Genomic DNA, 72,089 nt, shown 5'->3' with positions numbered 1-72,089 from the left:
TTTCTCCAAAAACTAGCCTAATTTCTTAGGCATGAGGATTCTCAGTATCACAGCAGGATTACCATCTTCTGCATAATAACTCTGTATAAGGGTCACCACTATCATCATCCTTGGCAGACATGCCCATAGTACACATCTAGGAAGAACCCCTGAGGGTACCTTTCGGGTATATAAGAACTACATATTTGCTGGGCAAACCAGCGGAGAAAGACTTCCATGATGGCACAGTGACACGAGATGCTGAGGTTCCTGCATACAGACACTCCAGCATACAGTGGTCTGACATCCCTTGTGTGGTGTCCATCTTGCGACCAAGACAGGGTCCTTCGTTCTCTCACATTAGGTAATGGGGTTGGCTCTATCCTAAGGGGATTCGTGGCTATAAACCTACATACATGCTAGGTATACTTAGGTACATCTAGTTAGGGTTTGCATCGTAGGCATACGCCTTATCACTGTCATGCATCTATAGGCCTGCATATATTCATTGTTTTAGCAATATGGTAGAAGTCTTCCTTTTCTTTACTCTGCTGGTGCTTATAATCTTATATATCTGTATCTATCTCTGTTGCAGCACACATATTTTATACTAGAATGACGCTGGTTCCATAAATGATTATTGAAAATATCCCTACGGTTTATTCTGTTTACATCACTGATACAAAGCGAGTACGAGTGACTGAGCAAAAAGAACTATACAGTTTCCACGATCCCTGAGAGGTCAGGGTTGTCATTTTCGATAGTTGCCTGGAACTATTCACTCCTTGGTAAGAGGGGCTCATTGTTGCACTGTGAGCTAGCTGGTCTACAGACCAGCATATCTTCTGGGGTGTCTGGAATCAGTCTAGACACCAATCCCATAGTTTACTGGTCTAGAATGCACAGATCCTATACAGATTTGTAGGAACTACATGACATGACCCTTAGATTGAATGGACAAAGAAGCCACCTTAGATGTATTAAAGACCAATTGTATCAGCCTAACAGAGGTGTACTTATCCCTGGACCACAACAATGGAACGCATATTGGCCCTTGGAGAGAACATAAAACAAGTGAGGTCTCTTTCATTGTTCCTCTTTATCTATATTTATCTATATTTCTCATATGATGTACTGTGTGCATGAAACTATGAAGAAAAGGAAACCACATAAACAAAAGGCCATGAATTAACTGAGAAGTGATGTTAATACTTTGAAGCTATCTCTGACAATAACCATTAACTAAAGCTATACCCACCCCTAACCCTAACTCAGTTTCTATACCTAATCTTGAGTCTGACCCAAAATTCTACTCTACCTGTTACCATAAATCCAACCCTAATATTTATTCTGACAGTATACATGTAGTGGAATCTATTTCTTAGTATATAGATGTGGTGGATTTAATATAATCGTAGATATTGATGTAGTGCTTTGATATAATGGTATATCAATGTAGTAAATTCTAGGTAGGGGTGGTGCATTGATGCTTTGAGATTGACGGAATGACTCTCATCTTTCTTATTGATATGAGGTCAGGGCAAATCTCCATGTTAAAATAACTATTTGTATCTGAAACCTCAAGAAAATCTTGAATAAACTGGTCCATTGAACAAAGTAGAACACCTCCACAAAAAATGATATTTTTAATACTTGTGAACCAGAGACATTTTAAGAGTGAGAAAATATGCATTGTTACAATGGTTGGTTCACAATTGTTTATACTTTTTTTTATTAGTTTTCATTGAGACTACTCCTTGTAAGTAAATAGAAGCCTTTATGTTTCTCCTTTACTATAACCCCATTGCTTACTAATTCAACTAAAGAAGCCCCTAGCTATACCTCCTCCTCTCCCTATAGTTACCCTTGACCTAAATTCAGATTTACTGGTACCTCTATCATTCATGTTTTCAGCTTTACCTCTCTATGCAAGTTGCAAAGGTAGTCACACATGGGTTTCGGATAATATGCGTATGTCCAAGTCAGTGAGATGTCTACTGGTGCACTATAGAAAGCATTTCCCCTAAATTATGCTTCTAATAGGTGAAAAGGCTGGGTGCTTTCAATCCACCCTTGCAGGAGATGGTGAGGGAGACCCCTCTGACAGAAATGTCAGTAGCTGGCTCCAAATCGATTAAAAGCCTGTAGATGACTGAGCCATATTTAGATGAGCTCTTCCATTGCCATAATGTTTTAGAGAGGAACAAACCAATGTGTGATAGGCAGAGGGCGGTGGCTAATGTTACTTTCGCTGCCCTAGACCGTTCCACAATAAATTCTTGTCTGCTCTTGACTGGCATTTGTGGCATGATGACAAAACTGCAGGCATCTACGCGACCAGTTGGTTACTCAGGGCCCACCTCTGTAGTGCAGAGTGGCCCGTTGCTATGGAAACCTAGTCGCAGTGTTTGTTGAGGAACGTTCACTTCAAACAATGGTTCCAGCTGACACTTTTACTGTTTATTTAGGTATCAAGAATCATGTTGCCCCATCATTTGGTCCAGGGTTTTGCCTTTCATGCTTAAAGCGATTCTTACAGTTTTTGCCGAAGAGCAAGAAAAAAAGGAAACTAGTGGGTATCCGATGTTTTCATGAGGGACCTCATCCTGAATATTAATCAATCAATGCCAGTCCATATTACAATCCCAGGTCCATTACTCAGGTATCCCTTTCCAAAACGGAGTGGGGGGCATATACCTGTAGTGACAAAGGGAGGGTTATTTTCGCAGTACCGAATGGTGGGTGTTCATGCCTTGTTAATACAGATCGCCCCTACAGATGGAACCATTCATTACCATATGTGATGCTACTGCATTCCCCATACCCCTGGCCAACTCATAGTATGGCTGTAGTTATTTCTGAGGGGGATAGGCAACCCCGGATCCCTGAGATGATCGGTCAAGCGAGTGATATCTGTCTGTTCAGGGAGTGCCACTGTATCTCATCAATAAAGCCTCCCAGGTGACTCCCAGGTGTTTCTTTAGATGATACACCCACTTTAACTCCCTCAGGAGGAGGGCCCTTGTCCTATCCCCAGTGGTAGAGTTCAAAGTCAGTTTATCAACTATAGTCCAAATCAGGTCGTCAGTAGTGTGGCGACTTTCTAGGTAGTTGGCCGTGAGTTTTGTATTGGACCTCAAGCACCTTATCATGCTGCCATGTTCCATGATGCGTGTCTTCACCTTACGGATTATCATGCCCACATACTGCATGAGGCAAGGACAGGTGTGACAGTGCCTGTGTGGGTGTGTGAATGGCTATGTAAGTGGTTGTATAGGTGGGTAAATGGCTGTGCGAGTGCATTTATGGGTGTGTGACTGAGTATGTCAGTCTCTGACTGTCTATTGGAGTGGTGGGTGCATAGGTGCTTTTGTCAGAGTGTAATTGGGTGTCTAAGTATCTGCCTGACTGTGTGAGTGGCTGGAAATGAAATAGTATTAAATTACATACTATAACCAAGCACCCACGTCTAATTTCATACACATTAATTCATACTAGCTTCGTAAAATAACCACATTTTCAGTACAGCAATTCATCTTCCTCCTTTGCTACTCACTATATTTATAGTTAATGTTCTCATCTAACTTGTCTTCTTTTTGCATTTTACTGTAGTATCTAGAAGCTCCACATTTTCTTTCAGCATATATACACTCAAAGCTTTTTATAAATATTCTGTTTAACAGTAGACCTCCATTAACATACCTGTAAAATCTCTTTGCTGTTGTCGAACTTTTATTTTAATACCTGTTTTGCACTGCAAATCTCAATATGGGAGTCCTCCTCCACTCTCAGTGAAAAAGTACCCATAATGGCGACCCTTACCACTGTGCTTTCAATCAAAATCCTGTACGTAGTAAATAACAGACTTCCTTTCATCATTTATTTTTGTTATACCACTTCTAAATTGTAACTATTTTAAACCCTTTCAAATTTTCTTGTAAAAATGCCCAATGTGGCTTTTTTTCCTGATATGCAGGTTCACCGCTGGAACCATGTTTCCAGTAGTAACCATGTTTCCAGTAGTCTCTGTCTATCAGTAGTTCAAAGGGTCACAAAACATTCTCTCACCAGCATACTAGCTACACATTACTGTAGCAGGGGTGGTTGACTGTGTGAAATTCCAAGCATATCCCAACTAACATAGCTTTTTTTTTATTTGTCCATGGCCAATCACAGAGGTTGTTACCTTTTGTTGTTAAAGTCACTATCTAATTTTAGTTCCCTGCATATCTCCACCATCCAATCAAATATGTATGTTTATATTTTAAATGCTGTACTCTATTGTAACTACATTTTATCTTCAAAACAGCCTCATTCTGCTGCAGCCATTTCCTGTGTACTACTCCTGCCTGCCTCCAAAATGGTCAGAGTCTAGATTGTGGGCCATAGTTGCTCGTTTTGGACCAGAGAATGGGCTAGAACAGTAGCATCGACAGGTAACTAGGTTCACCAAATGTATACATTACTTCAGTTAGCCAGAGAGAGTTACAGTGGCATCACTTGTTGCCTTTGGTTGAAAGCAGTGCAGATTGCAAGTATCCAAACCTTGTGCAATATGGAGACAAATGACCTTGGCACAATTACTGGGGTATGACTGAAAATCATAATGAAGGCTAAATGAATGTAACTTTTCCTACATACTTCCTTGGTGTTCTCCATCATTTGCCGGAAGGAAGTGGCAGTGGCCAACCCAATTGTGTCCGCAGTAGCTGTATGGGTGTGTGAGTGGATGTGTCAGTGTTGTTGCTGCATGGGTTTGTAAGTGACTATGTTGGTCTGTGAGTGGGTGTGTAAGTGACTGTAGGGATGTTTCCCCTCTAGTGTGTTAGTGGGTAGACGAGTGGGTGAGTGAGTGTGCGAATAAGTGCCTGTGTTAGTCTGTGATTGGGTATGTGAATGGTTTTCTGTGTCTCTGAGTGGATGTGTGAGTGACTGTGCGGTTGTGCAAGTGGGTATATGGATATGTGTGAGCAAGTATGTGAGCAGTTGTATTGGGGTGTGACAGAGCATGTGAGTGGGTCTCTGAGGTAGTGTATCTTTTTTAATTGGGGCTGATTCTATGGATCCACGGCAGATTCACAAAGAGAGGGCACACTGAGCACCACTGTAGATGCACGGATCTTTGCTTGTGCAAAAAACAAACATTTTTCTACAATTTCTCCCCCAATGAGGGGTCCCTCCCAGACACCTCCATAATTCCAGTTGGGTCAGGATACCTCTATCCTGACCCCTTGTATACTATTTCAACTTTATTTCCCCACCACGGAATCATTTCTTGATTCACAAAATCACGGAATTGCTGGAGTTGTGTGGATCCACAGAAGATCAGCATCTCTAGATATATATAAATCTTTTTCCCATAATAACTCCAAAACTACTAAACAGATTTACACCAAATTACACAAAAACTCTCTTTTTGGACCAAGATCTAGCTTTCTGCCAAATGTGATGTAATTCCATTCAGTGTTTGAGACTGTAGATGTGTCTAAAATCCCTCTGTTAAACTACATGGAGAACACACATTTTGGGACACCCCCTTTTACTCAGTCCACGCTTGATAAATCACCCCGAACTGTTCCAGACAGTAGCTGAAGTTTTGAGGTGAAATTTTCAAAACTAGTTTGCCAGCCATTTCAGCTGCTGTCTTGAATGCTTTGGGGTGATTCATCAAGGGGGGACCTAGAAAAAGGGGGGCCCCAAAATTCAGTATGGTGTTCTGTTCTATCCCAATCCACTGTATATCACTCCATTGTATGCTATTCTATTGGGCGTCACTCTACTGTATGTTATTACACTCTACCCCATTCCACTGTACACCACTCTAAACTACACGACTCCACTGTATGCTTCTACACTATACGCTATTACACTCTACACTTCTTCACTGTACAGCATTCTACTCTAAGCCACTCTACTGTATGCCACTTCAGTCTACACTACTCCACTGTACAGCACTCCTCTGTATGCTACTCCACTATATGTTTTTCCACTACATACTGATTCACTCTACACTAATCCACAGTGTGGCACTCCACTGTATTCTTCAAAACTCTACACCACTCCAATGTACTCTCCTCCACTCCATATAACTCCACTCTACAACTTTACAGAACTCTACTACACTCTATGCCAGCAAACTCAATTATCCATATTTGTACTTGACTCCATGACTGTGCACTCTATTGTACAACAATCTATTCTATTCTACTGTGGTTTCCAACACTGTACAACACAGCACTCCACTCTACTGTATGAAATGTCACTCCAATTTATAACAGTTCCCTCAACTCTATTCTACGCCGCTTCAACATACGCCACTCCACTCTGCACTAATCCACTATATCCTCCTCCACCCTTCTACACTCCATTGTATGGGATTACACTGTATGCTACTTCACTTTATGGTAGTCCACTCTACTCCACTACAGTGTACACCATTCCACTCTATGCCTCTCCACTGTACGATAATCTCCTCCACTCTATATTACTCCCCTATATAAAGGTCTGTTCCACTTTATGGCACTCTACTCCACTTTATTCTCATGCACTCCACTGTGCTGCTCTATACTCCACTCTATGCCTGTACATTTCATTGTACAACACTATTCCGCTATATAACCCTTTTCTATACCCTACGACACAGCTCTCCACTCTACTGTGTGAGACCCCACTCCAATTTACAGCAGTTTACTACCTACACTACACTAAAACACTCCACTCCATGCCACTTTACTCTACTACATTCCATAACACTCTATTATAATTTACCTTACACTATGTTAAGCCACTCCACTCTAGTCCACTGTACCAGAGTTTACCTCACTCTATGCTACTGTACAAAACTCCATTTTATGCAGTTCCACACTTCTGTACTCTATGCAACTCCACTCTACTACACTGTATGCCACTCTCCAACACTTTACTCCTGTCTATACCCCTACACTCCCCTGTAAAACAATGTACTATACTGTATGGCATTGTATAACACCCTACTCCACTCTATGCTGCTCTATGATACTCTAATTCACAATATGACACTGTACGCAACTCTTTGTTTGCCACTGCACCCCACTTTACTCCACTCTACTCTATGACACAGTACTCCACTCTACTTCACTGTACGCCACTCCAACATACTTCACTCTATATTATTATACTCTGTAACACTGCATGCCAATCTACTGTATCACACTTTTCAACACTGTACTGTACACCACTCCATTATCCACAATTCAACTCAAATGTAGTCTGCAACACTTTCCAATACTGTACAACACACCATTACACTCTACAACACGGTCTATACCATATACCATTGCACCATACTCTGCTCTACACTGCTCCATTGTCTGACACACTACACCGTACGCAACTTCACTCTACTTCACCATACTTCACTCTAAAACACGCTACTCTACTTTATGACAAAGTATGACAACCTACTCATGCCAGTCCACTGTACAAGTCCCTGCTTCAGGCTATGATTTGTGACTCAACTGTATGAGACATAATGCCACTACACTATATAACACTCTACTACACTGTAAGATATGGAACTCAACTCTCTATTCTACTGCACAATACTCCACTCTACAACAATAGACTTTACAACACTCTCCTCCACTATACTGTATGACACTCCAAATACCAATATTCCACTCAACAATACTGGTCTCTGAGATTTCAAACACATTCTTTATAATTTGTTTTTTTTTAAAACATTGAAATTCAATGGAAAAATTAAATGTTAAATGTTAGTTATAGTTGGGAATATGTTGTTTTTCCCTGTCCAAGCCACATTTAACCTACACAAACTTAAAACATTCTAAAGTTATAGCTTAAATTTACAATTTAACCATTGCATTGAATTTATTATATGCTGTGGTCCTCGTTACACACTCTTCTCAGCTCGCCAAGCAGACAACACTAACATAGGCCACTAACCCCATCACCTACCACACCCTCTACATCCTATGCACCAGTCTCCCCTATTGCCCCCTCAGAGCCCACCACATCCCAAGTGATCACCACAATCAACTGTCTAGAACTCATAATTAACACCATACTGGAAGTAATCACCTCAATACACAAGGACTCCAAGACTAACTCCAACTCACCTTGTGAAAGTTCAATCATACCAAACAACATGTCTACCACTACCATGCTCTGTCACCTCACGCTCCACCCCCTGGGAAATGGGCACCTCACACTCCTCCATCTGGGCGACTATCCCCTTTAATCAACATCATCTCAAACCCAGATGCTCCACACCTGGATTGTTACAATTTGAAGCAGAAATGATGATCCACTCATATACAAATACCCCCAGCCAACTATCCCACACCAAGATCCCGTTTCTCCTAGTCACGAGAAAGTTCCCTCCCTCTAATCACCCCCCTAGGCCACCAGCCCAACTCACATTCATCCAACCCACACTCTCTGAACCGAAATCGTCACCCACATTAGACTGCATGCTTCTAAACTGTCGGTCAGCAGCCAAGCATTCCACTGAAATAGCAAAAACCACCCTTCTTCATAAAATCGACTTATGCTTCCTGACTGAAACCTTGCTAAATGACCACTCTTCCGCAAAGACCGGTGGTGGCCTAGCTATCATACACAACAAGGACCTCTGCCTAAAACCCATTCACACAATTGAATACTCAACTTTCAAATATCTAGGAGTTGATCTTCCCTTTAAAGACTCTAACCCCATCAAACTCAACACCATTTTTCACCCTCAGGTGGAAAGCTGCTATTTCTTGAAGAGCTGAAAGACCTTATAACCACAGTTCCCAATAAGCCGCGGGGGCGGGCGCGCACCTAAGTCACCTGAAGCGCGCAGTGTGCTGAATTTAGCGCGCACACAACATCTAATCGTGCAAGACCATATTCATGTTAATTGCGGTGCCCGTGTGCGCTGCAGTTAACATAAAAACTACCTCAAAGGGTCACAATGAGCCCCGCAGCTTGCACTAATGAAAAGAAAAACAGTGTCTCCAACACGACGTGTGCTTTAGCACACGCTGTGTTGGAGACTCTGCTTTTCTGCTTTTCTCTTCTTAATTGTGCACAGCTACGGGGCCGATTGTGACCCCTTGTGATAGTATTCATGTTAATTTCGGCGCCCCTGTGCACTGGAATTAACTTGAATACTACATCAAAGGGTCACAATCAGCCCCGCAGTTTGCACTAAAGAAAAGACAAGCCGGAGTGGAGGGATAAAAAGATGATAGCCATCAATGCTTCCCGTGACTAATGAAGTGAAGGGTGACGAATCGGTCTTTGTCACCCTTAGGAGAAGCTACATACACTTACATGGAAAATTTTCTTTTCTGCATCTGGATAATATATTACTTTCTCCTCATTTGCATCCACTGCTGTTCCAAATGTGTACTTGCAGTCCTATTAATTGTACTTACATTTTGCCATTTTGTACTGTTCCTGTGAGTGTTTGTAATATTAAACTGGAGATATTGCATTAACATTACTTCCCTGTCCACCCCACCCACCCACAGACCTGCCTCTCCCCTCTTTTTCACCATTACTTAACAAGTCTCATTGTGGTGTGTTCTGTATATATACTCAAACTTTGCTAATCTGCTGCGCTTCAGTACCCTTCGCCCCTGCACTGTCAACCACGGCCTATGATGATTGGCACGGGAATTATGTGATTCTGCTAACAGAAAAATTCCACATACTTAAGGTATTCGTGATTTTGATGCATAGGCTACCAGCTGCTACATCATTAGCAGATTTAAACAGAAATGTTGGCTCCAACAGAGCCGGGTCTGGTGGCATAGTGGACTAATGCGTGGCTGTAGGGCCGTGTTTGACCTCAAAGCCACAAGTTCAAACCCCGGCGGGTCCACTCACGTTCATCCTTCTGAGTTCGATAGAGTGAGTAGCATTAAGTTGGGTAACAATAAATATCTGTTGTTCAGCGCCAAGATATCCACGGCCATGGGTGAATGTGCGCTTTACAAATAGATGGTTTAGAAATACCCGTTAGACCAAAAGCTATTATAAAAGTGTGTGTGAGTGTTCAAGTGCAGGCTCGCATGTCTGGTCTTTGCACGAAGAGTTTGTAGGGGAAAAGATCTGTGTGTGTACATGAGTATATGCAAACGTTAAGGTCCACTTTCAATATAACACTACATTGGTCTGCTTATCCTATTTTTAAATGCTCCCCATTTAGGGAGAGACATTATTTGAAGTGCATAAGAGTAAAATGATTAATCCAGGATCACACAGTTTGTGCACCTGGGAAAGCCAAAATTAACATACTGGTCTCCGGGTCCCATACATGTAAAACAAGCCACTAGATCACATCAGTGAGTTCAGTGCTCACATAGGTTTGCCACACAAAGGTGATAAAAAGGCTATACTCAACAATTCCACTCTATACTGCAGGGGCAGATGCTACACAACAGTGGCACCAGCAGTGTAATCGAAGGTCTTCAGTGCCAGCACTTGTCTTTCACAGAGGCTTCAAGTTTCCTAGGGCATTGCATGAATAGCTCACCCAGTTCAGATTTTTGCTGTTTAATCTGGGGTCTGTAGGCCTGTTTATCCCATTATGAAAACAGAACTGCAAGTCCCAGAAAACAATGAATAAACCTGGAATGGATGACCTAATCTTGTATGGGACTGAGGAACTTGAAAGCTCTGCCCGAGTAGCCGCAAACAAAGGGCTTGGATACGCCTTTATTCTACACCCTCCATGAAGATGACAATACTTTGGCAGAACAAAACATTCTACTGGGTGAGCATCAGTGTTAGTGACTCCAGATAAAATTGTGGGCTAGCTCTGCTACGGCCCTGAGAGAAGGAGAGTCAAAGGATGGATGGATGGAAAGAGAGAGGTTGCAAGAGGAGACAAAAAAAGTGGGGCTGGTTTGAACATTTTCCCAGGGCTGCTTTTGGTTCCCCTGTGGGCCAATCTGACAATGGTCACATGCTATAAACCCTTCTTGTCTTACTGCCCTGTTTTTAATGTACCTGCAGGCTTACCTTGGCAGGATTTTATGTCACTGCCTAGATTTAACTCTCTTTGCTTAGGTTTTACTATTATTGACCAGTGGAGGAGGCGGGCGTGTGGAGAGAGGGAAGGTTTGGAGTCCCATGGCAAGTGTGCACCAGTTTTGAAAGGCAACTGGCACATGCTGCATCGCTCTGTTTCTATTTGTGGGCCTCGTGTTGCCTGTCCGTGTGGCTTCCTGATTGCAGATGTGTCAGCCGCAGCGCCAAACGCGCTCTCCCGGGCTGCGGCCGGCCCTCGGAACAGCGCAACTCTCTCACACGGGGATGTTAACAGAGGCAGAGAAACTTAAAAATACATCACAAAAGTATGCCATGGGGTGGATGCGGTGGTCCGAGACAGAGCAAATACAGACCTTTGTCTGTCTCCTTCGCTCTGTCTCCCTCCCTCTATCTCCCTCCCTCCCTTCATCTCCATCCCTTCCTCTATCTCCCTCTCTCTGTCTCCCTCCCTCTGTCTCCCTCCCTCTGTCTCCCTCCCTCTGTCTCCCTCCCTCTGTCTCCCTCCCTCTGTCTCCCTCCCTCTGTCTCCCTCCCTCTGTCTACCTCCCTCTGTCTGTCTCCCTCTGTCTGTCCTCCTTTGTCTGTCTTCCTCTGTCTGTCTCCCTCCATCTGTCTCCCTCTCTCTGTCTCCCTTCCTCCCTCTATCTCCCTCCCTCTATCTCCTCCTCAAGTCTCCCTCCCTCTATCTTTCTCCCTCCCACTGTCTGTCTCCCTACCTCTGTCTTTCTCCCTCTGTCTCTCCTTGACTCGCTCCCTCTGCCTCCCTCCCACTCCGTCTCCCTCCCTCTGTCCGTCTCCCTCCCTCTGTCCGTCTCCCTCCCTCTGTCTGTCTCCCTCTCCCTCCCGCTGTCTCTCCATGACTCGCTCCCTCTGCCTCCCTACCTCCGATTCCCTCTCTCTCTGTCTCCCTCCCTCTCCGTCTCCCTCTCTTTCTCCCACTCTCTGTCTCCCCTCTCTCTCTGTCTCTCTCCCTCCCTCTGTCTCCCTCACCCTCACTCTGTCTCCCCCTGACTCCCTCCATCTCCCTCTCCCTCCCCCTCCCTCCCTCTGTCTCCCTTTCTCTCCCTGTCTCTTCCTCTCCCTCCCCCTCCCTCTGTCTCTGTCTCCCTTTCTCTCCCTCCCTTCGTCTCCCTCTCCCTCTCCCTCTCCATCTCTCTCTCCGTCTCCCGCTCTCTCTGTCTCTCTCCCTCTCTCTGTCTCCCTCCATCTGTCTACCTCACCCTGTCTCCCTCTCCCTTTCACTCTGCCTGTATCAGTCTGTTCCTGTCCCTGCCTCTATCTGTCTCTGTCTTTCCCTGTCTCTGTCTCTGTCTCCCTCCCTCTGTCTCCCACTCTGTCTCTCTGTCTCTGCCCGTCTCTGCCTCTATCTGGCTAGGTCTGTCCGTGCCTCTGTCTGTCTCTGTCTCTACCTCTATCTCTCTTTGTCTCTATCTCTGTCTGTCTCTGCCGCTATCTGTATCTGTCTGTCTCTGTCTCAATCTGTCCCTGCCTCTATCTCTGTCTCTCTCTGTCTCTCTCTCTGTCTCTATCGCTTTCTGTCTCTGCCTCTATCTGTCTCTGCCTGTCCCCGTCTCTGACCTTATCTAGCTCTGTCTGCCCCTGTCTCTATCTGTCTCTGCCTCTATTTGTCTCTGCCTCTATTTGTCTCTGTCTCTATATGTCTTTATCTGTCTCTATCTCTATCTGTCTCATCTCACCCGGCTCTCAATCCCTGCTACCCTCTGTTACCTCACCCGGCTATCACTCCCTGCTGCCCTCCATCACCTTACCCGGCTCTCACTCCCTGCTGCCATCCCACCTCATCGGGCTCTCACTCCCTGCTGCCCTCCCACCTCACCGGGCTCTCACTCCCTGCTGCCCTCACAACTCACCGGGCTCTCAGTTCCTGCTGCCCTCCCACCTCACCGGGCTCTCAGTTCCTGCTGTCCTCTATCACCTCAACCGCTGTCCTCCCCCCTTCGCGTGTGTGTGTGTGTCAGCCGGGGCTGACACAGCTTCCCGGGCACACACACAGCCGCATCCCAGTATTTCACAGGTCTTAAAGACCATTTACATGTTAATGAGGCTTTGTTCACCTCTTCTTAGCGCCCCTGCAGCTCCACTCTGACTGTGGCTGGAATCGCCCGGCCCCCACAGAGCAGTACCGGCGGTGTTTGCTGACACTTAAAATAAAAACACCGGTACGATATCTGTAAGGTCCGCGGGCCGTTAAAGGAAGGCTTGCCGGGCTGCTGTCTGCCCGCGGGCCATACTTTGAGTACCCATGTATTAGAGTAATCTTAGGCACCATAAAAATTCAGCAAGAAAAAGGTCCTCAGGATTTTGAAAGCACACCTCGTGTTTGAGACTCTGCATTTCTTTTTTTAATAGAACGCGGCTGCTGGGCTGATTGTGTGCCTTTCCAAAGTATTCATGTGCAGCGCCTTGTACATGCATAACTGCTGCAGCAAATAGCATAAATACTTTCAAAAAGGCTCATAACCTGCTCCGCAACCATTCTCCGATTAACAGTGATGGTACTTAACTAGTGTGAATGGCCCTCTTCCACACTACATGTTTTCCTGGATGTCACACATTTCACAAACTATCTCTGATGGGATATCCACACATTGCTCCGTAGCTTGCACATCAAATTATAAATATGTTATGTAATTGAGTATATGTGCGATCTGGTATAGGCTCCTAACATTTCCCCACCCTATGAACAGTGCTTGAGTTGAGGATCTTTAGTAAAATCGTATTACGGTACCACCATTGGAGTCCTGTGCTTTTCTGAACCTGAAGTGTACTTGCCTGTGTAACCAATTCATGTCTTGGCATGTGTATCTACATTGAAAACCTGCTTTTAGACAATTCATGTGGTGCTGCATGTGTGGAAATGCACTGTCTTTTCACTTTTTTAAGCAAAAGTTTGGAGTGATATTTGGGCGCTGCACTCCCACGCGGGGTCTGGTTCCTGGTGCACATAGTCTTGGTTACAGCGCACAGAGACCCTACACTGCCGCACACAGAGGAAAATAATTAGAGGGAACATTACTTATAACAATAGACTCCATGAAGGACACCACAAACATTGAACTAGAAACCTAAACGTGCACCTGAATGATGCCAATGACATACCAGTACAAAACCTATCCACCCTCCTTGAATTGAAAGGCCTCACTCAACATTTAAATAAACAAACCCACAATGAAGGTTCTACCCTCTATGCAATCATCTCCAATCCCAATGGCATATATCTCCACCCCATTGTTCCCCGTGACCGAACCGACCACCACCTAATTCTTTTTGATCCCAATTAGCCCAAGCGGTCCAACCAAACCCATCGTTCAAAACCAAATCGAACAATCAGAGCTAGAATCTCCAATCAGCTCTCAACCCCCCCTTCCCCCCTCCTGGATTCACTACCGGCAATGACCTCCCCTTCCACTATAACACAAAAATAACTGAACTCCTTGACACCATCACCCCTTAAAACAAGAAAAAAATCGAGAAGCAATCCCTTCAGATCCTGCTTTAACATAGACCTTAACAAGGAGAGACGACATCTCAGATTGAATGAAAAAAACTGGAAAAGGCAACTCTCACTAGCACATCTATCTCTACTCTGAAGGGAACGTATAACATGCAAAAAGTTCAGAAACAGGCCCAAGGACCTCTTCAATATCATCAAACACCAAATCTCCTTGATCCCTCAACATCCTTTAGATACCTCCGCCATGTGCTGTGAAGAATTTGATAAATTCTTCTCAGACAGTGATGGCACTGAACATGTGATGACTGATGTAATATATGAGGTGATAAGCTGTGCATTGCAGATGCGCGGGTTACAGTTAGCTCAGCTAACTAGCAGAAAGCTTTATAGGGGCATTATAAAATAATAGTGTAACCTTATAACTTACACAATGTATCAGTGAGAGAGAAATTTACTTTTTTAGACATCCACTTGGAGGTCAGAAGGGAAATCCTAGTTGCACAACTAATTCAATAAAAATGAAAACAGCAAGTAACAGTGTGTTGAATGCCAGAATCCACCTAAATTAAAATGGATCATCTCGTATGCAGGAACTCATGAGGGTCAAAAGAAAATGTAGCACCACCTGAAGATAATTTACAGGCAGAAGAGGTCATGACATCTAGATTTCTGGAGACGGCTTGTTCTAAGTACGTTTTGATCACATCAATATAACAAGTGAAAGAGCAGGGACCAATTACTGCATTGTAGCAAAAGTGGGAAAGAATTACAGAACATTGTCAAGTTCAGCACTACCTATATTCACAGGAAGTTTTAGCTAGACAATGGAAATTTTTGATGTCAAATGCCTTGATTGGTCAATCAATCCCACCACAAGCAGGCATTATAATGCACAAATATAAATGTCTCAGGGATATTTTGTAAAACAATATCTATTATTGAACCTGGAATAATATTTCTGGGTGGCTGTAACAGCGATAAGAAACTGTCAGTTCACAGTGTTAAATGACGTTTAATTTGGTCATTAAACAAACTGATGTATTGATTACAGCTAGAATGCATGGTATGCATAATGAATTTGGACTGCACTTGTTAGTAAGAGTAATCAGATACTTTGAACAAATTGTATGATGAATTGGATATGTGGAAGTGCAATAGTAGACCAAAGTGTTATCCCATATAGGATTAGAAGGATGCAATTGTGTGAAAGACCCTTGGGAATTATAAGCCATTAAAACATGACACACTCCCCCATTGTAGACGAATATCCTAGAAACGTGAAATATACAGTATGATATGGATAATTATATTAGGAACAATGTGATGAATACATTCAGGTACTAGCGGGGTTTGTGAAGCCATACTTCCTTTTGATTATATGGCCCATTTGGACCAAATTGAATCATGCAGGATTCATTTTGAATTATGTTAAATGCGGAAAACATGCTATTATATTCATATTTGAAGAATTATCCTGTTTGAAGGGAATTTGATAATGTTCAAAGAGTCACTTCAAAGAATACTACAGACAGGTGAAGCTGCTAAAACATGTCATCAAAGCACTGGTGAAAGCTGAATCCTTTTTCTGCCGGCGTCTCTTTTTTGAAAATGGAAGAGATGCTGTTTTATCTATGTACCTATCGATCTACCTATCTATCTATCTATTAAACACATTTAAGATAATGTGCTAACATCTTTTTTATTACTTCTAGGTTCAAAATAAATATTTAAAATTATTTCACATTAACATATTTGTTACCATTTTTAAAAACAATATTTAATAAACGTTTTTAATTTAATATTCGTATTCTTTGCTATTGGACACCCTTTGCCAGGGTAACAGAGATCCCTGCCTACATGGAAAAGGTTATGAGTAGTAACTTTACAGTCGTAAATCCTGGTTTCGGAGACTCCACCAGCTGTTGGGCACATATAAATCTGCACGTAGGAGAAACTTTATATTTAGAAACAAGTGTAAAGTTACTACTAGGCATAGTAATAAATATACAGAAGTAAATCTGTACATCTACATTTACTTTTGTGAATGTACCCCAATATTGGTTAGGCCTTGTTATCTGATTGTATTTGATTGAACCCCATGAATCTTCAATCCTCTCAGTTAGGCCTGTCATATTAGGCTTAATGGTAGGAAAACAGCTGTTAGGTATGCAGGGAGCTCAGAATTCATTTTTGCCACTATGATCTAGGTACGTTGTGTTATAAGTGCCAACTAGAAAATAGCTCAAGAACTGACTTGCAAGTTTGGTGGAATAAGTTTAATTAAAATGCATTATATGGAGCTGTAACCAATCTAGAAATTATGTGATAACACATTTAATAAAAATGTGGCATTAGTATAACTAATTCTATGTAAATGGAAACATGTTTTATCTGGTATTTCAAATATGATTATATGGGAATTTGTCATTTGAAATCTTGCGTAGATAACTGAGAATAAGAGTGATAGATCAGTGAATATTTTTATGTGTACATGTTCAAATATAAATCAAAAGAAAATAATATTGGTTGTATAGTCTATTTTCAGTATGTGCATCTAAAACTCAGTAAATAAAAAATGAGTTAGATGCTTAGAGCTATTAGGTGGTAGGTTGGTATACAGTCATAAGCTAATGGTCGCTTGCACTTTGCACACGTTAGCAGTACTAGATGGAATGTCAGTCGATAACTACACAGAAAGTGATAGAGATCATAGGACGGAAGATAAGAACACACAATACCAGAGCTGATTTACTTTTTAGACTATTCACAAATAGTAAACACATTAGATTTTTTTTAATAATAACTATTTATTGAGACAAATTAGTGGGCTAGTCAGAAAAAGATTTTTTTTAAATCAAATTCAGTAACAATAGTGCCTGAATGTTTACAACAATATCATCAACCCCAACACTGTTCAAATAAATACAAATTCAAATAAAAATTGAAACTACCACCCCCACAGTGGGAATACAAATGTGTGGGAGGTAAGCATGGGCGGATTTTGCGGATCCACGATTCGCGGATTTGCGTATTCACGGATTTGGGGCGGGGCTTCCATGCGAGTGCACATGCCTCTTGTGTGTATAAAAGGTCAGAGACCGATCAGAGCAGCAGATGAAGATACAGAAGCTCCTGGCCACAGGAACAGCACGAGGATTGCGCTCGTGAAAGTCAAGGATGCAAAGGCCTCTGTCCAGCATCACAGCTGATTTTCGATGGTATATTTGGGAAGAAGGCACATCTGCCCAGCCTTGACAACGCTCACGATTGTTTTTTGGGCCGATGAATGAGTCACTGAATTTAAGCTTCAACTAGGGCACATGCTTAATTGATATCTGTAAGTGCTTCCGGTTGAGGTTTAATTTTTGTCCCAGGACCATCGTGCCAGAATGAACCCTGCCCTTCATATTTATTCAAGAAGACGCCACCGTTTTGTGCCATACCTCTACTCAACTGGAGTACTTTATACTGGATAATCAGTAAGTGCTACCTCGTTGGGTAAATGTATAGTGCTTTTACTACACTACAGCTGCCTAAAGTGCCAGAGAGTTGTCTACAGCGACCAGGTGTGTGTTACTATGCAATCGCGCCGAAGGGCGCAGGGGTCCCTTGAGTGAGCTATCATAGTGGGTAAATGGCGGGAAGACGGTGCACACCGCGAGTGTGTGGGCAGGGCCAAACGGACGGGGCTTCCATGCGAGTGCACATGCCTCTTGTGTGTATAAAAGGTCAGAGACCGATCAGAGCAGCAGATGAAGATACAGAAGCTCCTGGCCACAGGAACAGCACGAGGATTGAGCTCGTGAAATTCAAGGATGCAAAGGCCTCTGTCCAGCATCACAGCTGATTTTCGATGGTATATTTGGGAAGAAGGCACACCTGCCTGGCCTGTTGTAACTATTTTACGATGGCGCCGGCAAGCTGCCAGCGCCATCCTAAAATAGTTACTAAATTAGCTTCAACAGGAAGCTCTAATAGATAAAATAAAGCAGGTGGTCGAGCACCTGCTTTATTTTATCTACTAGAGCTTCCTGTTGAAGCTAACTTAGTAACTATTTTAGGATGGCGCTGGCAGCTTGCCGGCGCCATCGTAAAATAGTTACAACAGGCCAGCAAGGCTTGAACTTTTGCCCCCGGAATCCGCCACTCGCGGATTTGCGAATTCGCGGTAAATTCGCGGGAGTTCGCGGATCGCGAATTTACCGAAAATTCGCAAAATCCGCGAGCGTAACGGATTTTACTCTCAAGCTTAGTGGGGGGGATCTGATAGTGAAAAGAGGACATCAAGGTAGGAGGCCAATAAAATACAACCAGTTGCAACTTAAAAGTTGGCCACAATTGTAAACAACATTTCACAACTTCTCCCCACCCAGTCTTCAAAAAGCCACGTTTATCTGCCCTAGAACCCCAGTGAATCCAGGACAAACCAACCTAATACAAGTTGGTGCCCACAGCTGGACCTCCGTCCACAGTCAGATTTCCCCATCTCCGAGTGCAGTGTGCAGTGTTCACATACTTGAAGTTGTCTTCTTTGCCCCTCTACCTTACACTCATTCGGGAGGTTGCCACAGAGATTCCTGTAGATTCAGGCCCAAATGTTCTCTTTTGATATCCTACAGTGATTGTCTCGTGTACTGTATGCAGGGAAGTTACTATTCAGGGAAGTTACTTTTCTTTTAATATTGCTGCCTCCTACCTAGATCTCAGTGGTGGTGTTCTTGTTTGGAAATGTATTTTAATGCTTTTGTAGTCCTTCCTCAGTATTGCTTGCTTTCAGTAGAGGACTCACTCTTCTATAAAAAGGATCATTTTTAAACAGGAGAACTGAGCTCTGAAACTAAACGTAACACTTTAGCTTCCTAATTTATATTACCAGTCCCCACAGTGCCTCAGAAACTGGAAGGTCACCATGACATCATTACTCACAGTATTAGTTCCTAACAGCCCATCTTCCTTACCTGTTCCTTGCCACAGCCTAGTGATAGTCACGAACCGTGCAGGTGAGGCCTGTACATCAACAGTAATGCCCCAAGACTGATCTCTCACTTGGACCGACCTCTGCATTGGCCTCGTACTCCCAGAAATCTGGCACCATCATGAAACTGGGGGTAGACACCACTTTGAATACCGTACTGAGCCATCAGCACTCACTGAACCTTCAAATATCAAGTGACAGGTGCACACCTGTTTCCCTCAGACTGTGAAACTGGAGGTGGTCATTCTGCCAGCCATTCATTCCAGTACCTGGAAATAAACAGCAGCACCGTAGCATAATAAATCCATGTGTCCTCGGCCACCTGGCAAATTCTGTCAGTTCATTTTACCTCCCTTTCAGACCAACATCTGCAAATGTATGCCTATTTCCATAGAATTGTGCTAGTAAAATGTATTTTGGTGTGGCACATCTACCAAAGTCAAGAGGAATCCTGCACATAATAAGATATATGTCCTTTCTAACAGAGACCTATCCGGACACATGCCCAGCATGTAACTTAACATGGTCAATAGACCATAAAACACTTTCTAGACTACATGATAATTTTCTCCACTTCCACCTGGGGACTGATTTCTTTTCTTCATTGACCTGTCCCACTATGGTTGATAAAACTTGTAGGGAGCGTGTTGTAGTCTCCCTGTCCTCAGACACAATGGGTCTAAGTATTTGTAAAAGCACCAATATGTTGGTGATCTTTTGCATGCACTGGCACTGCCATATTGTGATAGGGTGTCTGCATGCAGGGGAGGATTGTTCATGTGTAAGAAGGTGCCCCTTCCTGCACATAAACAATCATAAAATGCCATTCTGTCACTTTAATGTGTGCTGTTTCACGCAGCACACATTAAAGTGACAGAATGGCATTTTTGTTTAATGATTGTTGCACCTTCCTGTACATAAGCAAACCATGGCAATTTGCTTTTTTCATGTGTGCTGCACAAGGCAGCATACTTGGAAAAAACAATAACGAGGAGAAATAATGCATTTCTCCTTGTTTTGCCAACTTAAGACCAGGATTTACCTGGTCTTAATTTTGGCGCTGCCTCCTATGTATGCCACACTTGTACATAGGGGGCAGCATCAAATTGAATTGGTATTGCGGTGGAACGCCCTCCACAACACCCTCTACCGGGCGTTTTGGCATGCTGCCGAGCTGGGGGCTGATTTCGTTGATAGGGATATGCGTGTGCTGAATGAAATTCGCTTTGCTTTGTTTATTTTGAAGCACACGCAGGTCTCCATCAACAAAATTAGCCCCCTCCGCAATGACATCAGCCCCCTGCTCAGCAGCATGACAAAACACCCGGTAGACAGTCCGGCCCTGCATTCATTGCTTTAACTCATAGAATTTATTATATCCACATTTGAATTTTTATGCGCAGTAACAAAAATTAGTAGGAAATGATGCTTTCATAGTGCTTAAAAATACTAAATCCTGTGATATGAAGAAAAAACTGAAAGGAAATCAAGGTGTAGTCCAAGACTGCACAACATTTACTCATGTAATGTGTAAGCACCATGGTGTAATCACTAAAGAAATGCCCATTTAGGTCTTGGAGGGACATGTTTTATAAGAAAGACAGCAGATGTTTGTATCTTTTCTATAATAGTTTGCAGCTTGTGACAGAATCTCTCAAGTTAGGTTTTCCATCGGGTATTATGCTCCTCTTGACATGGAATCATTTAACCCCTTCCATGCTCATGACGGAACGGTTCCGTCATGAGCGTCGGTTGGCCTGTGCTCATGACGGAACCGGTCCGTCATGGTTCCATAAGCCCAATGGAACGTTCAGCACAGCGCAGGAATTTGCGCCGCGCTGAAGCGGTTAAGTTGGAATTAAAGTTAAATTTTATCCATTGACAAACCTTATAATGTAGTTATAATTCAGCCAGATTAGTAATGATTGCAATAATATTTTGTTTCTTTATTTAAGGTGATGGATTTATGTACAAATTGACTAAACGTAGTTGTGTTACACAATGGTCCAAAGTCCAGTTTTTGATTAGGATTGCTAGCATTAATCTCAATTGTATTTCCTTTAAAGTATTTAGTAGCTGTCATGTAAATCGCGAGTATCGCAATGGCATGTCCTCTTCTATTGGTTCTTTGTGCGAATGTGCAGTATTTGAGGTATCCTGGAACTGGCTGTGGAGACTTGATCCAGGTCTCTTGTAAAGAACAAAGGAGGTGGCCTAAGGGTCCCGCCTTATTTAATATATCACCAATATTGCATGAGAGAAGAGTAACTTTGGAAGTTATATGGTTCTGTGCCAAGTGTGCTGTTTGTGTCGGAAATATTAATTTTCATTGATTGTCTGTTTGATTTAAAATGCCTGGGGAACGGTCCAAACAGTCATCATTGGAATTCTCCTGTGCTGCTTGAGGGTGTTCTTGTAATGTCTACCTGTTTGAAAATCTATGGCGATTAAATTCAACTGGGAGTTCAGTGTTGTTACTTGTAATGGACCAATTTAATTCCTGACTAATTAATACTTGTTTAATCCAGTACTTTTTTGAATTACATATTGTAAAACAACTGGGTATCTCTCTAGTAAATCCACTATTACCATGATTCCTCAATTATAGAAGATTTCTCTTTTTGTAACTATGAATTTAGCAATATCCTTAGTTGCCCAGGTAACTAAAGTGGCTTTATTTTTTACTTGAAAAGTGGAGGGCCGAAAATGAATTGGAACTTAACACATGGGACAATTAAGGTATAATTTTACTATATTGCTTCTATTTAAAATATCAGTCTGACTTCTAGACCTGCATTCCAGTTGAAATAGAATGTCTGAATTAGGCTTAGTTTTAAGAGAGACAGATTGAGATTACTCTGCGACAATGATCCTCAGCTGTGGCGAGTACTGTTGTTCTTGCGGTAGAGCAAGAGACAAAGGGGCATATTAACAAGCGGCAGCGATAATTATCACTGACCGCTGTTAGCATGAGGAAATATATCACCGTCTATCGCTGGAGATAATCTCCATGTTAGCGTTGTATTAACAACGCCTAATGCCATGGATATAAAAATCCCAGCGATAGCGGGGATTATCGCCGTTTTCAATGGAATATCGCTGGATTTCCAGCAATATTCCTTTGACAATGGCAATAACCTTGTTGATAGGGCCTGTGGTTTTAGCCACATAATCCACCCCACATTACAGGTATGCCTAAATCAGGAATTTAGCAGACGTTAAATTCCTGAGTTAAGCCCCTGTTAGCTATATAAATCACAACGCTAACGCTGACGGGGCCTCGTTGTCCATATTGCAAAGCCCCGTTAGCAATAGATTTCCCTGAAGTATTCCCAGACACGCCTACCACACGCCTACCTTGCATCTCATTAGCGATGCGAGGCTAAGCGATAAAAAATCCGGTCGCTAAGCATTGAAAACCAACGCTAAGTGGCCTTGTTGATACGGCGATATAATTATCATCGCTTAGCGTCCGAAAACGGACGCTAAAGCGGCGATAATGTATTTATCGCCGCCTTGTTTATATGCCCCAACGTTTTTTTTTCTTTTCTTGATTTTCACTTTCGACATAGTGTACGAACAGCTGCAACTGGGAAGACGAGAAGTAGTCTGAAATTGCAAGACTTCTTTTGACATTATTGCCTATTGATGCTGCTGATGAGAAAGGCATTTAGAGCAGTGCACAGGTTAACAACTGTTTTCTGATGTAGTGAAAGTAATACTACTTTGATCACCGATTCTGTTTTGTTTACGTGATTTTAATTCCAGTTAATTACTAGTTGATGACGGACAAAGCATTCTTGGAGATTGCAGGAATTATTCTCGTGAGAGATAGTACAGGTCTACTGAAATGCATGGTCCCCTGGAGCCACTCGGGCCCGTTAGGTTGTGTATTCCTAGTGATTGAATGTATTTTCTTTCAGACATTTTTGTTAGCCTTTTATGTAGGAAGGAGTTTTATTTGATCCATTTAATCTCGCACCTTTTGCTAATTTCTGATTGTGTTTCCTAAGTTTAATTTTCTTGTTGATATTGTGTGAATTTTGGCAGATGACTTTGTTGCTTTAAACGGTTTGTTTATGGTGTTAATTGAGGTATTTGGTTCTTGCATGTCCATGTTCTGCTTATCATCAAATTCTTGAGTTTGCAAGATTTGATTGATAACAGGTTCAGTAGTCAAAAGAAGCGAGGACAGCACATTGTAGTTTATTTTTTCCTAATTAGGCCTTCTGGACATTATTTGTTGTTAGTAAAATATCCCTCGTTTGTAGAAGATGTTGTTGTTCATTATGTACTGGTTTATGCAGCAAAACTGTGCTTAGCGGTGGCTGTTCTGGACTTTCGAGAGATTTAACTTCTTGAACTACTGAGATCAAAGTTTTAGGTAGCAAACTTAATATTTGTTTGATAGGTGCACCCGAGAAAGTACGTTTACTTAAAAAAGCTATATTAGCAGTCTTCTAATCTACTTGATGTATTTATTTATTAGGCTTTTGTCCATTGTTGCCATATATTGTTCAAGGGATACTAGCAATACAATTTGAATTTCAAATTTAGTTGATCGATAGTTTAATGCTTTGACTATTGCATCTAAAGTATTGAAAAGGTGCTTCAATACCACCTGGGGATTTACTTACACTGATGGAGAGGGATGTTGAGGTCTATGCTTAAGCCAGCAGTTCAGCTACCAATCTTTAGCATTTTCTTTTTGAGGAAGTCAGAGTAAAGCTATGTTTCCAGATCTCGAGAGCTAATCGTAAGCGAAACCTTATTTATTTAGCTGAAAAATGGATGATTTGACACTTTAACCTTATCTTTTATCAGTTGTTGAGAGTTCACCTGCGTTTCTCATTTAATTGGAGTTGAAGCTGTGAAAATATCTGTTGCAGGTAGTGCCGGTGGTGGAGCCTCAGGCTCTGGGGGACAGACGTACTAATATGTAGTGCTACACAACAAGACAACTTGCTGTGCTGTGCCAAACAGAAAGGACAGGAATATGCCATATTTACTTACATAAACTGCATTCATCCCCACTGTCTGCGCTGGACGCTTACAGCTGCCAACGCAGGAACCCTTGTGCCATGTTTTGTGTAGGAAAGGGCACCATTCTGCACAAAAAAAGTCCTCTGAGTCATTTTCCTCTTTCTACGTGTGCCTTACCTAGAACGACGTAGCATTTTGACACATTCCCAGGTTTATTAGTGTTAGTAGATCTAGGAAAGTGACAAAAACCATGGGTGGATGCATAGGAAAACCCACGCTCCACCTATGAACTACCTTCCCAGCGCATGGTAATTCAAGGCAGCGATTTGCGCTACCTTGTGTTACTCTATATTTTCTATGCTATACAGAGTCATGCAAGGTGGCTCTACGTGGCATAGTAAATCTGAATTAAGTGCTGTGTCACCTTGCATGATGCAACAGTGACGCAAGCCTGAGTAAATGTGGACCTCGATGTTTAATCATATGACATTGGCTTATCATGAATTCTAGGGATTGAATAAAAGTCCTGGTGCCTGCTCTTAATATCATTGGGTTTGTTTTCCCTTTAAGAGTCCCTCCTTTTTTCAATCCTAAATCTTTAGAGTGCATTATGCCCAAATAATTAAGTAAGTCTGGCTCCGCCCAACCTTTCACATGACGAATCCTAGTTGTTGGCAGACATGTTGTCCAATGCCCTCTTTATGTCAGCAGACATGCTCCATAACATTTTCCTACCAGAAGAACACTGCTTTTGTCTTCAATAGCCTTTTATAGACAAATACATGGATAAAATGCAAAACACAAATACAAATGCCATTAATCACAGTATTGTCCTGTAAGATTTCTTTGATGTCCATTTTGCCTGCTCTGCTAAAACATTCCAGGGCTCTATGTTCTTTTGAATTACTTTCTGTTGGAGGGTGGATTATTAGTCAGTGTATGTATGAACCTACCACTAGTAATAAGGCCACCAACACAATATAATGCCCCGTCTAGGTCTCAATAAATGAGTCCCTAGCACAACCGTTATGTAGTTTCTTAGTGTGCAGTAGGTGCAAGCCATTTAGAGCGCAGTCCTCTTGGTGCAGGCTAGGGTCCCAGCTGGGCAGTCCTTCTTCTACTTGTAGTTTCAGCCGTGGAAACAGAGTTGCTATGCAGCTCTCCGATATTTATCCAATGTTTTGGGGTGACAAGTAGGAGGGCATCCTTGACCAATAGGGTACAGGGTGCCACCCAAAAGCATGAGAGCTTCATCCAAAGTGTGGCATATTCTTGCCCCACAAAGCATTGCACTTTAATTAATTTATTTGTTTATTTATTTTGTGTACTTATATAGCGCGGTCCTGTCGCCCCAATGGCATCCTGGCGCTTGAGATCCGGTCAACAGAACTTCCACTGCTCAGCCAATACTAGGGAAAAGATGGGTTTTTAGGGCTTTCCTGAACGGAAGGTAGTCCCTAAAACTTCTTAAAGGAAGTGGCAGGGAGTTCCAGAGTTTGGCCGCTGCGACACTAAACGAGCGGCCACCCATCCTTACTCTCTGGAACCTCGGAACCACCAACAGTTGAGCCGAAGAGGAGCGAAGGGGCCGCAGGGCAGAACACCAGGCAAACATATTTTGCAATGGCACTGGGCCCTGTCGATGTACCGCCTTAAATACTAGGCATGCCGCTTTGTACATTACGCGCAGGTGCACCGGCAGCCAGTGTAGATCCCTTAATGCTAGGGTGGAGGAGCTGAGGTTAGGACGAGAGAGAGCCAGCTTAGCGGCCATGTTCTGCACGTTGGAGGTTGGAGAATGCAAGTTGGAGAATCTTTCTCCTTGGGGTTAAGATCTGGCTTAGCCACCCTACTGGTGTGGCTCATTTCACTTAATACTCCCCTTCTAGGCATTCTACAGATTCTATCCCTGGTGCTCCCATCAGGCTGGGGGGCACACGAAGAGGAGATAGCCTTTTCTTGCATTCTTACCGCCCTGCTCCCTTTGAACACCAGTTGGTTTACCTAGCCCCCTTCCTGGCCTGTTCTCTGCAGCTGCAGATCCCCCCCACCAGATAGTCTTTATCTCTGTGCAGGTTACTTATCTCCTCTTCAGAGCAATTTGTCTAAGCTTGTCAAGGCTGGGAAACAGGAGAGGCTGCTAGAAGGCTGGATTTTGGCTCACAGAAAATTGTATTACAGTATTCCCATGTTAGCCTATGGAGCTAAAATGCTACAATTGGGAAAACAGAACTTTTCGTTTTTTCCGTCACCAGGGCATATACAACTTCTTTTAAAATGTCCTTGCTTATTTTCACATGGCCCACAACCCTGGGGGCACCTGCAAGAGGCCATAGTACGCATAATTCACTTTATACTTATAGGTCTTGAGACACACAAGTATCAGAATGTAACAGAAACACGGGCTGGACAAGCCACCTATACATGGAATCTTGAATTTCGAAGATGGTCTCTATGTAGGATTTTATTAATTTTTTTACCTGCTGGTCTCTCCTCCTTGTAAGCAGTACCACTTCATTTGATTCCCTTGGCCCTTTTTTGCCCAATTGTGGTTGCCACCTTTTCCACATTTGTACTGTCGTTCCTGGGTTTCTTGTCCACCACTTGATGTCCTGGATGCTTTCCAGTTTGCTATTGTTTAGCACTTTGTGTCATGTTATCGGTTTTTACTTTTTCATCGTGCCTCTGCATTTGCTTTTTCAAGGATTTCCTTATGAAATGCATCTTATTTTGTGGTGAAACTTTAGGACTTCAACACTGCTTGTTCTTTTTTAATTAATCTCAGCAATGAAGATTTCCACTTCCTTATGTGTAAAGTGCATTTTTGGCTTCATGTCCTAACTGCCTTCTGATTCCTGGATCTCCCATTGTTTTTTAATTTCAAGATTGGGAAATGGTTTGTCCTCATTCACTTGGGGCCACATTTACAAGAGCCTATCGCCACCTGAAAGTCACTTTTAGTGACGGTGTGGTGGCGATACCTGCTTCACCTTATTTACAAGGCAGCGTTAAGCCACTCACGTGGCTTAACGCTGCCTTGTAAATAAGGCACCCTTTCACGATATGCTTAGTGTGAAAGGGGACGACAAGGGTGTTGCAGTGGGCTTTCCAATGCTACACCCATTGATTTTGACACTGACCCATATTTACAAGGGAGGCGTAAATATGGGGCAGTGCCAAAATTAACACCCAAACAAATCTGGTCTTACCCTGGTGAAATGAGGAGAAATACTTTATTTATCCTCGTTTTTTCTGTTTCTATGTGTGCTGCACCTTGCAGCACACATAGAAACAGCAAAACACCATTGATTGTTTATGTGCAGGAAGGTGTCCCTTCCTGCACATAAACAATCCTTAAATATAAATGCACTTTGTAACTTCTATGTGTTCTGTAGATTGCAGCACTCATAGAAGTTACAAAATGCCACTGGTGATTGATTATGTGCAGGAAGGGATGGCTCCCTGCACATAAACATTCTTGCCCCGCAATGCAGACACCCTTGCACAATGATGAAAGAGTGCCTGTGTCGGCGCTCACCAGCTGCAATTAGCAGCAGTGCAGGGTGAAACGCCGCGCTGTACCGTATTCTTCTATATACGGTGCAGCCTTGCATTCCTGAAGTGGCTAACTCCTCGCTCTGTCCCTTCTTTCTAAATATGCCCCTTGGTGTCATCCATTTATGTACAGGCGCACTTCTGCAAATGTTTGGTAGGTTTCTTGGTATTTATTTAGATTATACCATGAGACAATTCAAGTTTGCATGTGTGTCACATTTGCATTGGGTTGTACTCCATGCTGTTTAACGGTGAACATACTCTGAAGTCATAGCCATCTGATGATCAGTAAATTGGGATGCAAGATAATATAAACGTGTTAATGTAATACAGACATGTATACCCTTGAAGGGTAATTTGTTGCCCTTCAGGGGTATTTGGAAATCTATGCCTCCAACAGCTAATACCAAATAGTTGGCGAAGAATACTCAGAACCTGATTCAGACGCTGTCCATCAGTGTTGAAGAGATCTTTCCTCTCACCCCGGCTGAACCACAGCCTGGCATATTTGGAGATCTCTGTTAGCCCTTTTTAAAATCTCTGTGCCCACAGGTGGGACGCTGTCTTGGCGACACCTCCATGGACACTGAAAATGTGATGAGCCGCTGCCATGTTTCAGGCAGTTACTAACCAAAATGCTTTGTTTTCCAAAAACAAACTCGGAGTATGCTTTGAGAAAACACAATAAATCACCCTGGCACCCTGAGAGTTTTCTCTCAGGATGTGTGGTAATTTTTTCTTTGCTCTCCGGATTGGCAGCCTTTCCCTGGAAGAGCCAAAAGGGGCACCACCATTAGAAACATGATGTTCTGCCAGGCTCTAAATATGGTGGCTAAACCATCAGTTTTTCACAACAGGATACTTCAAGACATTTGTGGTGGAACACCCTATCTGTCAAAATCTAAATAATGCTGCAAGTCACGTATAGCAAGCTGAATGTGAGTTAATGAGGAGAGAAGGGCTCTCTTCTGGGAATCCATAAAAGGGATATGGAGAAAAATGAAAAACTGAGGCCAAATAATAGACTCAAGAGCGATTAAGGAACAATCCAAATTATGCTTTATTTTTTCTGTAAGTATTCAGTTTTTCTCGATAAAGAAAATACATATGGCGTATAATACTCTCACACTGTTGTAGAGGAAGTAGTATTAGGCCTCACAACAGCTTGACCTATCAGCCACCACACACATGTACATTGGGACTCCCCCCCCCCCGTTCTTCGTAACCCTACGGTCGTGTGGGCCAATATACTCAAACTAGTAATGACAAGAACAGTGGCCACGTTTCATGAGTAGCAACTATAAGCAGTGCAACAGAGGTCGCAAGTGTATTCACGTACGAACTTGAGTTTTAGCAAGCAATTATAACTAATCCTGGGCGAAGGACTTCGCTACGCCCACAAAGTGGGCGTAGGGTTGCCTACTTTGCCCTGTGCAAAGTAGGCGTAGCAGGCAACACTATGCCCACTCCTTGGGCGTAGCGAAGTTGCCCGCCACCCGCCTCCCTCCCGCCCTCCCGAACATACCTAATTTTAGTAAATGGGTAAATAAAAATAAATAAAAGGCACTTACCCTATCCACTGCGTCCCGGGGCTCGCTCTGCTCGTTCACGACGCCGTCTTGATAACCAATGCGCATGCGGGCAGCCCGCGCATGCGCATTTCTCGCGAGAAATGCGCATGCGCGGGCGGCCGCGCATGCGCATTGGTTATCAAGATGGCGGCGTGAACGAGCAGAGGGAGCCCCGGGACGCAGCGGACAAGGTAAGTGCCTTTTATTTATTTTTCTTTGCCCATTTACTAAAATTAGGTATGGAGGGGAGGGGGGCATGCGGCGCGTAGTGGGGCTACGCGAAGTGCGCAGGTGGGCGTAGTTTCTCGCCCACTTTGTGTAGATTCGTGTAGCCCCACTACTCATACTACGCCCAGGGTTAATTATACAACAATACCCCCCACCCCAACCCGTGTATGTGCACATGCAATCAGGTCATCATCCAAACATACACATCCTCCAGTGGCCACAAGAATGCTCAGAATAATGCTTTACAACAGATGTCAAAGTCACCCCTGTAATACCCTCAAAGACATTGTGGAGGCTATTTCAACACTAGATCACTCAGTATATCAACCGAGGTGAGGGGCCCAGTGGAGACCACCTGGTGAGAAAAGAACTGCCAACTCATTATCTCCCAGACTAAAAGGTTAGGCGCTGAAACAGGGAGATCACCCGTACCAGACTCAAGTTGTTCCAGATACGTGTCCCAGCAATCCAATAGGTCCAAACCCCCACACCTTATGTGCAATTTGCTTGTGCACCACTAGCTCAACAGGCACCCGTTGGAGCATGTATGCCTGATAATGTTCCAATAGAGGTGCCGTGGTGGACTTTGAGGCCATAGTAATACACCGTTTTACTAGAAAAAGCTGTAAATTTGGGAATCTCAAAAGAACTTTGTTTTTCTTGGTGACACACCCCGTATCAAGCAAGCATCTAGGTGGGTCCAGAGGAAACAAGCTATTCATCACCACTGATGCCACCTGTGACACCTTCTCCCAAAAGGGATGAACAAGGGTACAGAACCACACCATGTGAAGGAAGTCAGCCTCAGCAACCCAACCCCTCGGACAAATGTTAGAAGCACTGAGGAACATCTTGCTGATCCTGTGTGGGGCGAGATATGCGCAATGCAGGAAGATAAAATGTATACGCTGAAACCTCAGGTTTCACGTCCCTTGTTTGACAGATAGTAAATATCTGTCTCACTGAGTGTCTGTGATATCATTCCTGAGTGCCATTTTCCACCAATCCCAAAACTGCCCGTGATCCGCAGTAGGCCTGTTTTGCAACACAGAGTGTCGGTGCATTATGGCCTTCTTGGGGTTCCCTATGAATATAGCACTTCTCATGGCATGCGTTTACAACGCAAACGATTGTAACGCGGTTGTTACAATGACCGCGTTGTTACATAGCAGTACAATTACAACGCAAGTCATTACATCGACTTGCTGTAGGGGGGGGCGCTGGACTTAGGAATAGTATAATTTACTATTCCAACTCCAGTGTGTGCAACAGTAGGGAAGGTATTGGAATAGTAAATTATACTATTCCTTAGGTTAGCATGCCCCGTACAGCAAGTCGATGTAACAACTTGCATTGTAATGGTACTGCGATTTAACAATGCAGTTGTTGCAACGACCACCTTGTAATCGCATGCGTTGTAACACATACGATTTGATGGCTGTTTCCCATTCCCTACCGTTAAAGCCTCTTTGAGTGGTGACCTCGTGGGAGCATGATCTGGATCAGATCTCCAGGTCTTATGCATCACGTCCGGCAGAATTGAAAACAGTATGATTTGCTCCCGGCCTAGGCCATGGTCTAACGCTAAGACATCGAAGGCACAGCAACCCTCCTCAGCCACCACGTCTGCCCAAATCAGTATTCCCGCCGCTTCCCAATTCATCCTGATACGCGGGTGCTCAAGCCTACGCATTCATGTATGGCTTAGATCGGAAGACTGGGCGCTTAGGGCGTTCAGAGATGCCCATCACCTGTATATCGTTTGCAAACGTATAAGGCCACACATAGCAGTCCCAAGGAGGTGTAGTGTCAAACAGCCTTTGCAACAATAAGCTCCCTGCCAACTCGTCTAAAATGGCAGCACATTCCAACGATGGCTCTCCTGCAATGTAAATGTGTTGTAAATGTAAATGTGTTGTATTTGTAAAGCACACGGCTGCCCACGCAACGGGGCGTCCCGGCGCTGCACTCATACCGCTGTGGAACCCTTCCTGGCTTTTCCATGTGAAATGTCCACTCCTGGGCACCCCCAAGGGGAAGCCAGGCATCCAAGCACAGCTGGGGCCGTTGTGGAGATTAAGCAAGCCATTGCCCAGAGTCACGGAGTGGGAACCAAGGTTAGACTAGGAACCGAGGCGAGAATTATCAGGTCTGGGGAGATTGAGTCCAAGAGCCGCCAAGGCGGGAATTGAACCCTGGCCCAAGCCAGACCTCTGCATCAGGGTCTGCCGCTCTAACCATTGAGCCACGCTTCTCAACGCATCCTCCACTGCGGTTGCACTGCAGCATAGTACAATTCTTAGTCTGGGCATCCAAGGTCACCCACATCCAAGGGGGCAAATAGTTTATAAAGAACAACCCATCACCGACCATCTCCCCAAATCAAATCTGTCAGCACGCTTCTAGGATCTAGGAACAAGGCCTTGCAGATAATCAAAGGGAGGGCCGCATAGAAATAGACAAGTCGAGGCTGGGCCGTAATTTTGGCAATGGCAACCCTGCCCATTGGGGGGTAATCCAAATTATGCACTTGGAGAAAAATAACAATTGCAAACGAATTCGTGTGCTGAGCAGGCAGAGGATGACATTCAAAACAGCTGATGGGTGGATGTGAGAGGATTGAATTATAGATAGAATATGCCACATTGATACTGCAGAATGAAGTAGGAAAAAAAAGGCTTACGAAAAACTGAGTTTATTTTTCTTATTAAACACCATCTGTCAGAGCATATGTTAAAATACCAGTACAAGACAAAACCTTAGGAATATTAAGCTAAGAAAGCAAGTTCTCTGCGGTGCTAATAGAAAAATAATCAGACTGGAAAAGTACAGTAAAATGTAAACGATGATAGAAGTGAAAACATAAGAAATAAATAAAGCAGACAGAAAGGAATAAACTCATAAAGAAGCATCAAAAGGTCTCTCAAAGTCCACAGGTACATGACTGCATCGTTTTCACCACGTCAAGCAGGACGTTGTACGTCAGCCAAACTGGTCATTAAGGTCAGCTAAATTTCAACGTATAGAAAGCTGGATTCTGAGACAAAAAGCACGAGTGACATCGATCCGAGGAAAACCCTTTGCTTGGGTGAAACAATCCACTATTATATAAGGGACCAAAGCAGTTCACCTGGTCCATCGTGCATACTAATGCAGCTTGACCGTTATATACAGAAAATGATAGTTGGCCTTGACAAAGGGAGCATCAAACAAGTGCTTTGCAGCGCCATAGGGGCAGATGTACTCAACATATGGTTAAAAAAAGCAGTAAAAATTGCTTACTGACTTTTTTCAACCACTAAACTATTTTTCTATCCGACCTGTGCACGAAAAGGTTGGTTCACAAAATAAATAATCTGGATGTGTCATAATTCAACTTCCCTTTTAAATATTAGTAGGTTCAAAGTGCCATTCACGTAGATTGGGGGCCTTCACAGAGATAGTGGCCTGACAGGTTCAGCAGTGCACTATCTTTGAGTTTGCCTTTAAATAAAGATTTATTTTTTATGCAGCCTGTTTTATCCTGGACCACTGCCTACTCCCCATCAAAAAATGTTTTTACTTTCACGAAGGGGGAGGGGACCCTAGGAAATCCCTGCCCTTTCACAAGTGTCTTACCACTACAACATGGTAGTTGGACATTTTTCAATGATTTGCTACTGGATTTTGGTCGCAAAACATTGATATATCTCATACTGAATTGATGTATGTAAAGGACACCTACTCCATGCCACTTTCCAAATAACAATCCAATATGGAGTTGCAAAGCATTTTAGAAGTCTGTAAAGATTTAGGAGTCTCTAAAATGAATTTAGAACATTGTAAAAAACGTTTTGCAGTTGCAAACAGCAATTTGGACTATTTGCAGCCGTAACAATGATGAGAGATTAATAGACACACTAGTTAATGATAGCAGAAATAAACCAATGCCAGAGGTTAAGAACACCCTGGAAATTGAAATGTTGAAGGTTCAGCTAGCACATTTTGCTAGGTGTTGTCATGACTGTCGTTGGGGGCTCGTTTAGAGACTGCAATTTGACATAAAAATAAATTCACAGTGCTTACTTTCAGGAAATGTGACGGATAAGGGAACTTTAACAGCAATAGAGGTGCAAGAATAGGAAACACATTAAAAAGCCATTCCACACAACTGTTAGCATGGGCTGTGACTTTCTTCCGGCAGCGGTGTGGAATTACTCCGCCATCAGTATGGCAACGGACAATCTCATAGAGTGTTCCACCAATGTGACGGTGGCTTCTCCACCAGTCGTTCAGTTACCCAAAGAGTGCCTTCATGGATCAGGAGCGGTGTAGTCTCTAGCAGGGGCATAGCTAGAGCTTGTGGCGCCCGGGGCTATCCTTTCAGAGTGCCGCCCCCCTGGGAGGGTGCTCGGGAAAAAGGACGACGAGCACCTGAAAGAGGTCCGAGAGACACGTAGTATCGCCGCTGATAGTTACCTCGATCATGCAAGTTACATGCACATACATGACACGGTCCAGGTCTAGACAGCCCCCGTCCCCAAAATAGTGCCGCCTGGGGCAGACTGCCCCCACCTAGCTACGCTCACACTCACTCTTCTCTCCATCCATCCTTATCTCCATCCAGCTATTCATCTCACACGTTAACACGTCAAAACAATATGGAAAGCATCCTTTTTCTTCCTCAAGACCCTACTGAATATAAACCTTACATAAATTTCCAGGATTAAGATCTCCACATATTACCCAGCATAGTGACAGAAATAGAAGAATCCAGTGGACTTTATGTAGGCCTTGCTCTGTTACTCAAGTGCAAAACCCAGCGTGTACAAAAGGCAGCAGTAAGGCTTCTTCTACATCTTACAGCCACAGAGCTTAGTAACGTTGTACGTCACACCTCCAATGGCCCCCAGTTTCTCAGAGGATTTCCTTCGAAGGGCTTGGCATAGTCCACAAAATCACCTACTGAGCTTACATGAGACGCGAATGTCCCTGCCCAAAACCTAGGGTCAGTATCTAGACACCTCCCCTTTCCACAAGAGAGGAAATGACTGAATACCCTTCTTACTCCAAGCAGCTAATACCATGAGACATGTTTCCTAGATTCATTTACAACTTTTTAGAATACCTAAGATTTAGGAACGATCTAAAATAAGGCACTTTCCCACATCCACTAAACAATACGCAGATACTAGTGCAATGCCATCTCACCCTTTATGGCTGCTTACTAAGTTCCCACTCCTGTCCACCTAGGGACTTTAGATTCCATCAACCAGCCTACAATCACCTAGTACTCCTATGCATCATACATCAAAGTCCAACCACAAATCTTGTTTGAATCACCATATCCATCTATCTACTTTTACTTATTTTGCTATCTTTAATTTATTTCCCATATTGTCTTATGAGGCTGAGCTCGTGCTTTTGCTTATATTATGCTCCTGTAGAACCCGTATATCATTACCGGTTGCAAAGTATGCTGCTTACTTACTTATTTCCCATGCAACTGGCTACTCCAGCATCTCGAAGTTGCCTCTGTTTGGTCTTATTTTGTTTAGAAAAAAATTTCAATAAAAATCTTCGAATAAACAAATAGCCTTTGCTGAGCAATAGACTGCCATTAGTGAATGGATAAACACCTCTGATACCGCCCACATTCTGCTCACGGCACATTGTACACCAGCTGAATTACTCATCACAGACTACAAACAACTCTCACTTGCCTCCTATAGAGACTTTTTGAATCCTTTACACAGCACACATCACACACTAAACCTCAACTACATACATCTCCCTTTTCAGCAAAGACCAGACAGGCCTTCTCCTGAATAACGCAGACAGACCCACTACTTCACGTGACATGGCTTTCAGACCTATTGGTCTTTCTCAAAACCAAAACCGTCAATGACTGCAAGTACACACTGGCAAAAAACATGAATAAGCCCACGGTTTGACTCACACGTTACACACCAACTCCAACTTTGATTAATTTGATTAATTTCAGGTTCAGCAGCAGCAGCGGTCGGGTCGCAGGAACACATTTTTTAAAATGATTCCTCGGTGTGCATAGCTGCCAAGGTCTCAGATTGCCATGTGTGACATTTTCAGAATTTCAATCTTATTAAGAGTGATATTTGAAGGAGTATGAGTGATACTTTCTCGTGAGAAAAATGAAGCAATGAAGACAAGGGACACATAAATATCACAAATTACAACCATTTGTGCAATGAGACACTATACTAGCTCCTCAGTAAACCCCTGCTGCCCTCTGTTGCAGGAGGTGAAATGTCTAGTAGGCATTACTGCACAGTGTGAGGCGGACATCAATGAAGTTTGAATGGGAGCATCTGAAGGCCGTGAAAGGCCTAGCGTTAGAAAGCGCTAATGTGCACACTCCAAAAGAGCGACAAAGAGGCGGAAATGCGTGGATTGAGACACATTGGGACATAGATACAGTAACAGACGCGTATTTACAGACACTGGGATGAAGAGAAGTAGTCATGAGGGCATAAAGACATGGGCAGACTGTCACTACAATTTAATTCAGACACAGGTTGGAAAGGTACGGGGAACTCACACCAAAAGGTAGGGACGCGTTAATAGGGCTTAAAAGTATGGGTGAATTGGCACGGACTTTTACAAACACAATGCAGAAAGATAGAAACAAACTTAGAGAAACTGAAAGAGACCGAAAACGGGGTAAAAGGCTTGAATGTGGCCTTGAGGGGGTAGTGAAAAGTGAGGACATGATGCCAAAATCAACTGCATGACTATGGATTACCCAGACCCAGTAACACGTGCCGTTTTTTAATCATCACGAGGCAGGACATCTTCCTAGGCTAATGTTTACCGAAAGTCACCAGTCAATTATGCTACAAAAAGTCACAAATCAATACACTGTTTACTAGTGACATCACACAGCCAAACACTTCACAAAGTCCGAGAATGAGATAGCAAGTCTAAAAGCAGTCAGATTTATCGTTTACCTGACTGGAAAGCGGAGTTCCAACTGCTGATAACACTGCAGCTGCTGGAAATTGTTTAGTGAAGGCAGTGGGGCATGTAATCGGCAGCCCCTCTCTTACTTACACTCCCTCAGCCGTGTCTCGACCTCTCTCCTCGGGCTCGACTCTATGTCCATGAGGCCTCAGCACCTTAAGCTGATATGCTTCCCACATCTTTAGGCCTTAGCATAACACAATGCGCGCGCGGCCGGCTATGAGGTAATTGGACCTGCACAACATTCAGTTACTCCATCTGCCCGGGCCTAAAAACTGGTGCTACCTTAAGTGTTTCTTCGGTTCAGGCGCGCACTGTATAAAAGTGCAACAATGGACACCACAAAATATCACAGATATTAAGTGTTCTGAAAACACAAAAACTGTAAACGGCTTCGTTTTAGCGCATATAATACCGTGAAAACTGTAAGTGAAACAGTTTAAAAGATTTTTTACCGCTGCAGCAGCCCATGGTGGTAATCAAATCTCGGGTGGGTGGCTGGTTCTTACTTCGAGTCTTAACCTGACCGGCCTCGTTAATCCAGGGCAGCCTGCTGTTGTCCAGTGACAGACATTGACTGTCCTGGGCGGCCTCTGAAACCGCGGTCCCAAGCTCCATGTGAGCGCCTCGACAATTAATAATTGAATTCACCACTGCACTACTTGATGGCTGTCGTGTTGGGCCTTAGGCCCACATGGCGCTGCAATGAAGGATGCAGACACGAGATAGAAGGTTAGTAAAACTGGCCTCGAGCACGAGCGCCCGGCCCCCTTTATTAACTGGGTCACGTGACTCGTGACACCAGTGGTGGGTGGGTGTAAAGTGTGGATGACATCATTAGAACAACTAGACTGTGTCCAGCAGGACACTACATTCCTCCCAAACTTTAGTAAAAGTGGAGACAAAACAAAGTCCGAACCTGTGGGATGAAAAACACAAAATATGCAAACTCATAATTTTAGAAAGGGTCTCTTCAGCTGCTTGCTAGATGACACCGGTGGAATTTGACGCTGAAGTGTTAGTTCTTCTTGGGCTCGACGTCCTGGTCCTCGGTGGGCGTGCTCTTCGGGACTTGCGCCATGGCAGTGTGTTCTTCAGTCCATTGAGATCTTGATTTTGGGGTGACACCGAACAGGATGACCAGATGGTAGACTTGATGGAGGTTGTCTTTTACTAGTCTTTCGGGTTTCTTCACTGTAGGCAGCTTGGCTTCACATTGCAAAGGAGGGAGAGGTTGAAAGGCACCCCTCTCACTGGGACGCCCCTCTCGCAGGTGTTCTCCTGCCACGAGATGTCCCGGAGGCCCTCTTCTTCAGGTTTCCACTGGGCAGGGTGTTCTCTGCAGCGTTGCTCCAACTCCACAAGCCGGTGTGAATGGAGGAGGCGATGAGATTACTACCATGCATCTGTAGCTCCGCCTGGAGGGTGGTTGTTGACTCTTTCCTTTGCGCACAAGTTACTCTTCTTCCTGGGACGTGCAGGGTAGACGGCGATGGATCCATCTCTCGTGTCGGGACCCTCTGCCACCGGTGCCCCTGAGGCCTTTGCCCCTTGGATATCCACGGGCTGGTGTGGAGTGGTCAGTTCTCCTTCTGCCGGACGTCTGAACATTCTCCGCATCCAGGCTTCCGCTCAATCCCAAAGGTGGGTGTTGCCAATGGTCCAGCCTGTTCATTCCTGCAGTTGACGGGTTGTTCGGGGAACTTGTAAGTAGATGCCTGTTCTGTTTCTAGTGCCACCAATGTTCTCCTGGACATGCGTGTCACCTCTTCTTCTGGTGGGTGTGTAGACTTGTCACACCTCTCCTCACCTTTCTGGATGTTGTTGTTCTTGCTGGCGTCGTGCCACATGACTCCTTTCTTCTTCTCCTTTCTTCATGGCGTCGTGCCCTTCTTTTCTGTTTCCCTTTTCGCGACGCGGTCCGGCCATCTCGCTGCTCTTGTCCTCCTGACCAGGTTTCTCCGAGCGGCGTGCACTCCGCCCGTTTCCTTCTGGTCTTGTCCTGGCTCTAGGACACTGTCTTCTTTTCCACTCTGTGACTGGACCAGTCGCCGCAACCTTCTCCTATTAATGGTTATACTTCTGGTTCTTGAGGGTGTCGAAGTTCGTTGGTTCCTTGGTCGCGGACCACGTCTTACTCGAACTTCTTGAACCACTTGCCAGTCCACACGGCCGGTCTCTGGCAGTGGTGTTGATTGGCGCAGACGCTGATGGCTGGGGTGATGGTGGTTGCCAGCCATGTAGAGACTCGGGATGATAGGTGTTGGGGACTTGCTGGGAGTGTTGGATGTCTGGAGAGATTTGGCAGCCATGTGCCTCCGCTTTGTTGATGTTGACCTTAGGTGGCGGCTTGACACGTAGAGTGTTCGGTTCCTCTCTTGCCTGTTGTGGGGCCACTGCCAACTCCATCTTGAGGCGGTGAGAGGGCGGCCGCTCACTGCTGATCTTCGCCCTTGGCATCTGCGGACGGGAGCAGGGATGCCGACTGACTCAGACTGCCGACGCTCGGGGATGAACGGTCGCCTGGGGAAGCGTTGGGATGAGACGTGGACTGCGCTTGCTGCGGCTTATGTTTGGTTCATCCGTGGGGCTGTATCCTGGGACATCGGTCCGCCTTGGTGGCTGTCTGGCGTGTCAGGGTGGGCTCCTTGCCTGGCTGTGAGTCCCCGGTTTTCTCCCTTTGTTGGCTTGTTCAGCCCACCTGTGCTCATCCGGTCTTCTGGGTGACAGAGTTGTCACTCTTTTCCTTTTCTTCGAGGGCGTTGCGTTTGGACCTCGAGGCGGCGCTGTCGTGGCGCCGGCTTCTGCCTTTGCTCTGGCGTGCTTGGCTGGCTAGTCACTTGGTGAGGTGCTCCTTGCTTGCTGGGCGACCCGACGTCTGGTCTTGTGTCGCTGTTCGTTGGAGCACACGGTGCTGTGGCGGCCTGCCACGTGGGGTGTGCGACTCCTCTCTTGCTGATCTTGGGTCGTGGCCGACTCCGTCTTGAGGCAGTGTGAGGGAGGACACCGTGGGTGGTCTTCGGCCTACTGTAGGGCTTCGCCGTGGCGGTGGAGAGGTGTGTGCTCTCCGACCTGCGTTCAGCAGTGTTTCTGTGTGGAGAGGTTTCCTGGGTGCTGACTCCGCTGTCGGGTTCACAGGCACGACCTCCTGCGCGCTGCTGGCTTTGCGTCTTCATACCGTCCGTGATCCTTGGGACCGTCACTTGTTTCCGTTGTAGTGCTTCTGCGTTGGCATGCTTTTGTCTGCGCTCTTCATGTGCTTCGCGGTGTCTGTAGGGTTGCGCCACCGCTTCTGTGACTTTCGCTGGCGTTGTCGCTTTTGATCTCTTGGGCGCACTTTGCTGTGCGTTCTGCTGAATGTCCTGTGTGGAGTTAACTGCACTCCTGGCGCGTTCCTGTGTTTCTGGCGCGTTTCTGTCTGCGTTCATGTGCTTCGCTGTGGCCGGGGGTTTACGTCACCGCTCCTCGGACCTTTTCATGGGCGCGCCGTCACGTGCGCTGATGATGGCGCTCTTGTCGCTGTGAGATGTCACTGCCTCACTCTGGCGCCTTTGTGTGCTGTCCTGTGGTGTCGTCGTGTCGCTGTGCAGCGCCTCTTTGCGTTTTTCACAGTTCTGTGGTGTCTTGGTACCAGTGGCACGTCAGGTAGCCTTGTCATGCAACTCCTGTGGAATAGTGCCAACCTTTACTGTCACTGTGCTTGTATGGCAGCTGTGTTTTAGCTGTTGTGTATTTCCATGATCCTGGTTATGTTCTCTACTTTCTAGTAGTAGCCTGGACGTGGCTTCCTCTGTTCTTGGCACTGATTGTGGGCGGCAGCAACCGAGTGCTCTTTATTGCAGGCTTGACATTCCTCTGTGGGCTTTATTCGTCGTTTCCAACTGCAGTGGCGCAAAACGGCCACTAGATGGTGCTGCGGGGCTTTTCTCTCACAGTCTGCAGCCGTTTTTTTCTGCTTTTCGAACCCTCGACAGGTCTCGTGGTGCTACGGATATTGGCCTGCCTATGCGTGCGTTGCCGGGCTCAGAGAGGTGGTGGTTCCCTCGTGGTGGGATCTGTACTTTCTACCTCTTGACGTCACAGAGCTGCAATCCAATTGTCTCCGTGAATGCTGTCTGGATCACCCGTGCGCAGCAGGGGCCTCAGCACTCTCCCCTTGTGCCTTTCCTCGTGCCTTCCCGAATCTCCTCTGCATGCTTCACCCACGCTGGCGGGACCTTCAGACCGAATGCAGCCAGTAGCCTGCACAGCGCAGGAGGCCCTTCCGCCGACCGGCGGCGGCGCCTCCCGTCTCCCGGTGAGTCATTTATGCATGTGTGTCCTTTGGTGCTGGGAAGGGGGGGGGGACGCCGGCTGAGGCAGCGCTGCTGGTGATCCACCTGGGTGTGCCCTGTGTGTTGCGGGCGCAGGGAATGTCTACCCAGAGACGGTAGATTTTGCAGTTGCACCTTACCGCGTCTTGTGGCCGGTGCGGTGCTGCTCGGGTTGGCCGGGTGGCGCTGCAGGCACCTCACAGGCCAAAGTTCTCTTCCTTGAGGCCTCCCTGGATCGGGGCTGGCAAAGCGGGAGGGGCCGTACAGTCGCTCTGCTTCGCTGCATATGCCTCCTGGTGCAGGGAGTGGGGTCGGCCTGTACTTTCCTTGTCCGAGACGGGCCGTTCCGCTGGAGGTCTCCTCAGTGCAGCAGCTGCAGGGAGCGCAGACCGCGTGGCTATGGCTTTGCTCCGGGGTAGCAGGTTCGCTACACGGAGATGGGCGAAGGGCCGTTTAGTTGCGGTGGTGCTTTGCTTTGATGTCCTTCTTCACCCCACGCAGGGGGGGGGCATGCGCTGAGCACAGGAGGCGCAGGGAAGGCTCCCGGTCACCTCCGGTGGGGCAGTCAGTTGCGGCCCGGTTATGGTCGATGCGGGTGGGCTCCGCTCGGCCTCCTCATTGGTGAGGCTAAGGGGCTCACGATGATGCGGGTGGGCTCCGCTTTGGACTCTCCATGGTGGGAGTCAGTCGCGACCGACGTGGGTGGGCTCCGGTCGGTGCGCTGTGTCTCTGTGTGCCTTACTCCGCATGGCAGCACTCGGCTAGGCTGGAGAGGTGCGGGGTGTGCTCCCGGTCGCCTTCTCCTGGACGTGCAGACTCGGGGCTAGGCACTCGCTCCGCAGGCTTCTATGGCGGCAGGCGTCGATCGCATCATCTCTCCCGCTTTTCTTTAGCTGGTGCACGCGGGGCACAGCCACCTCGTCGCCAGTGTCGTGTTGGGCCTTAGGCCCACATGGCGCTGCAATGAAGGATGCAGACACGAGATAGAGGGTTAGTAAAACTGGCCTCGAGCACGAGCGCCCGGCCCCCTTTATTAACTGGGTCACGTGACTCGTGACACCAGTGGTGGGTGGGTGTAAAGTGTGGATGACATCATTAGAACAACTAGACCGTGTCCAGCAGGACACTACAATGGTGGCCCGGCCAAAGTGTGAAGAAGCAGCAGGGAGTGTTTTGCGAGCTCTCAGGCGCCATGCAGAGTGAGGCTGCCAGGCCTTCCGGTAATACAGCGCTGCTTAGCCTAGGGCACTAATGAGCGTCATAAATCCGACGCGGACAGCATACAGAGTGACTGCCCGGCACGCCGTGTGCGGCGCGCTCATTGCTGCCACAACAACTTCCTCCTGGCACTCGCTAGTCGCAACAGGAAGTCACGTGATGCGCTGCTGCGCAGCCGCGCGCTCGCACTTCAAACGGCGGCCGCAGCACTGGCCCGTTGCAGCGGCCTTTATCATTTATTTGAGGACACTCACTGACAGTAGTGTCCTCAAATAAATGATAAAGGCCGCCGCAACGGGCCAGTGCTTCGGCCGCCGCCCGCAAAGTAGTGCCGCCTGGGGTGGACAGCCCCCACCGCACCCCCCTAGCTACGCCGGTGGTCTCTAGATGGACCTTCGTGCTTCCCGCTGTACTCCTGTCAATTTAAGGCATTCAGGTGGCATTTTCAATCAGCAGAAAATTAGACCATATTAGGCCCCACAAAACTTACAGACAATTAAGTCTTAACCTTAAAGATTTTATTTTAAGCAATCAAAAGTGAAAAACAAAAAATAATAATCTAAATCAATTAGTCAGTGTTTCAGAGTGTAAAGCTCAGTTAAAGTACAGAATCACTCAAGAACTCAGTAAAGTTAACATTATCAAATACAGAGTATATAAAGAGAAATAAATCCAGTATAGATTTGCTTCTAAGATAGAGGAAAGGGGCTCTCTGCTACCACATGAATAAATCACACTCTTTATAGAGTTCCAAACAAGGGATTTCATACATTCACTACAGAAGTTCATGGTTTACAGGCTCTTGAACCAATCAGAATAGAGTAAAAGAGAAGCATTTCAACAAAATACATTCAACATTATTCTGATAATTCTATTACATGACGTTTCTCACTAGCGAATGCCTACTCATGGGACAGAAAAGGTAACATGATATGCAATTATCCCTGGAAAAGCTAGTTTTAACCTTGAATGTGTATATGTTATGCAGAACAGTCTGTGAAAGTCTCGTTTTGAAGTACCGGGTTATTTAGAACCCAGCGGTGCCAGGGAACACACCCAAAGACTTCGAGTTCTCCTGCCTCAGACTACAGAAACGCAGAGACTTCTTGGTGACGTCAAAGATCAAATTTATTGGCTGCAGCCAGTAACAGGTATCCTAGAAGTACAACACGGTGTATATTCTCAGGAGACTGCTCAACCTTACAAAGCCGGGCAACCCTTTTTATACAAAATATTATGCTTCAGGCAAACATTCCTCATTTACAGTAAACCAATTCCATGTGTATAATAAAAGCATTATATGACAAACCCACATTTCATTGTCCAGCCCACCATCATTTATCCGGCAAGGCCCAACACTTTCCATCAGATAAATCGTCTGGACCCCAAATAAAATCGGGCACCTCCTCATCGTAAAACAGGTCATAAAGAACGGATCAGAGACAGGTGTGTGTGAGATTAGACATAGTTGTGTGCAATGAAGGGTTTATGGTATGCTGTGCCTTGATCCCTAATCTCGATCGGCCACTGGGAAAGGAACTGGCTGAACAGGTTTGGCTTCGGGCAGTGGAGTCAACTTGCCCAGGTCACACATAAGTCAGCTGAAAGTGTGCGTGTCCCTAAGACTCGTTCGGCCTTAGTCATTGGCCTATGTGAGGGCAACCACAAAATGGCTGCCGTACACAAAATGGAACCCGAGGGTTCAGAACGGAGTCCCTGATTTCATGGTGATCACGTCGCTCGATCATGCCGAATATACTAGTATATAGTATATTCGTTATTCTCAGTCTGCTGATACCAAAATCGTCATGCTACGATGATGTTTATGACACGGGTCCAGAATCCACAGAACCACAGTTTGAACATATTTAATTTTTGTTCTAGTGAGACATGAAATTGCAAGTGTATTCACGTGGTACAATATCACAGTAAATATGGGTCTGAAGCTTCGTTCAACTACAGTTAGCTTGAGAACGAATTTTCATCACTTCAAAGCAATAGTTTCAGAAACACCCATATCAAGAGCACCAACGTGACAGAAAGGCTTGAATGAATCTGATACACCAGCAATTACTCTGTCCTTTACATACAATTGTTTATTGCTTATCTGTGCCTTTACAGAAGGGATCACCACATGCAAATATTCTAGCCTAGGGTTACGTTGGACCTAATGAATACCAAAGATCTGTATGTAGATGAAAAATCCTAATGGTTTCTTTATGGGCATAATAAAGAGAAACATTCTAGTAAAGCCTTTAGCAAGACGGTTTGTTAATGTAATGTGTACTTCTGTTCAGTGCATTCATGAATACTGAGCTATAATGGACAGTTTTTGTATATTGGCTGAGAGGCAATATTTTACAGATAAAGATTTAAAAACATTATTGGGTTAGTGGTTGGGGGGAGGAGTGAATCCATACTTAAGCAACAACCACAATCTCTGTCAGGGTGAAACACAAGTAAACCCCAAATTAACATGTGCTTAACGCTCAGGTAGCTCAACACAAAAAACCAGGAAAAACAATGAGTATACCTTCTCACCCAATTATTTATGAAATGTTACTTATATGAGAAAATAAACGAAAGTGAATGCGTTTATCTCAGCCATTGATTGCGGCTGATTAGTTTTAATTATTATTTTTGATACCATATTAGTTTTGGAAAAAGAACACATAATCTACTAAACAGACAATCTCATTCTGTACAATCTCAAAGAACAATACAACAAAAATTTCAAAAAAACAATTATTTACAAGGTCACAAAACAGCAAATAAAATGACAATGATTCACACAGATGACTATCAATAAACAGTTGTGATATTTGACTGAAAATCACATTCTCGTATTTAAACAACACATCATATTTCCAAACTCATAAATTATTGCAAAAGACTCCTTTTATGCAAAAACGATGTCAGGTATATTTTACAAACTATATTTTATATAGTTGCCGACGCGTTTCGAGTCTTGGTTTTATGTATTGCCGGACTCTCATCAGGGCTGGATGAGTCTTTAGGTACAAGCCAACTGTTTGTAGTGAAAAAAACAACAAAAAAATCAATTATAATGCGTTTCCCATTTCGTCTATAAACTGGTGTCATGTTTATCTGAGCGAAAGCCAACATACCTGGCCAAAACCAGCGCAATTTGGGGGCTTGTAGTGCAATTTCAAGCAGTGCTCATCACTCTGCAACAGAATAGCAGAGACTAAATAGTCTTGTAAACAAACTATCATACACTTATGTGCCTGTATCTCAAGAACAAGGGTTACCTTGAAAGTGCTCTTGTGGGACGAAATTTTTTAAAAAAAAAGACTTCACATAAAGTGTCCAAGGTCACAGCGCTTCGGGTCTTCAACACTAAATGGGTGAAAACGGTACAAATTACCCATTAAAGACTTGTCCCTTTATTATGGACAACACGAATAAACGTTCGATTTGTTTACTCACACTAAGGTCGATTTCAATTCGGGCAGCCCCCCGCGACTTTTAAATGTTCAATTGTGTTCCAATTCTAGGTCTGTAAAGGGGAACAAATACAGTACCTTAGCGGATGGGAACAACCGCATGTTTTAAAGATTATATATTGGCGCGGACCAAATTTGGACACAAAGTGACGCTTACCTTTTGTGCAAGCCTCGTAGTCGTTTAAAGTAAATAACTCATGATCCGTGTGAGCGAGAGCTTTCCGCCATACTCCAGACGTCTTTACCGAGTTGGAACAAGCACGTGGTATAGGGAGGGCAGGGCTACACGATTATACAACGCAATGAATTATGGGATTTGTATTTACAGATTAGCGCATTAGTAAAAAACAACAATACAACCCATATTAATTATCAGCGGTGTCATGAAGACAGATAGTTAAACTCGATTAAGCTCACTCATACAGTTTAGTCCTCGACTTATACTGTCAAACTTCATGATCAGATAGGCTTCTTTTCATAACAAGGCACTTTCCAACCCCATAGAACGATATCCGGAATCAATTGCGGACAAAATTGTCCATTTGAATTGGTTCTCGTTATGTTTTAAGGACAGAAAATGTTCGACCATGGGGGCAGATTGAACCCCCTTCTTTATTCTTGATCTATGTTGTGTTATCCTTATGTTTATTTGTTGACTTGTTTTACCGATGTAAATTTTATTACAAGGGCATAGCACTGCATAAACCACATTTTTTGTTTTACAGTTCGTGAAATTTGTATGCTTCCATTTTATACCGTCATGGTCAAAAACATCTCCCTCCAACGTTGACGGACAGGCAACACAATTACCACATCTGTGGTGTCCAGTGATTGGTGGTAGGTTCCATTGTGTTAAAAGATTGCTTTTGGGTATTGGAATATAGCTGTCAGTACGTATTAGTTGCTGGCCAACACTCAAATTCGTCTTCATAGCAAAAATCGGTTTTGACATAGGGCAGTCAAGATTTTCCAATAAATGCCAGTTTCTTAAAACAATTTGTCTAAACTTATTTGTGTGAGTACCAAAGGTTGTCACACAGACAAGCTTGTCCAAATCAGATTTGACCTTTTTATCCAATAGAGTCTCTCTAGGGGTAAACCTTGCTCTTTTCTTCGAGTGTTTTAAGAGTTTTTTGGGGTATCCTCTATCCACCATTTCTTTACAGAAAGAATCTGCATGCACGTCGAAATCCGCCAACTCAGTGCAGTTTCTTCTGATCCGCAATAGTTGTCCATACGGTAAATTTTGTTTAAGGCACTGTGGGTGCGAGCTCTTGTAGTGCAGAATAGTGTTTCTGTCAGTTTCCTTCTTGTACAGTGATGTAACCAGTTTTTCATCTTGACAACGGATTGAGACATCAAGAAATGTCATTTTGCTTTTGCTAGATTGTATACAGAATTTTATATCATTGTGTCTTGAATTGACCCAATCATGGAATTGGTCTAACTCAGTCTGGCTCCCCTGCCACAGGAGCCAGACGTCGTCTATATACCTCCACCATTGGAGTATGTTACTTGAAAAGGGGTTGTTATTGTATATAAACCTTTCCTCGTATTGGGCCATATATAACACAGCCATTTCCGGCGCATAAGGACAGCCCATGGCCGTGCCCTTAACCTGTACAAAAAAATCATTTTCAAGCTTGAAGTAATTACTTCGAAGTGATATCTCAGCCAATGCAATTATGAATGATGTGGGGACCCTATGAGGTCTTGCCCTTGACTCTAAGTATACTTCCATCACCTCAAGAGCTTCATCCTGAGGGATTTGCGTATATAAGGATGTTACGTCCATTGTGGCCATAATTTGTGTGTCACTGTTGAAATGGAAACCCTCCACTTTAGTTATGAAATCTGTAGTATCTCTAGATAAGATGTTACACTCGAGAGAAACGGTTTCAAAAAGAAATCGATATACTTGGAGGCTGGTTCCAAAACTGAATCACAACCCGAGACTATGGGTCTTCCCGGTGGTTCCAAATTATTTTTATGTATTTTAGGTAAAAAATACAATACCGGTGTTCTCGGTTGTTTCCTATTTAAGAACTCAAACTCCTTCGGACCTAGAAAGCCTTGTTCAAGAGCAACTTTAGTCAATTTATCAATTTTATCCTGAATCTCATACACAGGATCTTCCCTGACAGGTCGATACCATTCGCGGTTCAGCACATGTGCTTTCCCTACAGACAAATACATCGGGCGGGGCCAAATCACTACCGCACCGCCCTTGTCTGCTTGTTTAATCACAATCGAATTATCTGCCTTAAGATTCTGTATAGCTGCCATTTGTCCAATACTGATGTTGTTTTTTACAAAACATTTAGCTTTTTCTAGTTTTGTTATGGACGATAGGACAGCCTGCTCAAAGGCATAGATCTGCTTCGGTATGTTCATTGTTGGAGTAAATTTAGACTTCACTCTAAGGCCAGTTATTTCTTGATTTTTAGCAACTTCTGCTCCCGAAAAGTAAGATTTGAGCCTGATCTTACGGCAGAATTCAAGTGCCTCTAATTTCATTTTAGTAAAATCTGTACGTCTTGTTGGGACAAATTTAAGACCAAGACTAAGGATACTCATTTCATCCGCTGTGAGTTGTTTATCAGAGAGATTCACTATAGTAGAGTGCTCTAATTGTTGTACTGTCTGTTCCTCGTCCGCATCGCCCAGGGTTGTTTGAACCGGACCCTGGTTTGTTGTCCCCGGCCTAAAAAAGGCTGATTAGGATTCCCTTGTTTGTTTGATTGCCCAGGGCGGGAATCAGGGCAAGAGTCTGAAGAAGAAGTATCAGAGAAACCAATGAATCGGTTTCTTGAACGCCCTTGGAAGGAAGTTAAGGCTCGCCTAGAATCTGTTGTTGTGTAATAATCTTCCTTGAGGAACGGGTAAACCTGCTCTATTTTAAATGCTTTCGAATCTCTCTCAAACTGTGCGGTTTTAACATTAATTGTATGATCTTTAAAGGAAACGATCTCCTTTTCTACCTTTTTGATTAATGCTTTAGCATCCGCTATAGTTGGATTTTCAGAAATTGCTTTAAGGAGATCCTCTATCTCCTTTTCTTCTTGACTACACAATCTCTGTGCCGTTTCAATGGTGTGCACCATTAAATCCCTACTACATTTTGTGTTGATGTAGCTAAAACCTTTTTTGTATTCTGGGTCTTCTGTAAAAATGACAGGGATATTCTTAATCTGTAATCCCCAAGGGATGGTACCTGCCCGCAAATGTTGGAGGAGGAAGTAACCATGTAATTCGGTTCTAATGTGTTTTTTGCGCAGCCGTGTTAATTTATCAACCTCATTCTGTTGTTTTGCTGAGGTGCTCAAAGATAAAGACGAAAAAGGGGAAGAAGCAATTAAGTCTTGAATGTGACTCTCTGTAAAGGATAGCGTGTCCTTTTCTGCCATAGTCCGCAGTGGACGAATCCACTGCTGTCGATGTGATCGTGAATAATAAACAAGTCACCTTGGTGTCCAATTACCCACTCGGGTTAAGACCCTCTCTACAACTTTGTACAAAGGAGGGGTTTGGCCCAATAGAGTGAAGGAGAGAAGGTGGGGCCTATTAACGAGGAAAAACAATGAGTATACCTTCTCACCCAATTATTTATGAAATGTTACTTATATGAGAAAATAAACGAAAGTGAATGCGTTTATCTCAGCCATTGATTGCGGCTGATTAGTTTTAATTATTATTTTTGATGCCATATTAGTTTTGGAAAAAGAACACATAATCTACTAAACAGACAATCTCATTCTGTACAATCTCAAAGAACAATACAACAAAAATTTCAAAAAAACAATTATTTACAAGGTCACAAAACAGCAAATAAAATGACAATGATTCACACAGATGATTATAAATAAACAGTTGTGATATTTGACTGAAAATCACATTCTCGTATTTAAACAACACATCATATTCCCAAACTCATAAATTATTGCAAAAGACTCCTTTTATGCAAAAACGATGTCAGGTATATTTTACAAACTATATTTTATATAGTGCCGACGCGTTTCGAGTCTCGGTTTTATGTATTGCCGGACTCTCATCAGGGCTGGATGAGTCTTTAGGTACAAGCCAACTGTTTGTAGTGAAAAAAACAACAAAAAAATCAATTATAATGCGTTTCCCATTTCGTCTATAAACTGGTGTCATGTTTATCTGAGCAAAAGCCAACATACCTGGCCAAAACCAGCGCAATTTGGGGGCTTGTAGTGCAATTTCAAGCAGTGCTCATCACTCTGCAACAGAATAGCAGAGACTAAATAGTCTTGTAAACAAACTATCATACACTTATGTGCCTGTATCTGAAGAACAAGGGTTACCTTGAAAGTGCTCTTGTGGTACGAATTTTTTTTTTTTTAAAAAGACTTCACATAAAGTGTCCAAGGTCACAGCGCTTCGGGTCTTCAACACTAAATGGGTGAAAACGGTACAAATTACCCATTAAAGACTTGTCCCTTTATTATGGACAACACGAATAAACGTTCGATTTGTTTACTCACACTAAGGTCGATTTCAATTCGGGCAGCCCACTGCGACTTTTAAATGTTCAATTGTGTTCCAATTCTAGGTCTGTAAAGGGGAACAAATACAGTACCTTAGCGGATGGGAACAACCGCATGTTTTAAAGATTATATATTGGCGCGGACCAAATTTGGACACAAAGTGACGCTTACCTTTTGTGCAAGCCTGCACAAAACCAGTCAGGTTTAACGTGGAGGCAATATGGAAAGTATATTTGCAACACTTTAAATAGTAATCAAGTGAAAATACAACACAAGAAAAAATCATACAACAATTTGCTAAAATAGAGTAAAGTTTAACAAAATATTTGAGATTAAAAGAATGAAAATCCAATCAGTAGAAACGTAGATATGCAGTTTTAAAGATTTGAGTAAAAATAGCACTTAAAAACACAAAACACCATGGGCCCGATGTAGGTAGCCAAATACCGGTCGGTAACGGTCGAAATTCGGTAATTTTGGCCCTTACCAACTGGAATAAGAGTTTCGAGATGTATGTGGAAAAAAAGTGTCCGAATCGGTAAAAACCAGTCGGTAAAATACCGATTAGGTATTTCACGAATCGGAATATACCGAATTCTTATTTACCGAATCGGTAAATCAGAAATGATAAAAATGGCATATCGAGATGTAGGAAACCCAAAAAATACTGAATACCATGAAAATTGGTATTTAAGAGTCGGTTTTTACCACAGAATGAAAGAAGGTGGAAACCAGGTGCAGGATATAAAAGAAGGCCCCCAAATGCAACAGTGCAACCACAATGGCGGCTTTCTACATAATGACAAGGCGGCTACGGATACAGGCAGCAGGAGAGAGGGTCTGGCTAAGGGAGGAGCAGGTGTATAGGAAGAGTATCACCCAATTCCAACTGACTGAACCAGAGATCCTGCAAAGGTACAGGCCACACCCCAGAACCATCCTGGACTTAATCAGGGACCTCCACCCATATCTGGAACACCCAACCCCAAGAGCATATGCCATCCAACCCCATGTGCAGGTCCTGTGCTGCCTACACCTTCTTGCTTCCGGGAGCTACCAGAATGTGATTGTCCCAGAGCTGCCTGTCACGTTTTTTCAGAAAATTCCTTGACGCCATGATGCAGAGGATGGGACACTACATTGAGTTCCCTGACACACCTGCTGAACTAGCAAAGACCAAAACCAGTTTCCACCAACTTGCACACTTCCCGCACATCATAGGCTGTATCGATGGCACGCACATCAAACTATGTCCACCTGCAGCAACAGAACACATTTATAGAAACCGGAAGTCTATGCAATCAATCAATGTGCAGGTGATCTGCAACGCTGCCAACATCATTACCGACATTGTTGCCAAATTTCCAGGGAGTACCCACGACTCCTACATCTTCCAGAATAGTGGGATATACACACGCCTTGTTGCTGGTGATTTTGGGGATGGATACTTGCTAGGTAAATAACTGTGAGACACCCTGATAGTCAATGCAGAAGGATCAATCATGAGTATGTGACTAATCATTATTTCATTTTCCACCCAGGTGACAGTGCACATGCCCTGCGTTCATATGTCCTCACCCCCTACCTGAATCCATCCACCAGGAGTGAAAGGCGTTACAATGTGGCACACAGAACAACACGTTGCGTTGTGGAACGCACTTTTGGACTGCTTAAAAGCAGATTTCGCGTCCTCCATAAGAGTGGAGGTGCACGGCAGTACACGCCAATGATCTGTTGCAAAATTATTGCGACCTGCGCCATGCTGCACAATCTTGCCACCAAGGAGGGCACAGAGTTAGAAATCACATATCATGAGGACATAGATGATGGGACAGAGCAAGCTGATCACAATGCAGCAGGAGCAGCGCTAGCAACAGATGGCAGACTGAGACGCGCAGAAATCACAACCAGATATTTCTAATAGAGTGAGGAGACACAGGCATGTTTAGTTCCTGAAGCTCTCAGTTTAATATGCACTACTGCACTTCACATTTACCAGACCACATGAATCAAAAAACATCCGCATTTCACACTGGGTGGCCAAAGTTCACATCACTGTGACCTGTCCTGTGTTCAGGATTATTTGTTAATGCCTGCGCTTACGCAATATGGTGTGGGAGCTACGTGGCAGGGGGTCAACTTGCGCAGTGGTGCCAGGGTCTTCTGCATGGAGCCTGCTGCTCCGACGAACGTCCTGTACAGGCGTGCTGGATCCACTCCTGCTTGTGGACTCCTCGGTGTCCCCGACACACGTGTTACCAGCAGTGGCTGTCTGCTGTGTCAGTAGTACCTCCATAGCAGAGGTCACTCTCCCCATCCCCCTGGACAAGTCACTGCAGCAGTGCACAATGTCAGTCTGCATGTTCACTGACCGGCGGCATAGCAGGGTGGTTGCAGTTGCCAGCCGGTTGATGGCCTTATTCTGCTGCTTAAGTACGTGCCTATTCCTGCGCCTTTCTGTCTGGTCACTCTCCAGCATGTCACAGAGGGAACCCATGCGCACACCCATTTCCCTCACCCCCTCTGCCATGGACTCCATTCCTTTTGCCATGGACTCCATTCCTAGGGCCATGGAGCATATCCCCCGATCAATGTTTGACATCCTGCTGTTTAGGATGCGCACCTGTCTGTGCACTGCCATGATCCCTTTGGCCTGCATGCGCTGGATCTTCACCATAGTGGTTTCCAAACCAGCAAAGACCCCCTGCATATCCTGCCCCTCGTCTCGCTCACGTGCCCTACGACCACGGACACTTGCACGCACAGATCCTGATGACCCCTGTTGCCCCGCGTTGCCAGCCAGTTGTGGAGTGCTAGGTGTGTGAACCTCCACCTCTTCTTCATCAGAGCTTTCTAGGATCCGGAGTGGTGGAACATCCTGCCTCCTTGGCCTCACATGCACAGTGGACCCTGAGGTTGGTGTTGTGGCACCTGCAGGTGCTTCCGGAGTCTGTGTCCCAAACAGCAGGGGTGACAGTGGCTGTGCTGTGGTGTCTTCCTCCAATGCTGTGTGTGCCTGCGCTGTGGAAGTGTCCTCAGGGACAGTGCTGGGTCCTGATGTGTCTGAAGGCTTCTCCCTCGCAGCCGTTGCTGGTGCACTCGCCTCCCCTCCCTGCGCTGCACTGCGCGATGACTCTCCTGTGGGCAGACATGGACAATGATCACCTGTGTGTCTTCATTAAACACATTCCTTTCCTAAGCCTCAACTGCTTGTGTATGGGGAGTGTGGCATGGCATGCTGAATTCTGTGTTGGCTGCTTTGATGTATGTTCCTATGACTACGACTACCATGATGCATTGGTGGTGAGTACTGACATGTGTTCTGGATTGTGATTCAGTCACCCACATTGGGGAAGGGGCCAGGGAATGGGTGGGGATTCATGTCCATGCATCTTACCTTTCTTTCCTGCAGCTCTGGCTGAGCTGTCAGCATCCCCAATCCCGTGTATGCATTCCGGCTCCATGGTGGATTCCACCAGCTGCTCCAGTTCAGTTAGGCTTGGTGCACGGCTCTTCCCTCCACCTGTGGCTAAGGATTCTTTCCTCTGGGTTGCAATCTTCTTTTTGGTGGTGATCCGCAGATCATACCACCTTTTTTTGATATCTTCAATTTCCCGATGTGTGACCCCTAGGGCATTTACTTTGCTCTGGATCGCCAGCCAGGTGTTTCTTTTGACAGACTCTGCTACTTACCGATTTTTTAGCTACATTCAGTTTTCCGATTCATAAATACCGATTCGGTATGAATCGGTATTTAAGAACCGGAAAAATGAACTTACCTACATCGGGCCCCATCTGTGGTTATTTGGTCAAGCAGGACTGAGACAAAGTCACAGGTTCAGGCCAACTACCATGGAGTGTGGGCTGGATACAAAGACCAAGTTAAGCCAGCTGAACAAGATTACCATAGATTGCGGTTGCCGAGCGTTGCAAGATCCCGGTAGGGCCGGCTGGGCGCGGGGTAATTTCGAGAGACCACCACGAGGGAAAATTAAATAAATAATTTTGCCTCGTGATCGTCTCTCGAAAAAAAAACAGCCAGCCCCACCACCCCACCTCTCTTACATGCAACTGCCGTGGATGCTTGTAGGACTTGCAAATCGTAATCCTGTGTTGTCATCGAGGATGCCATCGATGAGGGGCTTGTGATGCAAACGCCTGTGTCGAGAATGCGTTGTGCAGTGGCACTTCTGAGGAGACTGCATGCTGCAGTGCAAAGTCCTGTGTCTGGGATGTGTCAGGCAGCAGAGGTTCAAAGTGGAGCTGTCAGGAGATGCTTCGTGCTGCATCGGTCCTGCCCACAGGACCACAGCTGTGCCGGCAGAGCACCTTTCGGTCCACTTTCAAGGGTCCAGAACTGGGGTGGCACCACTTGGAGGACACTACTCACAGCAGACTGAGGTCAGGTGCTGGCTTCAAGAGAGTTGTAGCCTGTTCTTTCCTGAGGCCTCTGATCAGGAGGCCATCCAACTAACCTTTGAGTCACTCTGGTTGCCCTGGGTTCAAAATCCAGGTCCAGTCCTTTCCTCAGGCATCAGGGCAACAGAGTAGAAGTTATTCTGGTAGCGAAGCACAGCAGTTTTTCTGAGTCTTCTACATGTCCATGGGTGTACTGAATAGTTGGTTCTGAGGATCCTTTATTTATACCTGGTGCCCACTTTGAAAAAGGGGAAGGTTCTAGAGTTTCCCACCCCCAGAGGAATCTAGAATTTACTGCCTCCCTGCGGTGGCCCCAGCTTGTCTGCTCACAAAGGATCAGTGTCAAAACCCGTTTGTGAGAGTGCTCAGGCAGAGCCTTTGTGATGTGCAAGTGTGGTAGATGACAGCTCATCCCCCTTATCAAGTCAGAGATGACCCATCCTACTACTGCCTAGTCCCCTGTGGCTTACTGTCTAGGAGCAACACAGAAAGGGCAACTGTCAGCTACAGATAGTCATGTGACCCAGGACACAGGCAGCAGACACCATATGGTTAGGGTAAGGAAATGCCATCTTTTTAAAAGTGGCACATTCAGAATTGTTACTCAAAATCCGACTTTACCATTAAAGAGGGATTTAAAATGCAATTCTTTAAACAACAAACTCAACATTCCCATCTGCATCCAATTGAAAGTTCTCACTTAAATGTAATAAGTCAACTTAATGTTATCATACAGGAGAGGTAGATCTCACAGTATTGAAAAGTGAATTCCGCAGTTTTTCACTAGCAGGACATGTAAACCTTAAATGCACATATTCAACTTTTAAAATACACGGAATCCTGCCCAACGGGCTATTTGGGGACTACAATAGAGGTGACTTATATGTTTTAAAAAGGAAGGTTTAGGCCTGGCAAAAAGGTTCAATTTGCCAGGTTGAAATGTTAGTTTAAACCTGCAAACATAAGCTGCCATGGCAGGCCTGAGACATGTTTCATGGATACTTACTTGTGTGGCACAATTCAAGCTGCATGCCCACTAGTAGCAATTAATTTACAGGCCCTAAGCACATGTAGTACTACATTACTGGGTACTTATAGGTAAATTAAATGTGCCAATTGAGTGTAAACCACTTTTACCATATTTAAAGGAGAGAGCTCACACAGTTTAGCACTGGTTAGCAGTGGGAGAAGTGCACAGAGTCCTGAGGCCAACAAAAAAGTATTCAGCAAAAAATGGAAGAGTAAGGCAAATGCCTGAGGAAAGATCACCCTAGAGGTCAGGTCTAATCATTATCTGACTAAATAAATGTAAACTGTAAACATTTTACAAAACTTAAGAACATTACAGCTTTCTTAGCTACCTAGTTGCCACCAGAGAGAAAATAATTTGTGCTTAAAAGAAGAAGAAAGGGTATTTGAAGCATGGAGTGTAGGAATCTTGTGTACCTTAGTGGTGATTGGCTCAGCACTTTGCCACAAAATGTTTCACTTAGGGAAAGGTGAATGCTTCTCGAGTCCAGCCTAGAAGTAGCACACTGCAGTGCAAACGTCAATGGATGCACAAACCGAAGGGGTATTAGAGGTGTACCTTTCATAAATTTCAAAGGCCCTCATTTAAAAGACCTCAGCTTGTGCTTGTGTATTCAATGTTGAGTGACTGTCAGCTGGCCTTTTCGCTCTATACCAACTATTACCTCTATGGTTAGATACTCTCCCATGAAAAATGAAGCATTATGGTGAGTCCAGCAAGCTGTGCTAGCAAAGCGGACATGTGAACACTTAATTCAGTAAATTGAGACCATTCTTTAATACATCTAAAACCAATGTCCCAGAAATCCTTGGTGTTTTCTTCCAATGGGAGGAGTAAATTTGTGAATATTTCCTTTCTGGGTCAGCTCTGGATCAGTAATAAAGCAAGACAGATTTCTGGTAAAAACAATGTTGGGTGGCCACCATGAACAGTTCCCCAGTGTCCTCACGGCATGCTATTCTTTACAATACTGGGTCCAACCAATGGTTTTTAGATTATTATCTGTCCGGAGCAACTAGTAGTGGCTCTGCCACCGGAAGACCACCATTTGAGGTGGAGTATGTGAGAAAAAAGCAGATGGAACAGCTGACTTGTTTGGGCTGGTGGGTTACAACCACTGACATTCAAATATAAGTCCTTCTGTACACACAACTGTGCCTAACCAAGATTTGACTGTTCAGGTTTCCCAAGTGTGATGATGTCTATAAGTAGGATGAGAATATCATATTATCAGATCCCTACAAAAACCAAGGCAAGTAAACAACCCATAGCACTTAGCGGAGTCTACAATCTGAGAGCATTGTTTCTTCAGGCTATAGTGTACAGGTACATAACTGTTGTGTTTAAGGTACGTTTCCTAGAACAATGAAGCAATATCTTTCTTTATTTTTCTGATATCAAAATATAATTACTTTGGATAGCTATGTTTGGTGTTATATGCAGTTTAAGAAAGGCACAATAGGTAAAATGCATGTTGACGATAAGGGTACCAATACTAAGAGGTTGGAGGTAATCAAAATGCACTTAAAATGAAATTATAGCATGGTGCATATTATTAGATCATTAACAATTAAGTTCACAGTATGAAAAATAAATCAATATTTACATTTAGTTTAGAATACCTTGAGTTTTCCAGCATAAAATAAAATTAATTGAAGCAAAGAGCAGTGTCAGTCTTGCACTTCATGTGAAACATTTATTCACTGGTCAAAAAAAGTGCATTTCCAGGGTTCTCAAAATACAAAAGCATCAGCTGAGAGGAAGACTGGGATTTCATGCTGTTGCGCCCTCACCGCCCCCACCAAGGCTTAAAAAAACCATGTGAAGCTGTACCATTATCAGTGGTGGGTCACATAGGGTGTGCTGCGGGCGGTGAGGCGGGGCGAGGGAGGGGCAGGGTGGGGGAGTAGTAAACTTGGACATACAACGGAATGGAGGAACGTAAAAATTACTTTCCTCCGTTCCGTCGTATGTCCGAGTTTACTACCTCCCCCGCCCTGCCCTACCGCTCCGCAGCACACCCTATGTGAGTCGCCACTGACTATAATTCCTTCCTGGAGGATTAGTTAATAAAACTACCTCAGAAAGAAAGGGCACTGTTCTGACCTTGAAGACAAGGCCAAAGTCCAGATGCACTGAAATCTGTGTAGGGAATAATTAATGGAAAATCATATCTTAGTTAAACATTGCAGTAATCTCCCTTGACAACTACAAATTACTAATGATCTCCATCAACAGGTCACTCTCACATTCGAGACAATGGACAACCAGATACCACAGTGAAACCAAATAAATGGCAAAGTATATTGGTCCATGCATCCATATATGCAATACACTACAAAGAGTCATGATGACATGCCTGGTTGGTCTGATTCAAGATCCGTTTAAAACATATCTGTTTGACTCATGGTTCTCGATATAGGTGGTTTTATGGTCAAATCATTTCAGTTAGTTGTGAGGTAACATATACTCAGCTTGTAACTTTAAAGAACTAGGTACCATTCAATACCTCCCACCTTCCTTTCCCCATCCCGCCCCCCTCAGGTATAAGTATACATTGGGCCTTACATCTTCTCCATATGGAGTAGTCAGGAAGACTATGATAAACATTTCTGCCTCTCTGCTATCCAAGCTTAGTATAGTATTTGTATTACTTCGAGGTTTTGAGGGCAGACTGGTTCTCTAAATTCTGAAGAATGATAGGCCAGGAAAGTTCCCAAGGTTAATAAAACTCAAGTCTAGTGTCAAGAAGAACTTTTCCATCCCAAGACAGTTTCACAGCCTTAGACCAGCTTTATGTTCATTTCAGAATTTCTGGGACCTTGCTTTACGCCAACGGGCTGGAATGGTCTTCTAGCAGCACACAGCATCAGTGACACAAGATTACCTGTTCTGGCATAAAATGGGTAAGATTGCTCATAGGCTATATCCTGAAGAGTGTACGCTGGAAACCTACACATGGCAACCCCAAACATGTCTAATGCATCCAGGACTCTGACCAATGGAAATGTATTTACGGACATAGGCAGAGGAGGTGTGTTGATGTGCCCTCCCCTTCACACCCGACCTAACATGCATCTCCTTTAACAAGCTCTCGGCATTGCGTGGCGGGGCGGAGGAGCGGATTCCTTTGAAGTCTGATGCTGAGGCTCACAAGCTGACAAATGGTGTGCTATGTACACACGCTCGCACACATGCACTGTAGGCAATCCGCCTAGAAAACACGTTGGGAGCATTTTTTAAAGCCCCTACATAATATCTCACTAAAAGCGTTGCTAACGCAATGGCTATAGCGAGACCTAAAAAGGGGAAATATCATGAGGTTGCTTGCAGAGATACCCACACTGTGCCACATCAAGTCAACAGATTTATTATCAGTTAGATTCCTACCCAATGATGGCAACCAGTAGGAGAAAACCTTAACAACATGGAGCTCAAAGGAGACAGTTATCCTTATTAATAATGCAAATTAACAATTTGAATCATGGGGAATACGTCTTTTGAAACCAACTATACAGCGCTATCCATCTCCCCTGCCAACTTTGGCCCAATGGCGGCGTACCCACTCTGGACCCTTACTGGTATATTCGGTTCTACAAAAAGCTTGTGAACCAACAGGTAACACCATTAAATCAAACATTCTAGCAAAAGATGAAACTCAAGAACAATGGCACTGGCTAGCGTCAGCATTAAACACCCCAAATACAAAATGACCCGCAAACCAAGCGAAAATTAAAATGAATCAAAATTGTGTCAGTATTATCTCCTGGAACATTGCAGGAGCAAAGTTTAAAATTACAGACAATGGGCCATATGTATCAAACTCTGGTTTTGCGATTCTCAAAATGCGATTTATTTTGCGGATCGCTATTTGAGAATCGCAAAACGCTATGTATGTAGGATTTGCAAATAATTTAGCAAATCCTACATATTCCTTAATTGCGAATTGCAAATTGCAAATTGCGATTCACAATTAAGGAATACCTCCCTATTCATTCCTATGGGCCTAGAGGCCCTTAGGAATGAATGGGAAGACATTCTCAATTTGAGATTCTCAATTAGAGAATCGCAAATTGAGAATGCAATTTCAAGGGTGCCAGGGTGTCAAAAGGACACCCTGTTGCACCCCTGAAATATGCATGTGTGCACATGTGGCACACATACATGCCCTAATGGTATGTATGTGCGCCACATGGCACTTTGAAAAATGCAAAAAAGATCATTTTTCAGAGAAATCGCAAATTACCACCAACTTGAAGTTGGTGGTAATTTGCGATTCTTTGAAGGCCAAATTGCACTTTTTCTGTGCTACTTACATTGCATTTAAGGAATAGCAATTTGCAATTCCTTAAATGCAATCGCAAAATAGGGAATCACAAATTTTGTGATTCCTTATTTTGCGATGCAGTTTTTCTGTAATACATACCACTGAGCCCAATTGCGATCGCAATTTAGAATGATACATTTAGCCTAATGTATTGCAAACTACCTGGAGTAAATATGAAATCATAGCCCTGCAAGAGACTAGGTTGATCGACACAATGCAATTGGCTGGCTATGCACTTCACCATATGGACGCGAACAAAACACATCAGCTTGGAAAACCTAAAGGGGGTCTAGCAGTTTACATATCAAAAGCATTGAACGTTGTATCGGAGCAACTACCGACCACAACTTAAGATATTCAGATAATTAAGCTTAACCTTTGCCATGTGTATCAGAAACCACCAGTAATTTTATTTAATATAAATGCTCGTCCAAACGTGCAAAACAAGGCCGTTTTATTCTGGAAATTATTTCATGAGATAACTGAAGCAAGATTTAAGACTCCCACCTGGGAAATAATGATAACAGGTAACTTCAATAATCAATTAATATATACACCAGATGAGGATGAGCATTTCAGAGCTGAAATGTATTCGGAGCAGTTCATCTGCAGACCAGCCATCCCCGAAAATGACCTAATCGAATCAGGAGAGAACTTGTATCAGCACTAGAGCACCTGGGCCTGAGGGTAATCAATGGCAGAACACAAGATGACAAACCTCCAGATTTCACATACCATGGACCAACATCAGGTTCAATAATTGATTATACGATTCTTTCCTTGTTGATATTACAACAGCTGAGAAAGTACAAAGTCATAATCTCAGTGGATAGTGATCCTTCATACCGCCATATAGAGCTGTGCTTAAATCCAGATAGGCTTCAACTGGCACCGATAGCAATCAGAGGAAAGAAAACAACAAACTTGAAGCGCTTAACATGGTCGCATCACTCCCTCTGAAAGTTGGCCGCCAAGGCAAAAATCGATACTGGAGGCCAGTATAGAATCTTCCATTACTTCAATAAATGCCTGGAAAGGATTTTTGACAAGATTGATCATGCAAGCCTCCGCATCAAGACCCAGGGTAAGCCAAAAATCCCAACGGACAGGGGCACTGATGAAAACACCTCTTGAATTGAAAAAGGGCTTGAGATAAGAAATCAGGAAGGCCAGGAAATTCAGTATAACAATCATTACATGGGACAAAATAGAAATGCTGAAAGTTCAATATAAAAAACAACTCTGCCTGGAGAGAAGATCAAAGACTGAAGATTTCTGGGCGAAGCTAGTATTCAATTGTACACGACACAACAATTGAAGGCATTGGCAGGAAAACGAGAATAATATGTTTCTTGTGCATCATGGAAAAGGATTGGATTGTTTATTTGATGAAGATCTTTGCTATTCACGAGTGCCCAAAAGTACAAGAACAGTGCAAAGAAGTTAAGAAAGATGGTATAAAAGATCGAGTAACTTCGTCATTAAGTCATATGCCAACTACTCCAGTGCGCTCGTACTGCACAACAGCTAGAGTGGTAAAAGTGATTATGGCTGGAAGAAATGATGGGGCGCCCAGCCCTAATTGTATCCCACAAGCTATATATAAGCTTGACCTGAACATTTGGGCTAGCCTACTAACGGTATTGTTCAATGAGGTGGAGTCCATGGGAACAATCCCTAGTAACTGGAGGGGGTCGATAATAAACCCAATTTTTAATAGTGGGTGTCGAGCTAATCCAGCGAATTATAGATTAATTGCGCCTATTGACTCGGAAGCTGAATATTATGCCTCACTAATCTTGGAAGACTAAACCGAATGGTCTAATAGCAACAACCTAATTCCATTCCCCCGGACAGGGTTCCGGAAAGGTTATGTTTCCACTATCAACATGTTAGCAGTGACAACAATCACTGAGAAATGTAAACGCTTGAAGATAAAACTGCTTCTATGTTTTACAGATCTAACAGTTGCTTTTGATCAAATTGATAGAGCCCTCTTGTGGGGAAACGAAAACGGCGGGGCCTCCAAGAAAAACCCTATGTGCTATTGAATTATTACACATCGATACATGGATCCAAATTAAGGTGGCAGATGGAACAAGACTGTCCAGGTGAATACCTACAGTTAGAGGTCTTAAACAAGGTTGTGTTCTTGCCCCACATTTAATTAACCTCTTCATGGCTGACTTATTGCCTCAACTTGACCAGGTAAATTCACACCCTCCGAGACTAGATCCATTACCTCTCACATACCTACTGTATGCTGAGTCATACTAGAGTGGGTCTTGAAAGATCATTCGAAGAACTTGCGGACTTTCCCAAGGTCAATAAATTAGAAATAAATGCAACCAAGAGAAAAACAATGTCTATATCGAATAGATTTAGCCCCCCTCTCAAAATTCGTCTAGGCGATGCAAGTATAGAAGAGGTCAACAACTACAAATACTTGGGGCTGTACTTTAATAAGAAATTGAATTTCCAAACACAGAAGCAGAATATGGTGAGAAAAAACAACTAATTTATTTACACTTATTGTACTTTTGCCCAGAAATTGGATTATCCTTCCTTTCAGCTAAAAAACAGATCAATCAAACTGGCCCTTTGTCCAGTGCTCTATGGCAGTCTTTGAGGAATGATGCAGATTCTAACTACAGCAAATATTTGTTGTTGTCCCTGAAAAATACAAATACAACTGACTTATTGGACTTAAATCTACCGCATCTGACCTTTTGTCGTGCCATTAATAAAGCAGCCACAATTAACTCTCTCATAGACTACAAATACAAAAATTCTGCTTGGTCACATGCCTGCATGGTAATACAAACATATACTACCTCACAGCCAGCAGCATATGGACAACTTATTCAGCATATTTAAAGAAGAAACTACTGGCTATCCGGCTTGGTGTGTTGCCATCCCTGGCTGACAAACATGTATAGAGATATAAAAGATCAAAATCATGCAGACTATGTGGTGCCCTAAAGGAAGATATTATACACTTGGTCTGCTCATGTCCTGCTTTAAAAGGAGCACGCATTCTAATGCTTAAACACATCTTCAATGATTGGAGGATTCGATCCTGTCGAATTGCTATAATGAAGTGATTAAATCCCACTGAACCACAGACCAATTTTAAATTCTTGAAATGTTTGTCACTGTACGACAACAGATCACTTTGAGCATAGCACAAACAGTGGACTAACCTGGGTGAAAGTAGTGGGACAAAGGAATCGAAGACCAAATGAACTCCAGACTATGAAATCTAGTTTTTTTTTTTAAGATTTTGTTTTAAGAGTCTTCAGATATGTTAATGTATACCTGGGTTTGTAGCTTTTTTTTATAATCAGAATTAATATATCAATTATACTTGGACATACATAACAGAATTTTAATACCTGTTAGTAGACAGAGAGATGATAAATACTACAAAGCATTTTTTATTTAAATATTAGCATTTTAAGTAATTATTAGTTTTAGTGTTGCTAGTTGCTGCAAGTCAAGTCGTCTTTTTTCCACAAGTAGAAAGTAATGCTTAAATGAATTACACAGGTATACTGACATAATCTGAGCTTTGCAATCCTCCAAATGGCCCACTCCAGCCTGAGGGCCATTCCAGGAGATTAGTCAGCTCCATCGTAAAACTGGGCAGGTGTGTGTCTCTAGATACTGATTAATAAGGGACAAGAAAACATCTTCTGCCTTCTATAGGTACTTATAAACTTAAGTGAAGGCTCTGGTTATCCCAGTGTCCTATGTTCTGAGGATCATTGATAGCCTGCATTTTCTCTTTAACTATTGTGTTCCCATTGCTTGCATTCCATCAGTTCCTCTGTCTTAGTCCTCTTTCATAGTACCTCTGCTTGATTTGTAAGAAGACATTCTGAACATTTTCCTCGTCTAGTGTTCTCAGTTGTGCGTTTATTTCTCCTGCCACTTGTTGAACAAGCCGGTCCTTGTACAGATCACCTCCAGTTCTGTTACTGGTTTTTGTAGCTCTACACATTTCTCTCTCCTTCCCCCCTCGATCCTGGATGAGGCAGGCATGATGGCTCTTATAACAACTTTTGAAGGGCATCCCATAGGAGTTAATATTGATTTCCATTGTGTCATTTTCTGTCAAGTACCTTTCCATACTTTTCTGGTTATCGTCCCTGGCCACTGTCCATGTAGAAACCTATATTTTAGTCTCCAGGATTGCGTGGATGTGTATCATTTTGCCATTTTCAGTGTGAGAGAAATGTAAATATGTTTCTGATTAACTTGTCTTGACCACTTTTTTGGGAATAGATGTTGGCTCCTGACAGCTGGGTCTGATCTAACTGGAGGCTAAAGGACACGAATCCTCTTTCATTGGTCCAATGAAAAGATTTGCCTTGGCATCACTTACATCCCAGCCGGGGTCAGTCCCTACCAAACAGGTGCATTTTTTGAACCAGATAAATGTCTCGCCCAGACTTTGAAGCATAGTTCGAACTTCCAACTTTTTCTCTGGGGAATACAGGCCCCCGGTATTGTAGCTACTTATTTTGATCACATTGAGTAAGTGATTTCCTTGTTGACTCATGCTCCGTGCTTCACCTCTTTGATGACTCAGTTTCCTTGGCATCTCAGTCTGTGTGTTATCCAACAGGCTGCCTGAATGTGTAGCTTCTTGTGAGATGGTGGCCTGTTCCCCCAAATCTGACCTAGAGCTTTTAACAAAGAATAGAAATGAACAGGTTTACAAACTTGTACAGCCTTGCCGTTCTCTTCATTTACCTCTTCCATAACCCCACAACCACTAGGCTGTGTCTGCAAGAGCTTTCTTATGATAATGAATCATGTCACATAAAATATTGCTTGTAAACGTCTGCATTTAATGTTAGTAAATGTGTGTACTGGGCGTAAGGCCTAGAAAAGCTAACTGTTCCATGTGGGAGGCAAGGGAGAGAAGTTGTATGGCAGTCTCTACCTGCCACATTACCCTCTAAATTTCACTCTTTAGTCGGTGGCTTAATGTGGGCCTTAGTTTTCAGTGTGTGGCTTAGTTTTCACCGGGGCTCAGCTCTGGGACCGGCAGCTGCTGCCTCCACCTGCTCACAGAGCCTTAGCTTCGTCAACTGTTCATTTGACTCCATTACTCCCAAGACACTTTTTTAAAAGCCTCGTATACCGCCACTGCGTCACTTAACTGGCCTGATTAATCTAGTACTGCCACTTTTCTGCTCTGACCTCACAGCTGGCCTCCTCCGCATAACACTTTACTGTGTCACCGGACTTTTGTTTCACTGTTACTTGTGTATGTGCAGGTCGTGCACCATCAGTATCAGCAGACCAGTGACCTGTTGTTACTGGATGTGATCTCTTAAGATTCTGGGAACGGTCTTCCTTTTTTCCTCGCTCTCTCAGCCATGTGGGGTGGAAGATTGCAGGCCAGCACTGGCTTCCTGTCCACTACCTCTACTGCTGTACTGATCACCACTATGGCCCTATTCAAGCCTTCTCAGTTATCTCCCTAGATGACTGATTTTGCACATGCTTTGTTTAGTTAATGCATACCAAGGTTTGGAACAGGCCCCAGGTGTCTGCAGGGAATTGCTGCTTTCAATCTGAGGGTTTCTTGCCTTGGGATGCATGTAGATGTGGGCCAGCCAGGGCAGACAGAGAAAGGCGCACGGCGTGTCCTAAATGCTCACTATCTTGGCCACGTCCCTAAAATATGAAGTTTTAAATGCTTTGTAAACCCTAATGGGTGAAGACTAGTGGGTGTTGTGATTACCTAATATCCCATAGGTAACTCTACCACTGGAATATTACAATTGTAAAGGAAAGGTACATCTGAAGAACCTACTGTTGGTGCTGCTCATTTCCATAAACTAGCGACTTTCTTGAACATTTTCTTTTCTTTTTTAAGTTTGAATTTATTGAGAGATTAGAAAAGAAATCAACAGCAATAACATGTATAAAAACAATCCTATTTGACAATAAAAGTGAATAAGTAAAGTGAAAAAGAAGATATTGGGGTTAAACTATTTAGCTGTATACAAAAGGGGATACACTGTAGAAAATATAAATATGAGAAAAAGGGGACTTAGGGGAAGGAAGTAAATGTAATTATTTTAGAACAATGGAAAACATCATGCATTTTGTACAAATAGTGTGACACTGTAAGCATCACAATGAATGAAAATTTAGAGAAATATTTGTGATAAACATTTGGTAATAAAGCATCAATTAAACAACCATATGAGAAAAGGCAAAGGGAGAAAGTTAAGGTGGTTTCTGTACATCATTTGATACATTTTTGGAGGCGGCAATGTAAGAAGCAGATTGAGATAAATAAGTTGTTAAGGGAAGCCATAAAAGATCTCTTTTGATTGCTAGGGATATGGGAGAGACATGGCGGGCGGTAATAGTCCTCCCACCACCGTAACAGTAATCGGGACTGTCTGCCAGGGGTGCGGCGGTCCCGCACCTGCAATTAGGATGCCACCACCACCGTGGCAGTGGCATCCCCCTTTCCCAGCATTGTGGCGGGCGGTGCTCACAGCACCAACCGCCACAATGCTGGGAATGCACGTTGTGCATTTGCATGCACAAGGTGACAGGCACCGCGCAGTGCCTGCCACCTTGTGCATGCAAATGTCGGGGGTAACATGGGTACCCCTCAAGTGCAGCCACCCACCCCCCAACTCCCTGGGGGTCCGCAACGGGCCCACAAAGAAAAGACTGAATGCCTTTCCATGGCAGAGTCACCGCCATGGAAAGACGATACACCGCCATCATCCTAATATGGTATGCGGGACCTGCAAGGCACCGCCATAATATTGATGGCCTTTTCTGCCCAGTAGGCAATCGGGCGGATTGACTACCAGCGGAAAACCAGCAGATGGTCTTTCCGTCCACCTGAACCCTCACTGCCATCGTAATATGGTAGGGGGAAATGTTAGGTGGGCGGTGGAGAATGGCGGGCGGATCACCCCCACCATAAGGGCGGTGGCAATCCACCCGCCATCCTAATGGGCCCCATAGTTAGTATCTAGTTGATGATTAAAACAGGCAGTATTCCACTAGGTTTTGAAGGTGACCTTATCTGCTTGCTTCTAATCTGAAGTTATTAAATGGAAAGCAATAGCTAATAGTAAGTCTAAAAGTTTAAAACTCAGCGGTGTTTAAGGCTATTGAGGAGACAGGGTACCCCAAAAAAAATATTAGTGAAAGAAAAAGGGATTTGGACCTTAAAAATTATTTTATATTTGGGACCAGACTAATTGCCAGAATTGATGAATTGAGGGGCATTCAAATAACATATGTTTTAAATCTGCAGCGGGACAAGGACAGGACCAACAAGTAGGGGATGAGTCCGATGAAAAAGAAGCTAAGGACATTAGGGAGAATAATAAAAAGAGTTTGTGTGGTATTGGCAGCCCGAGAGGTCCTATGGAGTTTAGACCAAATTTTATCCCATGTAACAATGTACCACTCTTGTGAAAGATCCTTTTCCCAAGCCCTCTCAGTTTTTGATTTTTGTCTTTCTGAGGAGAATAATAAAGATCTGTAAACATTAGATGCTGAAGTATAACTATCTAGGATTGAGAGTAATGATTCATAGGCTATAGGGAGATCAGTAGACGATGGTAGAGTCTGAAGAAACTGAGTTAGAGAAGGAAGGAGAAGATTATATTGCGATCTGGTGGATGATGGTAAAGAAAATTTAGATTGAAGATCAGAGAAAGTAAGGGGTTGGTCATCAGATATAAGCTGAGAAATCCAGGGTAAGCCTCTAAAATGCCATGTTTTCCAGTATATTGTACGATTACGAATCCGTACTCATTTATTATGGCACATAGGTTGCTTATGAAGGGAATTAGTAGAGGGATATGTTGAAAATAATAGAGGAAATAAGAGTTTACATAAATGAGAAATGACCGGGGAACGCAAAGAAGCAATATTGGCAGACAAAGCTAAGATCTCTTGGGGGCTCTAGGTGGCGCACGACCAAGATGGCTGCGCACCTGTGAGGCTCCAGCCCAGCCGGGCAGTAATACATCCTTCAACCCCATCTTGACTTGAATACGAACTATCTGATCGCACCGTGGGAAGTATTAGACATTGCTGATTCTGGCGATACCCTTTTTATATGCCTAGGCTGCCTACCTGCTGTTAACCGACCCGCCGAAGTTCTGAGCGGACAGTGAGCACCTTGTGAGGAGACTCGGAGGCGGCCGCAGCAGCTGGGAGAGGCCGGGGCCGCAGAAGCAGAAGGAGGTGGAGTCCGGTGCGGGGGCCGACAACCGAGGCGCTCCATTGCTCTCACGACCTTGGGCTAGGTGGCGCGGAGTGCGGAGCCGTGCCTGGAGGAGCCCCCTCTGGTACTGGGACCATCTGGAGATGGCGGCAGAGGCACGGTGAAACGTGGGGGCCTGGTCCGGTCTGCCAGCAGAGGCCGCTGAGGTGACAGGGGGCGGAACCATACCGGATGCTGGCGGACCCCGTGTTGGATCCGCTCGGAGGATTTGGGCCACGTCGGAGCTGACAATACTGAGCGCTCTGGCCTCCAGCCTTGAATTCCCTGCTCGACCCGGTGGCGGTTCCGGCAGGGAACGGCCGCCATTTGCACTGCCACAGCACCCGCAACTGAAACGGAGGCACGCCGCCTCTACGATGGAACACTAGTGCTGTATGCCCTGCTTACTCTTCATCTGCACAAAGCTGAGGCGGAACGGCACACGGGGCATCAACAACAGCGTGTCTGGTCCAGCTATACTCCCGTTACCCTGCGGCCATTTTGAAAGGGAGGAAAACTGCCTGCGAATAGTGGGAAAAGGTACAGACTCTATGCTTTTCGTGCCACCGGCGCCCTGCACCTGTGCTACATAGACTCGTGATTCACAGGGCCTACAGGACTAGCTCCTGGCATTCCTTAGTGGGCTTACACACCTAATTATTGCCACGCAGGCCGATACTAGCTGGTTCACGCTCCAGGCTACTTCTAGGTGCTGGGAGATAACGTATGCTTCTGGCCTCTGCGGAGACGCTCCAGTGAGTACTTCAATTACAACAACAGGACTCTTGCTAGCAGAAGCCCCTACCAGTACAATTTCATCCGAAATCTCTGCTACTACCCTGCCTCATTTTCTTGTGACTGCCTGCCAATTGAACACTGTTCAAGCCCACCCCCCAGGCTGTCCTATTCTCTACTGCGCCATGCCCAGTGAGCTTCAAAATGGGGCGCACGGACGCCAACAGTCTAAAATAACATTTGAGGCCCCTGGTCGCAATCGGTGGAACGCGTCAATACAGAGCCATGGGGGAGCCGGAAGAAGATTGGAGGGCACTCTTGCTTGGAATGAAGCAAAGTCTCACGTCTTTAGACGCCAAAATGGACACAATAAATATGCGTATGGAGGCAATGGTTAACAAGCTGGATCAACATGAGGAACGCACTAAAGAAGTTGAAACCAGAGTGTCGGACCTGGAGGATGGGGCCACGACCAGTAAAGGCCAAATCACACATATGGAGAAGCTGCTCCGAGTTATAGCTGAGAAAAATGAGAATTTGGAAGCGCGCTCTAGATGGAACATGGTGCGCATCCTAGGCCTAGCAGAATCCACCAACGTGGGACGTATGGAGGACTTCATCGAAAAATTGGTGGTGGACTTATTCGGCAGAGACTCTTTTTCAGCACACCTTATTGTGGAGCGTGCACACAGATCTCTCACAGCTTGCCCTCCTCCGGGGGGGGCGCCATGACCGGTGATAGCACGATTCCTGAACTATCGTGATAGAGATGTGGTACTATGCATGGCCCGCGAGAGGAAGCGGGTACATTATGAGAACACAGCATTAGCGTTTTTCCCGGACTTCACGCAAGCAGTACACGACGCCTGTTGCAGATTTTCCGCCATCAAGAAAAAGCTCGAAGCGCAGAAAATCCCCTACGCCATGCTTTATCCGGCAAAGCTGAAGATTACGCATCGTTGGAAGCAACATTTCTTCCAGAGCCCGCAACAGGTCGAGGAATATCTTAAGCGGCACCGCAAGGCTACATCAGTCGGATCCGGGGCGCGAGACCGCTCCAGATCTCAATTTCCCCTGTCGGACATGGGGTGACGATTCTACTAGCTTTGACTCTTCTGCGATTCTCCCGGACACTCTGCTTTTGAAGGACTGAGCCACGATGGTGATGTATACAACTGATTACTGGATTTTTTTCTTTTCGTAATCTGCCTGGCACTCTGCCTCCGTCCCACCGTGCCTGTCTGCTGTAAGGCGGCATAGCGGGTGGGTGAAAGTATGGAAGGCAGTGGGTGGGTCATGTACCCCTAATGAATACCCCATGAGGGCGCATCCCCATGTCAACTTGTTTAAGAAGGACTATAAGAGTTGTGTTATGCAGGGTTTTTTGGAGGGAGGGAAATGTGTACCCGGCAATTTGGGTGAGCCGGTGTGGGAGGTGGGAGGGGACAGTTCAAATATCAATAGGGACCTCATTTGCCCACGAATAGTAGAGACAGCACGGAAGTGTAAAGGATATCAACCCTATGGTAATGGGGGACGACACAACTGACATATACAACATTAAGATACTGTCATGGAATCTATAGGGACTGAACAACCCGAGGAAAAAAGGCAAGTTTTAGGTTATTTAGATGAACGCCACATTACGATTGCAATGCTACAGGAAACACATTTGTGCCACAGGGATACACCCTTGTTTGCCTCAAGATTGGCTTCACATCGTTGCTTTGCATTTCATTCCACTAATGCCCGAGGTGTTACAATCCTGGTTAAGAAGGGAACGACAGTTGTACCGGGGGGGACAGAGGTAGATGCAAGTGGTAGATTTTGTCTTCTATGGGGGAAGTTACACTCTCATGATGTGACCTTCGCCAACTACTACGGCCCCAATACTGATGATCCCGAGACTCTACTTCGACTATGGTCTAGGGTTCAGGAAATAGGCACCACCTATGTCATCGGGGGGGTGATTTCAACACTACAATACAGCCCCGACTGGATAGTTCCAAGGCATCCACAGCACATTACACTAACTCGCACAAGATGCTACAGGAAATCATAGCAGACAACTGCCTCATAGATTCTTGGAGACATAAGCACCCCACTGGGCGGGAGGGGACACATTACTCGGCGATTTACGCATCCTGGGCTAGGCTTGATTATGTCTTCTTGTCCGCCGGAATGGCGCTCTGGCTGAAGACCGCGCTACACCTAGCCCGCAGCTGCAAACACAACAATGATGGACAGAATGTGGATCAATGTCACACATTCACCCCAGTCCAAAGATCTGGGCCCAAATCCATCGTTTTCCACTCCACACCACCCTGGGTTAGACAATGGCGATATGCAAATCAGCGCTGACCCTGTGCCCCATGGGAACAGTCCAGTCCGAACTACAAAAGCCATGTCCTTCCCAGAACGGAAACAAGCATCCGAGGACCGGCCCGGTTTCGAGGTAACACCTCTCTTCAGCCCGGCTAGCTTGATTCCAGTGGTGTGGAGTGCCTGGGACTCACGTCTGAGCATCCCCAGTACACTTAGAGCGGTAACTGCAAACACAACAATGATGGACGCAAGCACTCCGACCATAAACCTGTCTTAGTGGAGTTACAGGCCCCATTGCAACACTCCCCCTACAGAAGCTGGCGCCTCAACCCTCTATACCTGCAAGACACAGCATTCAAGGCAGAAATAGAACAGGAAATACTGGTCTTCTTTGAGCAAAATATGGGATCTGTCTCTAGCGTCACTACTGTATGGGAGGATTTTAACGTTACGGCCCGGGGGTGGTGCATATCCAAAGGAGGCGGCATTCTCAAGGCGTTGCGGAATGACCTTGACAAATTGTAGAAAACACTGAAACGACTGGAAACTGACATCAACAATGACCCTGACAGACACGTACTTAGAGCCACTATGCGCGAAACGCTGACGGAATATGAGGAGCTGGCTGATAGGGAAAGCAAATTCCGGGGCAAACCACATATGGCAAGGGTGTATGGTGAGGGAGACCGGC

The sequence above is a fragment of the Lissotriton helveticus genome, chromosome 5_1 (genome assembly GCF_964261635.1).
Source record: "Lissotriton helveticus chromosome 5_1, aLisHel1.1, whole genome shotgun sequence".
In the NCBI taxonomy this organism is placed as follows: Eukaryota; Metazoa; Chordata; class Amphibia; order Caudata; family Salamandridae; genus Lissotriton; species Lissotriton helveticus.
The sequence above is the reverse complement of the archived record's forward strand: the minus strand, read 5'-3'. Positions refer to the sequence as shown.